The sequence below is a fragment of the Adiantum capillus-veneris genome, chromosome 1, assembly GCF_014529385.1.
Source record: "Adiantum capillus-veneris isolate H3 chromosome 1, ASM1452938v2, whole genome shotgun sequence".
Taxonomy (NCBI): Eukaryota; Viridiplantae; Streptophyta; class Polypodiopsida; order Polypodiales; family Pteridaceae; genus Adiantum; species Adiantum capillus-veneris.
In genome coordinates, this window is record NC_140931.1 from 173,394,983 (window position 1) to 173,467,071 (window position 72,089).

At 41.7% G+C, this 72,089-nt stretch overlaps 1 protein-coding gene across 1 annotated transcript; it reads right to left on the minus strand.

The window, feature by feature from the left end:
* Positions 1-27,466: 27,466 nt before the first annotated feature.
* LOC147466032 (uncharacterized) lies at positions 27,467-33,993 on the minus strand. The gene is made up of 2 exons (XM_086523550.1): positions 31,437-33,993; positions 27,467-31,314 (listed from the first exon to the last, which is right to left on the minus strand). The coding sequence occupies exon 1, from the start codon at positions 33,843-33,845 to the stop codon at positions 32,787-32,789; it is 1,059 nt and encodes a 352-aa protein (XP_086379676.1). The 5' UTR covers positions 33,846-33,993; the 3' UTR covers positions 27,467-31,314; positions 31,437-32,786.
* Between the last annotated feature and the right edge of the window lie 38,096 nt (positions 33,994-72,089).

Sequence of the window (72,089 nt, forward strand, 5' to 3'; positions counted from 1 at the left end):
TTGGGAACATCCATAGCCTGTGCTCTACCCCCAAGGATTCTACTTCAATCTGCCATGATGGTAAAAAAGGAAAGGCCCTAAAGACTTTCGGTACCATATACAAAAGCGAAGCTTCAGTGAGTGAACAAAGGTCCTTCTGAAATTCTTTTACAGCTTCCAATGCAGCTGCATCTCTGCAAAAGAGGCTATTAGGTGGAGGGACTATAGGTGTCGAGGGAGCTGTAACAAAGATGGGACTAAGCCCGCAGAATTTTCTAAGAAGATTGGATAGTTCAGAGCCTTTGGAGGAGAATGATGCTAAGTCCTGAATATGGGCTTTGGAAAGACCACCCAAGTTAGGAGTAAATTCCATCAAAAGGTTGATACCATCAGATTTATTCTTAACGAGGAGAGTTAGAACTTTTACCCAGAGGTCAAATGAAATAAGTTGGATAAGAGACATACTAGACTCCTTCGAAGCATCAAAAATCAAGGAAGAGGCATCCTTGTCTTGTATACATTTCAGTACAAGATGAGAAGCAAGGGAAAGGGGTTCCATAGGAAGAGCAAGCCCTTGGGAAAGGGAAACAATCTGCAGAAATAACAGTAGTTAGATTTCCGTAAGTTTGGAAGATATGAGCAGATCAGAGGATCTAATACATAGACTTACATCTTTTTGAATTTTACAGCCCTATGTAGATAAGGCTTAATCCTATGAGAGATATTAGGGAAGGTCTTTTCTATTTCTTTAGCAAGTCGTAACTTCTCCGAAATCATAGCTCTCTTCTCTGGGTCAGAGCAGACCTTAATTCTTGCAGTGAGCTTTCCCACAACCTGGTAAAATAGACGTAATAACTAGTGAAATGATAGTAATTAAAGTAAAGTGAGAACAAGAATCGCGAATATAGAGTGGACTAGTCGTGCTAGCAGTCTTTCACCACTCAGGTCAAAAAGAACCACTAAGACTGTGTGATAGCACTCCAGCCTACTAAAGTATAATAAATTATATTGTAATAGGCGTTTTTATTTCTAGAGTTATTGTCTGAGAGAGATCAACAACTAAGTAAATCTCTCTTTTGCGTTTATTGTGTGTGTAGTAGTTCTAAATCTATAAATATACGCAAATGAACACTACATGTTCACAGAACAACAATTCTAGAATAATACAATGGATTTGTACAATAATTTATTTGCAGTTGCAAATCAATTTTGTACAAGGTAATGAAGATAACAGAATACAACGCGGGAAACCGCAATCCCACAGTCTGGGAAATTTTGCATCACGGTAAGAGATCTACCATACGTTAAGAACAGAATGTTTTAATCAAAGAAGGTAGCCCTCACCTGCACCCATAGCCACAAGAAAATAATTCGTTAGCACGTGACTGTACGCAGGTGATGCTGGGCATCCCAATTGTTATCCATGTCACCATAAAAAAAACACACAGTTCTTCACTTATATTTTGTTCTTTTAGAAAAAAAGTTCCTTGGCTTTTTTGCCAATCTGATAGAGGAAAGTGAAAACCCCATAGAGCAGCTATATATCTGGTTATTTCTCAATTATATTTTTTTTTAAAAAAACTTTCTTTGCCAAACCTAAGATTTTAGGAGTTTTTTAGGGGGATTAAAAAAAAGGAAACTTCTTCTTTAATCAGATTGGAGAGAATTTCACTCTATAGAGGTAGGCACAAGTAATCTTGAGCCAGATCTCCGTCTATTAAGGACCACCTCTTCCTTGTAGTTTGAAAAAACAATCTTTTTGAATAGATCCTACTTCAAGAACCCTTTTATAAACAAGCTGAGATATCCCAAAAAAAAACATCTAAGAATTTACCAATTTACAAACCAGAGCTCCCTCTTTTTCTTTAGTTATATTCACTTCCTTTATCAAGAAATATCTATGTTATTATGTCATGTCTTGTTGGAATTAGGGTTGCAGAGAAACACACACAACTTGGAGAAGATGAAGGAAGCTCAAGGCACACAATAGAGAGTGTATAACTTAGTGTGCAATGGAAAGATAGATAGCCATAGAGTGATGGGAGTATATACAATGCACGGGGAAAAAAACCTCCTAAAGAGGGAAAAAATGCCCCAGCGATCCTAGAGTGTTCACACACATCACTACCACATGTATATGGTAACAAATCCCCCCTGGAGTGATGCGGTGAACGAGAGCTGGCACATGAGTAAAGGGAAGTGCCATGCCTTGAGGACATGATCAGTCCACAAAGGGGAGTAAGCCCAAAGCTTTGGGAAAAGCTTCAAGCTTCTCACGAGACAATGCCTTTGTGAAAAGATCTGCAAGGTTGTCCTATGTTGGCACATAAGCCAAGCTGATCTCTCCTGCTGAGAGCCTCTCCCTGACATAGTGGTAATGCACCTCAATCTGCTTTGTGCGAGCATGAAAAACTGGGGTCCTTGCAACTGCCAATGCGCTCTGATTGTCAGTGTAGATAGTGTTGGCAGTGTCCTCTCCAACACCCAAAATTGCCATAAGGCGTTTGAGCCATACACACTCAACCGTAGCGGTGAAGACTACCCTGTACTCAGCCTCACAACTCGAAGTGGCCACAGTAGGTTGCTTCTTGCTCAACCATGATATACATGAACTGCCAAGCATGAAACAAAAACCACTTGTGGACACTCGCGTGTCAAAACAACCAGCCCAATATGAGTCCGAAAAAGCATGTAAGTCTGCCGGCAATGATCCCCCTTGGGATAAAACAAGCCAAGATGTAAAGTGCCACTAAGGTAGCGAAAAATCCTCCTGACAGCCTGCCAATGCTTAGACCCTGGGCTATGCATCAATCTGCTGACCTGTGAGACTGCAAACAGAATATCCGGTCTCGTGTTGCATACATAAATGAGGCAGCCAACAATAGTTTGATAAAGAGTAACATCATCAAGATCGCCAGCATCATGTAGACTCAACTTCAAACCTGTTTCCATGGGAGTGGCAATAGGTTTGCAATCCTCAAGTCCAAATTTACATAGCAATGTCTCTATGTCACTTTTCTGACACAAGGCAATACCACCATCACACTGCTTAAACTGTATACCCAAGTAATGATGCAACAGTCCCAAATCTTTCATCTTGAAAGTAGCATTCAAATCAGCCTTAAATTCAGCAATATGTCTCTCATTTGGTCCAGTGATCCGCAAATCATCGACATAAAGAACCACAATGAGAAGTACATCATCCTCACGCTTTACATACAATGTGCTTTCTGTTGGACTGTTACGAAAGCCTCGTTTAACCAAATGAGTGTCAGCTTTCTCATACCAAGCACGAGGACATTGCTTCAACCCATACAAGGCCTTCTTACATGTGCACACCATTCAAGAAAGCAGTAACAATGTCTGATTGATGTCCATCCCAACCAAAATGAGCTGCCAATGCACATAGAAAACGCACAGTAGTCATACGACAAGTGGGAGCAAAAGTCTCTTCATAATCTATGCCTTTTTGCTATGCATAACCCTTTGCAACAAGTCGAGCCTTATGGCGATCGATCTCACCATCCGGCTTGCGTTTCAACTTGTAAACCCACTTCGTACCACTGGCCTTTTTGACAGGAGGCAAATCACATAAAGTCCATGTGTCATTTTCTATAAGTGCATCATATTCTGATTGCATGGCAGCCATCCAATTTTCTGAATTTTGTGCTTCATCAAAAGACAGAGGCTCCTCAACATCATGTAAGCTAGACACAGCCAAAGCATAACAATCTGATGCATAAGATGCATGGTGAGAGCCTAAACGAGTACGACTAGACAAAGGTGCATCCAATTTACTGTCACGCAAAGTGTGCACCAGCCATTTTGGCATACCTCTAGCCTGCTCATTTTCAGCCCTTTCCTCATCAAGTACATCATGTACATCTGCATCAGTAATAGGCTGATCTGTAACATTTTCAAAAACCCCCATAGGTTGTACATTTGCCTCATTGGAAATTACATTCGTATTTCCACCACTGAAAAGAGGCAACAAAGTGTCATAGATGTCCTATGAGCTTAAATTACTGTCTCTAGTACATGACAGCAAGGGCTGAACAGAATCTTTCACAAACACTATATCCCATGAAACCAGAATACGTTTTGCTTGCTGAGATACAACCTGTAACCTTTGCTTTCAGCACTATAACCAACAAAAATACATTTGATAGCCTTATCATACAATTTTCTGTGTTGTTATGGTGGCACCAAAGCATATGCCAAATAGCCAAAAACACGCATGTGCTCAATAGAAGGCTTTCTATCATGCCATGCTTCATATGGAGTAATAGACTACAAAGCTTTTGTAGGACACCTGTTAAGTACATAAGTGGCAGACATGATGGCCTCAAGCCAAAAAGAATGCGGCAAAGCTTGACTTTTGACCATACATCGTGCCATTTCTGTCAGTGACCTATTTTTCCTCTCAGTAACACCATTTTGCAGAGGTGTATAAGGCACTGTACATTGGTGTTTTATCCCATGACTAGCCAAAAATGCATTAAATTCATGAGACATATACTCCCCCCCTCGATCGGAACGGAGGGTGCCCATAGTACATTTTGAGACATTTTCAGCCATAGCCAGAAATTGTTTGAAGAACATAAACACTTCGGACTTCGCTTTAAGCGGAAATACCCATGCATGTCGTGAGTAATCATCAATGAAAGTCACAAAGTACAGGTAATTGCCCAAGGACGGAGTTTGCATGGGCCCACAAACAATACTATGCACAAGCTGCAACCTGCATGTGGCCCGAGCTGAACCATCCTTTGGAAACTTAGAACGCTGCATTTTACCCAAATACAGCCTTCACAAACATGTTTGACAGGTGCTTCAAGAGGTGGCAAAGAAGCAACCATATCAGATTTCTACAAACGCAGCAAACTAGCAAAATTCAGATGACCAAAACGTGCATGCCAAAGTTTTGCATCTGAAATAGCCCTTGAATCTGAAATAGCATTTGCAAAATTTTGTCCACACTTGTCATACAAAGTGAGCTTATACAGCCCACGGCACAAGAGGTCAGATACAACAATTTCATCACCAAAACTGAGATCATGAACTGTAGATCTGTCATCCACAAATTTGACTACAAGTCCAAGTCTAGCAAGTGCGGATACAGACAAGAGATTCTTCTTGATCCCAGGTACATAAAGTGCATCAACAAGTGTGAAAGAACTGCCATTAGCAGCAGTAAGCACAATCTTTCCAACTCCCTGAATTGGATAAGAGGCATTGTTGGCACAAGTGACAAAATTCCCATGAGGGACAGACTCGAGAGAGGTGAAAAATTCACGATGTGAGGTAATGTGATTTGTAGCACCACTGTCAAAATACCACACATGTGAATCTGCAGCACAATTGACAAGCATGCATCATGGTCAGCAGGATTGTAAGTGCACTCTGTGCTAAAAGCCCATTCTGCATCAACATCAGCATCACAGTCTCCTTTCACAGAAGACTCAACAATGGCTGCATTTGTAGTGGAACCAGCATTTGCAGTGGAACCACCCTCTTTCTTCTTAGCCTCTTTGGCCTTCAACTTAGGACACGACTTGATCAAGTGATCATTAGCTTTACAATATTGGCAACACATCTTCTTTTTGCCCTTATCACCAGAATTTCCAGACGATTGCTACCAACAGAAGCATTAGGAACAGAATTTTTGCCACTCGCAGCAGAACCATAAGAAGTGGATGCATTACTGTTACCACCCTATCTTTGAAAAGCAGTAAAAGCCTATTCAACTGCACGCTGCCTAGTCCTGTTTTTTCTAGATAGTGACTCTTGCAACAACAATGTGCATAATGCATCAAACTTGACAACTTCAGGATTTCCTTGGGTCATCAGTCTCCAAGTACTAGGAAAAATCTGGTAAGAATCTGGTAAGGCATCAAGAACAGTCTGCACAAGGGAACTGTCTGAAATGACTTCACCTACAAAAATAAGTTGCTCATTGATATCCTTGACACTAGCAAGGAAAGTGTCAATATCATCTTCCTCATGCATAATCTTCAACTCCAGCTCTTTACGCAGCAAAGCAATTTTAGCCTCATTGCGGCTTGCATAAAGACTTGCTGGAATATCCCAAGCCTGTTTTGCAGATTTTGTTGAACGGATGTGAGGAACAATGGTGTGCTTCACAGACAATGTAATCAATGCATGATCCTGCGCATCCTTAACATCCCAACGAGCTTGTTCTGCCGTAGGCAAAACAACTCTACCAGCAGCAATCCTTGCAGCAAGACCTGCAACATCCTCAACATCGCCTACATCCTCAGAACCAGGATGTACATCAATGCCTTGCACAATATTTTAGATGCCCTTTGACACAAGAACGTGTTGCATCATATAAGCCCACATAGGGTAGTTTTCCCCATCCAACCTGTCCTCAGCAGCAAACATCTTGAACACATCTGTGTTGTTGTTGTCAGCCATGGTAAATGTTGCACCTGATGTTAAAACTGCTCGAAAATAGGAGAAACGGAGCGGGAACAACACGTCCTATATAGCACATACCGTAGAAGACTATAAGGCACCTGTTATGCAGAAAACGGCACTGACAAAAATTTTGCACAAAATGACAAAATAGCCTATGCAGTACTTCTTGTAGTGGAAACGGAGGCCGAAATGAGCCCAAATCAAAAATCTGCACAGACCAAGCTCTACGAGCTTTCCCGAAGTATTTGTCGACCTGCGAACGCTCGCCACAGCTCACTAAAATCGGAGAAAGTGAGCATGCGTGTACTGGAGCAGCTAGCGACTAAGCTCGGGAGGATGCAACCTGCTCTGATACCAATTGTTGGAATTAAGGTTGCAGAGAAACACACACAGCTTGGAGAAGATGAAGGAAGCTTAAGGCACACAATAGAGAGTGTATAACTTAGTGTGCAATGGAAAGATAGATAGCCCTAGAGTGATGGGCGTATATACAATGCACGGGGGGAAAAACCTCCTAAAGAGGGAAAAACTGCCCCGGCGGTCCTAGTGTGTTCACACACATCACTACCACATGTATATGGTAACATGTCTTACATACTGTAGCCCAAGCCAGCGATAAACTGTATTTCATACCATAATACCCTAGACGACTCAGTCCCTAGAGCCAGCTCAGACCTCATCCGAGAAAGAAATGACATAAGAGTAACCAGCCAGGATCAGCTAAAGGGAAATATATGACATTCCTCATAGTATCGAGAACCTTTTAAACCAACCCACTAGAAGCTATTTGTTGTATATACTGCAAGATGGTAGGTAAAGACCAGTTCATATATACTTGAGTGAGAATAAGAAGCGAGTAGATGATGGCAAGCATATTTTATTGAATAGCTGAGGGTCAAACCAACCATGGCCAGCAGAAACCCATCATTACGCTGAATCAATGATAAGCCACCAGAAACTTTCACTAATCTTCCCAGCATGTGATGTAAAAAAAGATCAAGTATATTTGAAACCAGCTTTTTACTACCACAATCCGGTATGTGATGCCACTCAATTTCTACAGAATATCAGAAGATAGGGCAACATATCCGAAGTCAGTATTCGGCAAATTCAAAATCAATCTTACTAGTAGGTGATGTAATACGGTAAAAAAGGTCGAGTCGATTTGCAAAAACGATATTTACTCCCACAATAGGGTATGTGATGCCACACACTACCTACAGAATATTAGAAGATAGGGCAACAATTCCGAAACCAATATTCAATGACCTCAAAATAATCTTTAGCCATTTCAATAAAATAGGCACCCGAACTAGAAAACGAATCATTCCAGGGTCTGTCCACTTACCCAAAGTACCTCAGACCTGTAGTATTACAACTAACCAAAAAATCCTACCAATCTTATAAGACCATTACAGGTCATTTTTTGTGAATTTCTGGTTTTTTACAAGACCTGCAGTATCCCTTTCATAAGTACATTACACCTATTGAGTAGCTATTTTACAAAAAATAGCATCCTCAACCATATATACAACCATTTCCCTTTAGATACCACACCATCCTATATTCAATGCAGCCATATGTTAAGATAACTTTCAGACCTGGAAGTCTTTTTAAACAAAATTTAAGGACAAATTTTTCCTCAAAAAAACCAGTTTTACAGCATATTTCATGGAAATCAGACTCATTACGTCCATAAATCATAAAAAAACCTGGTAGTTCTTAGTTTTAAATGAGCCATTCACATTTCTTCTCATAACCAGGAAGAGCCAGTTTCCAGAACCTGGTTTATTATTTTTGTTTAAAAACAGAGCCTAATTAATGGTTTTACACAGCTTTACATTTTACTGAGATTCAAGCACTTTCAACAAAACCACAAATTCCGGCTCATAGTTTCTTTCAACAGTCTTGAGAGCAAAAAAACTTTGTTTAACCTGTAGATTAGAAGACGAAGAAGCGTCCACAATCCGCTTTTCAGTCTTTTTCGGCATGTTGACCTCTCAGTATTCAATAGATTCAAACTCACACAGTTTTGAACGCACACACAGGTGTTAATAGAGCACAATGCTAAGTGAGTATGAGTACTCACCTTGAGATGTTTTTATACTTGATGATGCCCATATGTAGAAGACACGCCACAGACACAGAGTCGAATGGGTTTCCCCCAATCGAGGTCGTCACTACGGCCTTATTCTCAGGGATTACTCCAGCCAAAGATCTGAAGGTTACAGGCTATGTCGCGCAATATCTGATACAGTATATGCCTGCAGGCCCTTCCCCCAATACACAGGCAGTAGCGTGCAGTAGAAAGCACGAAAATTTAATGCAGAGAAACCTCAACGCTACAGAGCATTGCTTTTGAGTGTAATGTAGAGATAGAGTTAAGTAAATTGCAAGGACACGTCATACAACCCCCAATTTTTACCCTGTCAGCATATAATACTCCATTCACATGTTCGATACCCGGTTCGTAATTTGTTGCGCCTTTATTGTACCTAGCCCTGGGTGATACTACATACCTCGTTATTCGAGAGAACCATACAGTGAGCTTATGCCATATAGTATACATGCACCGATCTCAATGGTGCGAGTTAGTCTTATTTAGAGAAGTCAATTGAGGGTACTTCTTTATAAGTTCTAATTTGGTTTAAGAGTCAAAACGTGGGTCTATAAAAGACATGTGTTATTTTAACAAAACCGAGTCCAAAGTAACATCACAAGCTTATTTGTTCCTCAGGTGTATCTAACATATTATGGCTTACAATCAAGACCACGTTTTTGCCATAGCAACTACACATCTTCTTTTGTCAAGCGAATCTACTCAAAGATCAACCTTACTCTGTTATGAACGTCAGTATAAATGAAAAGCACTTATATTGATAAGGAATGATCTTCTTGTAATTTTTATAGTGCTTTCTTTGGTCTTGAAGCGCTTTGAATTAGTGCAAAAGTACTTTTTGTAGATAAAAAAGCACCTTGTCAATTGCACAAAGTAAGTTGAACTTAACCACAACACTTTGTCTGGGTCCAAAGCACAACATACCAAATAAAGCGCTTTTTTGTAACCCCTAAAGAAGTTTTGGTGGTGAAGAAACATTTTTGTTTGTCCAGAAGTACTTTTGTAGTCCCCAAAAGAAATGTAAGTTAACCAAAAGTACTTTGTGCACTACAAAAAGCACCTTATCTAAACTAGAATCTCTTTATTTGGGACAAAATACTTTTTTTTGCATTGCTAAAGCACTTCTCTATGGCCCAAAAGCACTTTCTTTGATTGGAAATTGCTTCAAGTTGACTAGAGATCACTTTAAGCATGCAATAAGCATCTTTTTAGAGTCTCACTCTCTCCATGATGATGTGTGCAGCACCATGAGACCGCTTTGGTAGAAGAGAAGTAAGCGATCATGCATTGTGCTTTTATAGAAAGCATTGTTGAGGACCCTAGGAGGGGAGTGGTGCACATCATTACCCCAACGTCGCATGTTCCATCAGTGTTGCTTGTTTTAATTGATCTTAGCGATCAATGTGTTGGTTGTAGCTCACCCTTGGAGGCCAAAGAAGTAGTTGGTATGTATATGTTGGCTTAGTCTCATCAATACCACCCCTATTGTTGCATATGTGTGTGCTATGAGGACTACCTATGCGCAATCGAGGTGATAGTAACTAGTGCTTGATCTTACCAGGTCTTGGGTGGGCGTGTGGAAGGTAAAGTTAAAATATGAGTTGTATTGTGCACTTGCTAAAATTTAGACCTGTAGATTTTTCTATTATTAGCGATGGTCCTCTTTTTTGGCTTGTAGAGGAGTAATGTGTAGGTTTCAAGTAGGAGACCAAAACATGCAAGGACCAGACTACAACTGGTAGATGTGATAGGCCTAGCAAAGGCAAGGATTAGAGAAAGACAAGACACCTAGAATTGTTGCAAGCTCTTTAGGGTTTGAAGTTGATCGTCCACCTATGATGATACGAGAAGACCATCAAATGTTAGCTGGGGGCACGCCAGTGTTGGTAGAGAAGATAACTTTGTAGGTGTTCATGGAATAGTCAAATAAGGCACAGACAGGTGGTGAGGAGCAACCCATTACTGATGAAGTGGTTCCAACCACATGCAGATATTGAGGCAGTGGTTGAATAGGGTAGTGTCTCAAGCGATGATGATATAATATACAAACACTTCATATGCTTGTGATAAAGTGGGAAAACAAAAGGGGCAACTTCAAGATCCCCAAGGCAAGCACACCCATAAAAAGGAAGCGAAGGAAGGCAAAGGTTGTTGAAAAGAACATGTGGCATGCACTTGTTTGTACACTAAAGAAAAATAAGAGTAATACACCCCACTAGTGTCCTTGCCTTTGATGCACATTTGCCCAAAGCCAAGCATGTAAAAAAAGTGCAATGCTTAGTGCTATGTTGTATTTCCTTTTTATATTAGCGATGCTAGCGTTTCTTTTTTAAAGCTTTTTGTCTTGCTTGCTCTTGTAGTATGTTGCCTTCTTGCACTAATGTTCAAGTTATTTAAGCTACTCTTTTACTATTGTTAGTGTAGTACATCAAAAACGACAACAATTGAACGCTACCAAGATAGCATATGTATGTACATGGTCAAGAAAGATATTGGATGACCTCTAGCAACGTATTGATGTTGCATTTCTCTTGGGCTAGTGCTAGATTAAGGATTGTATTGGGTAGGAGGCGTGCATTGTTCCCAGTCTAATCTTCGCATCAAAAATCCCATTTTCTTCAAGAACCCAAAGCACTTTTGGGAACTGCAACCCTAGCTTTTGGAGAATCTCTTGTTCAAGGTGTCAGGAATCTTGTGGATACCTTCATCATGGTGCCTTTCATGTTAGAGCAGAATGAGGAGCAGTTGAAAAATTTTAGGTTTAAGGATCCGGATGAGGTTTGTAGAAGATGGCATAAAGGGGCTATCATGCTATACACAAACCCTTTTAGTAAAGAGGTTTGTAGAAGATGTCATAAAAGGGCTATCATGCTATACACAAACCCTTTGAGCAAAGAAGGACATTCTTAAGTTGGGAAACCATTTGCTACAATAGTTCAAGGATTCTCTTAGCCATCAACTTCAAGAAAGCAAAGAGAAGATAAAGAACCTACAATCATTATTGAATGTAACCAAGACAAGGCAGATAGACCTTGGGATTAGACAAGGACAAAGGAAGTTGAATAATATATTGAGTCTCAAGAGAAGAGGTGGAGGCTGCAGCAAAAAAATCAAAGCACTGAGATAAGACCAATTTTTTTCAAGTAGGTGTCTTTGTTTTACAAGTTGGTATTCTTGGGTGCTATAATCTTTATTATTGTTCACCTTAGGTCCTTAGCTCAATCAGATTATTCACAAAGAAACATGAGAGGTAATACATCACAATAATTTTCCTAAGTGATTCCATCTGTCCTACTAGGAACCTATTGGATGAGAGAAGTGATTCCATAAGTTCTTGTTGGGAACCTATTGGATGAGAGAAGGCTCAAGAAGGCTAGGAAGAAATGCATTGATGGATTCAGGCAAAGTTCTACCTTGGACAAGGATGATGTTCAAGGGACTACGGACAAAGTTGGAATCAATGGGGTAGGTTACCAATAGCTATTCAAGGTCACGAATGAAGACCTAGAGAACTCAAGATTGAAGGAATACTTGCTACCAAAGCCATCAATTGTTTAACATGCAAGGCTTAGAATTAATTCTACTCTCATGGATATGGTTGGAGAGCCTTCTCACATCAATGAAATATATAAATTCTACGTGGGCATACCATTTTTGTGATCAACTTAGATGAAAGTGAAATTGTGAAGGGAAGAAAACATGAGAGAGTGCTTATAACCCTCATGAGTAAAGCTCTTGATGCCAAGAAGGGACAAAAAAATCCTAAAAATTTTAGTGTTCAGTCAAAGAAGAACATTTGGTGGTCAAGTGCTTTTGAGGTTGATTGTGAGGATTTCAATGTCTTCAATTGGGTATTCCACCATACTAGTATCCTTGAAATAATCAAAGCCCATTAAGCTGGGAACGCCTAGATGTTGAAGGTTTTGGAAGGTACAAGGGAAATGGCACATGGGGAAATACCTAAAGGTATTAAAGTGTATGTGCAATGTGTCAAAGTGTGCCAATGCAAAAAGGCCTTGTATCTACTATATATGGGTGCAACAAAGGAGTTAAATCTTGCTTATTGGAATGAAGTACCATATAGACACTCTAAAGATTCAAACTTTCAAGCACTTTTAGATATTTCACTCTCAATTTTTTGCATGTGCACATTGCATGCACTGTGTAAAATCCTTGAGAAGATTGTGCACTTTTACATAAGGGTTTGCACATACGCTGTAACCTTTATTAGTCAAGGAAACTGCCATAAACATTATTGAAAGAGTATTGTTTGATATTGGACTTCATGGGGAAATGTAGCGATGATTGAGATAGACACCAGCATTTTAGATAATAATGTTTCGAGAAAGGCTTCTACTAGTAGGGTGAAGGCTTGAACCTTCTTGCGATTCCATGGGAAAATGGGTAGGGATGCATCCAACCTCCACTACAACCAATGGAAGGCCCTACATAATTTTGTGAAGAACCATGGAGTTTATGGTAGAGCAAGAAATCAAGAATTCAAAAGTGTAGGAAGCTTTGGACGCAATCTTCTCTTACTTTGATAAACGTCATAAAGAATGAGCACTCCAACTTCAAAAAAGAGCTCAAAAAAATTAAGAGAGCTATGACAAACTCTTAAAGCTTACAGAACTTCACACACTACATGGTAAAAGTTATAAATTATTATTTTGCTACTTTCCTTCACCACTTTTGCATACGTGGCTAGATGAATTCTCTTTTTGGTGCCACATTGAATCTACGATCACTCCTCAAATTATAGAAATAAGCTTGTCAATCTAGTTTACTCAAGGTCTGGAGAAGTCTCACCACCATGTAAGAGCAAGGGTTTTCTAACCACACGTAATATGGTGGAGGGGTTCAAAAAGCTAATAGCTTGCTTAAAGTATTCCAGTGGTCTTACAAACAAGCATGGTATAGGATAAGATCACAAGAAGAGAAAAAGTTATAAGAAATTGATATTTTCGCATCTATGTAAAAAGTATGTACAAAAAGAAAGATGCATACAATAGGTCATCTACAAGTGAAAACTCTTTATACTGGCTTTCCAATAGACAGAGGCAAGGAAGCAAATAGGGAATAACACAAGGATTAGTTTTGGCTGCTTGAGCCAACATCCTGCTTTTCAATTTTTCCTCTCCACTTCAAGTACTTTTGCTTCTTGTAATGGAGCGATTGTGTATCTATGTTACCTAAAAGAAGCAAAGACATAGTCTCCCATAGAGTCATAGTATACACTTCTTGAGCCCATAAATCATGGAGCAAGTCCAAAAACTCTAATAGCTTCTTGCTTTTTGAGAAGTATGATTTTGTCCACTCCAAAGCGTATTGGATGTCAACCTACTACTCTTGATAGAGCCAGTAGTGCAAGCATGGGGAGAGTGGGTAATTGGAAAAGCGCCATTGTCTCATTGTTGAGATTTTCAATGTAATGGCTCACCCTCTCGCCTCCAATCACATCCAAAGACCTTGGTCCCTTTCCTCTCCCCAAACATTTGTTGGAGTCCATAATGTCAATCTGTGTAAAGAAATAAAAATTAGTTAAATGACAACAAAGCTTCTTTGGCATAAACATTGTGATTACAAAATGTTTGTCTTACCTTAGGATCTTGATCATCTTCAAAAAGCTCCTTTTTTCAGAAGTCAATGGAAAAGCTAGTCTTTTTCTCTTTGCTTTCTTTTGAACCTTCTCTACCCATGTGCTCTATTTTCAATCTTTTAAGCATTTAATGAAACTCTGCCTTCTTGGGAGCCCTTGCTCTTAGTACCTTCGGATAACATTTAGTACATGCTTTCCAACAAAAGATTGATCAATACATTTATCAAACATTGTATCAAGTATTGATAATAAACATGGCATATTGTACCCTACAAAGCCTTTTGTCATGTTCAACACACTTTACAAGAATAGCAAGATAGTAGTTCTCTCTTTGATCAAAGAAAGTTTGTATATTATAGAGCAGTTACATGTAATCTTGTAAGTAGACACGGTTGCTATGCATAGCAAGGGATCAACCTCTTCCTTTGGGATTTGAATGGATTTCTTTACTTTTGTGATGTTTTTTTCTTTGATCTCTACCATGTCCAAAATCTCTTTGCTTTAGGTGTGTCTTTTCAACCTCTATGTCATTTAGAGCTAACGTTATTTGGAAGGGCTCGGACTCTCTCACCTCTACTAGAATAAAACTTAAAAATACCAAGAATACAATGTATTCAATCATAATTTTACAATCATGGTTTCCATGCCACTTACAAGGATTATGAATCTTCTTCCATTCCTTTAGGAGTAATGCAATTTTTTAGACCATGTGTTGTTTGTCAAGGTTCTTACTTTGAATATATTTGAAAAGTGTGTAGTTTCCAACCTTGTGCTCCTTTGTCAGGTTAATTTACACCTTATAAAGGTATGAAATTCCAAGACTGAACCCTTCAAGGAAGCTCTCTGGTTGGAAGGGAACATTGAAGATTTTCGTGACATAAAAAAACTTTGGCAATTGGTTGACTTGTTAGAGTAGGGTCATCGATCTATCATTGACTGTTTCCTCAACATCCTCAATGTCCACGCCTTTCAAGTTCCTCTTTGTCAAAAGGCTTTCTATAAAAAATGGAAAGACAAAATAAGCATAATATCAATTTCACCCATCCACCATAGTCATCACACCACCTTCTATTGTTAACTCACAACATAAGACTTTTGTAAAGGATGTCTACCTTATGCAAGTTTAGTATAAATGGAAGACTTTCCAATATAGCTAAAACTGCGCTAGGATACCCTTGGAGTTGGGGATGTTCACCTAAGAACTTCACAAATGTTGGAAAAAAATACAAACAAACTTTCATATACATAAAGAAAGTTGTTCTTACGTGAAATATGCTCGAATGACCTCCGAGGACACTGAATTCGCATAAGGACACCCTTGAAGTTGGATGATGCATAGCATATATGATTAAAATTGAGTAAAGAATCTCCTCCATATGAAAATTTAGTGTCTTTGAATAGACGTCTATGCTTTGTAAATTCGCATATGGGAGACATCAACTAAAAATATTGAAAGAAAACCGCATCTTGATGTCCTCTAAACATCATTTTGGGTAAGTTGTATAGCTCAAAATTTGGGAGAAAAATAAATGGATTAATTAAAGATGACGCTTTAAAAAAATTTAAGCTTAATATAGCTTCAAAAATTGTGACAAACGATCAAATCTATAACAAAACGGCTATTTTTTACAGTACAAAATCAAATTATATCATATTTGTACACACTTTTATAGATAGAAAAGAGCCCTTAAACAATTTTTTCACTTTTTTTTTAGCGAAGCATTCCTTTATTTCCCACTCGTTTCTTTTGCATTTTTAAACACTCTTCTTCTTCCTCACTCACCCAACTTCTATTCTAGATTGAAATTGAAGCGGATTTTCTATAGTGGTGGCTATAATCCATCTTCATATCAAAAGGTTTTCTTTGGTACTCTTCCACCTTTATAGAGCTCTTCAATCTCATTCACCAAGCATGTGTTTTTTGAACACATTTTTCATAAACGGTGTGTCATCTCTATATGAAAATGGCTCGCACAGATGGACATCTCCTTACACTATTTTTACGCAAGGGCAAAATTATTACCTTGATATTTTTTTTAAGTGTGTTTCCCTATGTAAAAATAGCATGTTCGGACAAGCATCTACTATTTTGCTTAAACTATTTTGTGCAAGGACAACATCTATTAACATTGAGTACCTTTTTCTTTCAATTTTGCTTAAACTATTTTGTGCAAGGACAACATCTATTAACATTGAGTACCTTTTTCTTTCAATTTTGCGCAAGGACAACACCATTAACACTTAGTACCTTTTCCTTTGAATTTTGGTTGATAATGTAAGATTGATATTAATTGATGGTGGCAAAAGACAAAACAAATTGTCAAAAGATCCATACATAAAACAGCAAGAGGGTGGAACAGCTTGACGAGCCAAAGCAAAAGAAAAAAGTTGCAATTAAAAATCAACCACCCAAAAAGGAGTTGATATCAAACTTCCACATCCAAAGAACCAAAGAAGAGCATATTTTCTCAAAAAATGAAATGCTTGAGGGAGGTTAAGAGAACACAAAAAGCTTTTACTTTAAAAATTCTTAAGTTACCTTTCCAAAGGCTTTGCGGGTAGGTAGCATAACAATTTGAAATAGATATGGTTCTTGTCATAAAATCGAATATCCAACCAACCCAAATGATTTTCTCATATTAAACTCGTCATTTAATGTGGGAGAATAGACAAGAACAAGGGTTAGAATATAGACATGTCCTTATGGATCTATCTCAATATGGAGCCAAGGTTAAAGCGGTCTAAATGAGATATGGTCTCTCAAAGAGCAAAGCTAGCTAATGGAGCTTAAAGACCTTGGGTTAGCTTCATTAAAGACCTCCAATGGTTAGTGTTAAAATTCCTTTGACCTTAGGCAAGCTAGGGATGTGCTTGAGGAGAGAACCCGGCCCAAACTTGAGGTGCTTGTGCTTATTGACTAAGGTGCTTGAGGTGCTTGTCGTGCTTTTGCTGACTAAGGTGCTTGAGATGCTTAATGACTAAGGTGCTAAGGTGCTCCATGACTAAGGTGCTTGCTGCGTTAAGGTGTTCAAAAGTCTAAGCATATCCCTATCATGAGGGGGCGAGCCCTCTTTGTAGTAGCTAAGAGAGAACACACACACCCTCACACAAGGCAAGCTTGGTATAAAGAAGGCAGCTAGGACACTTGTCAAGCTCCTCTTCATGTTGCCCTCATGTTGTGTCTAAAGCCAAATGTTTGGCCTCCCAAGGGGTCCAATGCTAATTTATTTAATTAAATTAATTGTTTATGCATTTATCAAGTCCTCTCTGTCAGTGCTTGATATGCACTCTACATGTAATTGGCCAGGCTTGCAGGGGTCCGATGAGCGTCCATCTTGAGCTAGAAAAGAGGGTCGACCAAAGCAAGGAGGGGGCTAGCTTGGGGGTATACTCTCTCCCCCCCCCCCCCCCCCCTACACACACACGCGCGCACACACACTCTCATTGTGTGAGTGGCAAAGTGCAAGAGCTCCATCTCCTTCTCCCAACTTGTAGAGAAGTTGAGAGCCTACACCAACACTCTTGGCTATAGAATGCAAATCCAACCAAGAGTCATGCTCCAATGCTTAAGCTTGTCATCTTCTCCATCTTCATTACAATGCTATTATGTATGTTAAGAAAGAAGAGTGATGATAAGTGACGAACTATTTCTTTCTTCTATGAATGTTTCTTCTTCATCTTCCCTATCCTCATTCCCCGCTAGCTCTCTCCACCTTGGAAGGTGTTTGAGGCCTTGGGACTGAAACCAAGCATGGTTAATGTTTTTTACAAAAACTATGTTATGCTCGTGATGCATGAAGCTTCCCATCGTCATTGTATCACCTAGGTCACAAGGAACCCAAAGATTGTATTGTACCAAGTCTCTCTTGATGGGAGAATCTATAATACAAAAGCCTATTAGAGCGGGGACCGGCTCCACATAAGTCTGGTCCTCAACTATTGTCAAGTTCTCTAAATTCTCTCTCTTGCAAAAGTATTGTTCATGCCAAGTTAATTAAGTACTATGGTTATATTGCTACCGCTAATTAAGTTCGCCCTCTATGTTCTCAAAGTAGTCTCATAAAAATGTTCACTCTAATTCTCTTAATTTCACTATTCTCAAAATTCATAGGCCATTTCCATTACATTGGTATCAGAGCTATTTGTTTCTCTTTCTTGCTTAAGAAGAGAGGTCCTCAAGTTGTCCATGAAAGGTTGGGCATGTTTATTGCAATAGGGTAAGTGGGACAGGGATCTATTATCTTAGTTGAGAAGGACTTAGTTCAAGGCACACCATTGGAACTGTAGTTTTAATAATGGAACCTCTTGGGGCTTGCCTTTGGCTTAACCATTATTGAGCTATAAGCAAGCTCAATATGAACCATAATCAGCCGAGTAATGTTAAACCCTCTCCATTAGTCTTTGCAATCAACAGTGTCTAAACCACGGGTTTGGCTGCTTGAGAACTGATTTTCAAAGGTAAAGAAGAGTAGCCACTAAGGTTTTTGAGGGTACCAAAGCACAAAGTAATCCTATACATAAGTATAATTAGCATGGCTGACAATAACCAAGAGTGTAGAATGAACATTGATAACTTTGATTTTGCACATGATGGTGCTAATGATGATGCCCTATGTTTGTTAATTACCTTGTTACTAGGTTGCAACAAGCTATGGGCAACCCTGTTTTGCAAGCCAAAGTTACTCAACAATTTCATGCTTATTGGATTTCCCTTCCTCTCCAAGAGGAGAGAGAGCATAGGGCGCCTCTTGATGAGACCCCAAAAGAAGACTCTCTCCCATAAGAGAGGAGGAATCCAAAGAACGAGAAAGAAGTGAATCCCTAAGTTCCTCTGAAGAGTGGCTCCACAAAGACGGCGGTCTACACGATCACCAACTCCTCCCAAGAGGAAACGGTCAACCAATAGTCATTTTCCTCGTCACTCCAAAAGAGAAGAGAGGAAACAAAGGAAGAAAAGGGTAAGAAAGAGGTCACCCTCTTCTCCTTCTTCTTCTTCACCTTCCTCCACTTCCGATGAAAGCAACAATCATTCTCCTAGAGAATACAAGAGGAGAGGACATCGCAAATCTTACCTTGAATGGCGAAGGTTCCAAAAGCTGAAGAAGTTTAAAGAGGGAGGAAAGAGTACCTCTTTTCTCACCTATGATGGCACTTTTGGTGCTACCGACAAAGTATTCGCCTTCATCTAGCAATTTGATGCGGCCTTTGGAGACGAGGGCTTCATGGGGTCCTTCAAGTTACGCCATGTAGCTATGTACTTCTAGAAATCTGCTCGTCAATGGTGGGCTAGCCTTCATGGAAATGGCAAAGCCCCAAAGACATAAAAAACTCTACAAGTTTCCATCATGAAGCATTTCCTTGCAAGCGCTGCAAAGGACAAAGTGCTTACCGAATAGCAGAGTTTGAAGCTTCTCTCCCATGAGTCTATCCACAAATATGTGGACAAGTTTTGGAATTTACATTTCAAAGCAAGTGTCTTTCAAAAGATAGACTTCGCCGAGCAAAAGCAACAATTTTGTGCTAGATTACTTGAAGAAATGACTGAGTACGTCAACTCCCAACAGCCTGGTTCTATCACTGAAGTAATCCACCACACTATGGTTGCTTCGCGCATCAATTTCCAACAAGGGGCTAGAAGGAATGTCAAGCCCATGGAAAGCAAAGACAAAAGTGATGGAAGGAGAAAACCAATGCCCAAGTTTCTTTCCAAGGCAATTTCAACAACAACAACAACAACAATCGGTCCAAGGAGAAGAGAGTTACAACAACAGTCGCTCCAAGGAGAAGGAAGTTTACAAAGGCAAAAATAAACTCTCTCTTGAAGAGCTTGAAGCTTTTTACAATGACCGCAAATGTTTTAAGTGTGGGGAGCAAGGACATGGCTATCATTCTTGCCCCAAGAGAAATGCCCGCAAAGAGACTCCTAGAGTTTCCACTATTGAAGTTCCAAAAGAGGATGCTCAATGCAAAGGATCGCCTCTCTCCTATGCTTAGGAAAAGGTAAGGGAGCATGATGCCTTCATCTTGTTTGACCTTGGCTCTACTCACAACTTGATATCAACGGAGTTGGTCACCAAGTTGGGCATTCAAGCTTTTGAGATGGGAGATATTGTAACTACTGACACAGCTTTCAACTGAGGATGTTATCGTAGGGGCACCATGGTTCAACCGCATGGCTGCCAACATGAAGTTTCTTGAAAGGAGAATCTATTTCACCTACAGGGAAAAGAGCATGTATATAGATGCTAGTGAGTCTAGTCATACTATACCACTTGTAAATCCCCCTGCTTTTGACAAATCAATGAAAAGCTCAGTTTCTCCGTACATGATTTTTGTCAAAGAGTCCCTAAAAGGTCAAGAATCAAGAAGAGCTAGACTTGTTTTATTTTCTAAATGGATTCCAAGATGTGCTCATCGATGATATCCCTATGGACTTACCTCCAAATCGAGGGGATGATGACCATCGAATTGAGCTCCTACCAAGAAGCTCACCGCCTAACAAGCTTCTTTATCGAGTTTCCCAAGCTCAACAAGAGGACATCATGTGCAAAGTACAATAATTGGTAGACAAAGGGATGGTGAGGCCTAGTTCCTCTCCCTTTTGTTCTCTAGTCCTTTTATTGCAAAAGAAAGATGGTACATACCTCATGTGTGTGGACTATCGAGCACTAAACCATATCACTATCAAAAACAAATTTCTCGTACCTCATGTAAAAGATCTGTTTGATAAGCTACAAGGTTCTACCTACTTCATTAGGATTGACCTTAAAAGTGGCTATAATTAAATAAGGATAGTGAATGAAGATATTCTAAAGACCGCGTTTCGTACAATGTTTGGTCTTCATGCATATCTAGTCATGCCTTTTGGCTTAACTAAAGCACCAAACACCTTCAATCATTTAATGGAGAAAATCTTTAGATCCTACCGCAAATTCACTGGAGTGTTCTTTGATGATATCATCATCTACTCCAAGTCCTTGGAGGAACACAAGCGACATCTCCAGATGATTTTTCAAGCATTGAGGTAGAACAAGCTTTTTATCAATCAAAAGAAAAGCAAATTTTTCCTTCAAGAGATTCAATCCTTAGGTCATATTATCTCTCAAGATGGTATCCGTATGCATCCATCAAAGTTGGAGGTAATAAAAGCATAGCCTAACCCAAGGAATCTACAAGAGTTATGAAGCTTTATTGGTATATGTACATACTATAAACGCTTCATAGCAAAATTCTCTCAAATAGCAGGACCATTATATGACTTAACAAAAAAGAACGTTAAGTACTCATGAACTGCTAAGGAGAAATATGCTTTTGACAACCTCAAAGAGAAGCTTACTTCCCAACTAGACCTTATGATTCCAGATCTATCAAAGTCATTTGAGGTCCAATGTGATGCTTGTGGTGATTGCCTTGGAGCAGTCTTACTTCAAGAAGGACATGATATAGCATATTAGAGCCGAACGTTCAATGCCAATGACCAAGTCTTAGGCATGTACAAAAAAGAGTTTTTAGCTGTTCTACATACCCTAGACACATGGAAGCACTATCTATTGGGAACTCCATTTATTTTGTGAACCGACCCCCAAAGTCTCAAGTACTTAATGACGCAAACCAAGCTTTCTGACAAACAAATAAGGTGGGCAAATTTTCTTTTACAATTTTATTTTCATATTGCTCACATTACTGGTAAGCACAATCAAGTGGCCGATGCACTTTCACGACAACCAAAAGTTAATGCGGTGTCTATAGCAACTCACGTTGATCTATTTTCCATGATCGATGAGTATGCTACTGACCCTAACTTTAAAGATATAATGTCAGCCCTTGCATTGGGGAAGAAATAATAACCATTCACCTTGCATGATGATTATCTTTTCCATAGCAATAGGCTATGTGTTACCCACTCCCTTCGTGAGAAAGTCATGTATGAATCTCATGCTCCTCCATATACGGGGCATAGAGGCATTCAACCTACCCTTCGAGGAGTAGAGACATACTTCTATTGGCCTACCATGAAAGTGGACATACAAGAATATGTTTCAAAATGTCTGGTATGCCAAAAGACTAAGTATGATAGAGGGAAGCAACCTGGATTACTCCAATCAATTGCCGATCCCTAATTCACCATGGGAGAGTATACCCATGGATTTTATCTTTGGATTACCCAAGTCTATCCATGAGAATATGAGAGTATGGACAATAGTCGACAGGTTCAGTAAGCAAGCACACTTTATTCTTGTCAAAAAGACTATTAAGACACACCAAATGGCAACTCTCTTTATATCGTAGATTTTCAAACACCATGGATTACCAATATCCATCGTGTTAAATAGAGATCGTAGAATGACCAATAATTTTTGGAAAGGTCTCTTTGAAAATCTAGGTACAAGATTGAATTTCTCTTTGGCCTATCACCCACAAATGGATGGCCGAAGTGAGTTAGCCAATCTTACGATATTCGATCTACTAAAGACTTACGTTACAAAAGTAGATCAACGCTCACAATGGAAAGAAGTACTTATCCCTTGTAGAGTATGCATACAATAATATTGTCCATACTTCTATGAGAAAAGCACCTTTTGAAATCATAGAGGGAAGACCTAAAAGCCCCTTGCTACTTAAAGTACATGGGAAGATCTTCACTGCCAATGAGGATAGCCGTGACCTACATGAATCTTTCCAAAAGATTAGCTACATCCATCTCTCAACAAAGGCAAAAAGTTGTTGCTGGCAAGCACAAAAGGGCCTTCACTTTCAAAGAAAATGATTGGGTCTTACTTAAGTTTCCCAAGGCTCGATTAAGGCAAACAACGGGTAAAAATCCTACGAGCCATCAAAAGTATTATGCTAAACAAGCAAAAAGATACTATGGTCCTTTTCAAATTTTGAAGCTAATCTATGAGATAGCTTATCAACTCAAGCTACCCAACCATTGGCTCATACACAATGCTTTTCATGTGAACCTACTTAAGCCCTGCAAAGGAGAGCCACCAATTGAACCAATTATTGGAGACCCTCCCGAATTCGAAGACCAAGAAGTGGTGCCACAACCCAAAGTTATCCTTTGGCATGAAGACAAGGTACTACGACATGGTAAGATTATTCAACAGTATCTTATGGAGTCCCAAAATTAAGATGCTAGATGGATGCAAGGAATATAGCTTAAGGATAGTATGAACCTTGTCAATGCTTACAATGCTACATTAGAGTAAGCAAATGTACATATTTCTTATAAATGACCAATCTTTTTGTATTATAAGACTAATTCTCTTTTTATTGTGCACAAATTTAAATAGTATGCATGCTTTCAATCATGTTTGTGATGACGACGTCTCTCAAATACCAGGTAGAATTTGTCACTCTACTTTGGGAGAATGAAATGGACTAGCATCTCCTCGATTTACCTCAGATATATCAGCCCAGAACATCTTCAAAGTGTGTCATAGTGCTTTACTTGGTAATTTTGGGTGCTTACAAAAGCTTTGAAATGCTTTATAAATGTCTCAAAGTGCTTCAAAGTGCATCACTTACAACCTGCAAATGCTTGAAAGCGCCAAAAAAGTGCTTCAAAGTATTTCAGAGCACTTCCTAAGTGCACTAAAGTGCTTCATGGTGTTTGAAAGTGCCACAAAGTATAGAGTGCTTCAAAGTGCTGCAGAGTGCCACAAAGTGCTCTTAAGTAGCACTGAAGTGCTTTCAAAGAGCTCTTAAAGTGCACTTCGGAGTGCTTTCATGTGTCCAAAGTGCTTTAAAGTGTTGCAGAGTGCTTCAAAGTGCTTCAGAGTGCTTGAAAGTGTCAAAAGTACTTCAGTGTGCTTCAAAGTGCCGTACAATTCTATTTAGTGCACCAAAGTGCCCTAAAGTACTTCATAGTGCTTAAAACTGTCGTAAAGTGCTTCATAGTGCTTGAAAGTGACAGTGCCGCATAGTGCTTGAAAGTGCCACAGAGTGCCTAAGAGTGCTTTGAAGTGCCACAAAGTGCTTGAAAGTGTCACCAAGTAGTTTAGAGTGCTTCCAAAGTGCTTTAGAGTGCTATCAAGTGCCACAAAGTGCCTCAAAGTGACTTAAAGTGCATTGAAGTGCTTTTCAAGTGCCCTAAAGTGCTTTACAATGCTACATAATGCTTCAAAGGGCACCAAAGTGCATGACAGGTTACTTGAAAGTGCCTCGTGGTGCTTGAAAGTGCCACAAAGTGCTTCAGAGTGCTTTAAAGTGTTGTAGAGTGCTTAAATGTGTGGGCACCAAAGTATCCCACAGTGCTTCAGAGTGTTCTCCAAGTGCATTGAAGTGCTTCACTAGTGGATAGAAGTTCAACATTACAAAAAATTAAAGTAGAAACTCTGAATTTCCAAAAATAGACACCAACTCCCACTGCTCAACCAACCCCACCTCACTTTGGTTGAAAAGGTGGAGAAATGACATATCTACTTTTTTTGTGGACAAAAGGTGAAGTCATACCTACTTTTGTGAAAATACCTCAAAAATACACCCTGAGGTGGTAGTAGGTAAGTGTTGCAATTAGATTTCAATACTTTATAGTAAATTTAAATATCTTTTGTGTGACAGAGGGATTTGTACATGCAGTTCCAAGAGGCTTATCCTAACATTAGGATGTCCCTTAGATGCTTTGAGGGTCTGAAGCCATACTTCGTACGCAAGTTGAAGGACCGCAACACCTGCTATTGTCAATACCATGTTCAGCTTGTTTACTTGAAGGAAGGCTGAAATCAGATGCGCCATGGAAGATACGGGTACATGAAACGTCATGTTTTTGCCAGTGTCTTATGTGCAGTCCGAGTGGTGAAACAGCGCAGTGTACAGCATCAAAAGCCAACTTTTCATCCTTGATAGAACTATGGGAGTCTATATTGTGTCCAAAGCCAACTGATAGTGCTTTTCATTGTAGAAAATGTCTTTTGGGAAGATGCACTGATTGCAGGATTAAAAGGCTCTTGTTGTGTCCCGTCGAAGAGAGTGATGGTATCTCTAGAGTGACTGTCAAGCTTTTTGACAAGGTTCTTACACAAGAAAAGGATGAAGAAGGTCTAGCAAAATGTCGAAAAGATCTCGTGGTTCAGTAGCTCAATCCGATGAGTTTCATTTTTGTGCTCCAAGGGAAACTAGGGAAGTTCATCAAACACAACTACTTGTACAAGTGGTAAGCTCAATAGTTCAAGGAGTGTTTGGCCGATTTTCCTGACAATGTAGTGGTGTCTACAATGGATTTTTCGAAAAATTACTCCTTCAAGGTGCAGAATGAGATCAAGTCAATGCATTGATATTTATCTCAGTCACAATCTTTGTTCACATTTCATACTTATGTGATGCGCTTGGTGCTATACAAAAGATGACTCACTTCTACATCTCTGATGCAAGACACGTGACACTGTCTGTGCAGCATTGTTTTCTTTTGCACAATGAATGGCTGAAAAGACATGGCTATAGTGTAAGGCGACATTGGATGTGGTCGAATGGTGTTGTGTCACACTTCAATGCAAGGCGGCCATTCTATTTTGTTGCACGATTCTTCAATATGACAGGTGTCGAAATGACGCACAATTTCCGCTGCTTCAGGCCATGGAAAGGGTGAACACGACGGGGCTGGTGCAATGGTCAAAAGAGCCCTCACACACGAGCAGCTGAAATCTGACGAGTGGGTGCTGCATAATGCTTCCAGCGTTGTTGCATTCATCAATGAAACTCTCAAAAATGAATGCCCACAAACATGCAAGAAAGTCGATCGTGCTTTTTGGGAGGTCAAGCTCGATGATGTCGATAGAGTTATAGCGTGGGATTGCAAGCACATAAGAGGTCTCGATTCTGGCACTGTGTCAATGGCTACAATCAAACAAATATGCATGGACTAAGGCACGGAATGTTGTCTTGCTTTTGTGGTGCGTGCATCAAAGGTCAATGGAGGAGATGTGCCAACAAAGATCATGTGCATGGGTGGGGTATACTTGCAAATACAACCCACAATTACGGATGAAAGTGATGGAGAAGAGTCGAGCGAGGATGAGGATGAGGATGAATACGTCCCCATGTATGCTGGACGCCACGATGACCTGAGCGATGCCTTGATGGTTGGCCAGAACTTTGCAGTGACTGCAGAGGAGATACGTGCAGAATGAGATCCAGTCAATGCATTGGTATTCATCTCAAGTCACAATCTTTGTTCACATTTCATGCTTACTTGATGCGGTTGGTGCTATACAAAAGATGACTCACTTCTACATCTCTGATGACAAGACACGTGACACTTTGTCTGTGCAGCATTGTTTTCTTTTGCACAATGAATGGCTGAAAAGACACGGCTATAGTGTCAAGCGACATTGGGTGTGGTCGGATGGTGTTGCATCACAATTCAATGCAAGGCGGCCATTCTATTTTGTTGCACGATTATTCAATATGACAGGTGTCGAAATGACACACAATTTCTTTGCTTCAGGCCATGGAAAGGGTGAACACGACGGGGTTGGTGCAGTGGTCAAAAGAGCCCTCACACACGAGCAGTTGAAATCTGACGAGTGTGTGCTGCATAATGCTTCAAGCGTTGTTGCATTCATCAATGCAACTCTCAAAAATCAATGCCCACAGACAGGCAAGAAAGTTGATCATGCTTTCTGGGAGGTCAAGCTCGGTGATGTCGATAGAGTTATAGCGTGGGATTGCAAGCGCATGACGAGGTCTTGATCCTGGCACTGTGTCAATGGCTACAATTAGACAAATATGCACGGACTAAGGTAAGGCACAGACTGCTATCTTGCTTTTGCGGTGCGTGCATCGAAGGTCAATGGAGGAGATGTGCCAACAAAGATCATGTGCAAGGTGGGTATACTTGCAAACACAACCCACAATTACGAATGAAAGTGATGGAGAAGCGTCGAGCAAGGATGAGAATGAATACGCCTCCATGTATGTTGGCCACCACGATGACCTAAGCGATGCCTTGATGGTTAGCCAGAACCACCCGACCGACACTTTTAACCACTTGACCAACCCCCTAAACCACCTGGACATCACTTTGTTCCACTTGACCACCATTTACCAGCCCCCTAAACCACTTGACCAACTCTTTGGACCACTTAGGACCACCTGACCAACACTTTATACCACTTGACAAGCCCCTTGAACCACTTGACCACCCCCCTGAACCACTTGGCCAGCACTTTATACCACTTGACAAGCACTCTGAACCACCTAACTAGCACTTTGAACCACTTGACCAACCCCCTGAACCACTTGGACAGCACTTTGTACTACTTTACCACCACTTAACAACCACCTGCGCCACTTGACTAGCTCTTTGTACCACTTTGGACCACTTTGAACCACTTGACCACTTAACCAACACTTAACACCCACTCTAGTTGACAGCAGTAGAAACAATTGACTTGCAAAAAAAATTTCATAGTATATTCAGGCTTAGATACAAGAATAGTTAGCTTTACAGAGAGTTAGCTTTTTCAAGGATTAAAGTCAATTAGTTAGAAGACGGCTTCGGCCATTCTTGCCGAGGTGGCCGCTTATACTTGGCTGTTGGAGGTGGCAATCTCAGTGCAAGAATTTTATGTTCTACCCGTACTTTTCCATGTGCCAGATCCCAATCCAATTGTGCAAATTCATCCTTCCTGGCATCAAATGGACATTCCCTAACAGTTTTGGCTCTGTCAAGAATCTCAACCCACAGTATTATAAATGAGGCAACATCCTCCTTGAGAAAATTCTCCCACTGCCTCTCATTTTGCTTTTCTATTCCATGCAGAATGACAAAGTTACTGGGATCATTGAAGTACATCTTATAGAGGGAATCATCCAACAATGAAAGAGGTACCAAAAGGTTTCTAGTTTTTTGAAAACATTTTCTTTGGGGGGTTTCCATATTCCTAACTGCTAATATAGCAGCAGTTATGTGCCAACCACCCACTCAGACAACGCTTGGCATGAGATAGGCACTTATCCATACCCTTCTCAAGATTGTGGCAAGCGCGCGACGACCACAGAAAAGTCTCTGCTATCTGACTCAATCCAAGCAAGAATAATTTTACATCGTTCCGTACATAGTAGGTGACATTATCATCCCCCTTTGCTTTGTCAAAGTATAGCGTGTTTAAATCTGGGGGTTCTAATCTTATCATGCACACAAGCAAGCACAATGTTGAAGTCTACAATTACTGCCAAATCTCTATGGGATTGGGAAGCGAGACATTGGTCCGTAGCATGGAAGCTGGTGATCAATGTGCTCTACCTCATCAAAGGGCGGTAGGGGTTTTGAGCCAACCACACGAATTTTAACTACAGAGCACAAATGGACAGAAACTAAGAGAAAATACTTACATTTATATTGCCGGGGAAAAAGATACAAAGCTGCAATCTAAAAAAATGGCATACAAAGCTGCAAGAAGCTCAAGCTTCTTGCATGCTCTGGTTTTTGCGGAGAGTATGCCAGTACTTTTTTGGGGTCCCGGGACAGCTCGTCCTCCACCTGCTTCTTTCTCTTCTTCCGCATCTCCACCGCTACAAATTGCACAGTAGATTCCATTTCAAGATCCTCTGCCTCAGCTATACTATCCTTCTTATAGGCCTCAGTTCTTGGGCATCATATTGTGACCACAATGAGCACGGTCACCATGATTCACACATGGTAGGAGACAGATATACAAAACTGACATTGCCTTGGTTGCTTGCGGACGGATTTGTCTCCTTCAAAATGTCTCCATTACCACCCTCAACAGTTTCCCACCCTCAAAGTTCTTGTACTCCAACAGCATGGCGTCAAGGTCAAAGACCTCATCCAAATCGTGCATGGATGATGTGGAAGCTTCTTTCTCAGCCACTGGCTTAGCTAAACCAACGCACACAATTAGTCTCCACAACATATTAGCATAAGTTCTGTTGTATAAAATGACCAACCTACCTTCAAGCTCCTCATATGAATTCTCAAGTGCCCAGCATCTTGCTATATGGGGTATCTTTCATTTACAGTCTGGTACAACAACTTTGGATCAGTCGTGCTGACCACTGAAAAGCAGAACGGATGGTATCTGTGGGTACACAATAGCTGAAAGACATCGACCGCATATTTGTCTGATAGTTCTTGATCACAGGCCACGCAATAAAACAGTATCCACACTAAATTTAGACTTAGTAGGTGGAGTGGGCACTAGAAGGGCCATGCCCTCTAACTTGTTGGACCCCTTCATAAAGGAGGCATGCCTTCTGAACTCACCAAGCTCCCTGTCCATTTCTTAAACTATTTTTCGTACAAAATGAAAAACAAAGAAAGATTATTGCATAACCAACCAAAATGGGGGACATGCAGACCCTAGTAGCAAGCACTTGCAAGCACCTTGGAGCACTTGCTCGAACATTCAAGTACTTGTACACACTTGCAAGTGCCTGTAAGTGCTCTATCTGTCCACTTGCAACAATTTGAAAGGCACTTACTGCACTTGGAAGCTCTTTTTGGCACTTTGAAGCACTTGTAAACTCCTACAAATGCTTGCAGGGTCTTAAAAGTGCTTAAAAGTGCTCTGAAGTGATTACATAATAAAGTATTAAGCACTTTGAAAGCATTTTGAAGCAATTTAACCACTTTGAAGCACCTTCAAGCACTTGCAAGACTTTGCAAGTGGTTGAAAGTGCTTCAAAGTGCTTTAATGTGCCTGCATGTGGTTCAAAGTGCTTGCAAGTGCATAAAACTTAGGCACTTTTTAGCACTTGCACGCACTTGTAGGTGTTTAAAAGTGCTTGGAAGTACTTGCAGGTGCTCTATTTGTCCATGTGCAGCACTTTGAAAGGTACTTGCTAGCACTTGGAAGCTCTTTTTAGCACTTTGAAACACTTCAAACCACCTACAAACTCTTGCAAGTGCTTGTAGGGTCTTAAAAGTGGTTAGAAGTGCTTGACAGTGCTTTGAAGTGATTGCAAAAATCACTTTGAACCACTTTGAAGCACCTTCAAGCACTTACAAGAATTTGCGAGTGGTTTAAAATGCTTTGATGTGCTTACAGGTGGTTCAAAGTGCTTGCAAGTGCATAAAAGTTAGGCACTTTTCACCACTTGCAAACATTTGTAAGTGTTTAAAAGTGCTTGCAGGTGGTTAAAAGTGGTTGCAGGTGCTAAATAGTCAAGCATTTTTTAACACTTGCAAGAACTTTTAAACCACTTTTCTGCACCTGCAAGCACTTGTAGGCATTTCCAGGTGTTTGCATGTGCTTAAAAGAGCCTGTAGGTGACTGAAAGTGGTTGCAAGGGCTTAAAAAGTGAGCACTTTCTAGCACTTTATACACTTCACAAATAGAGAAGACTGGAGTACCTGCATGGCTGACACTTCCTCCTTCATTCTTGCAGCATCATTGAATCCAAAGGACTTGCAGAGTACCCTTGTAAGGGCTCCGATTTCAGCCTCTTTTTCCACAATCGCAGCTACTTTTTCTGTTGGAGGGGCTTTCACTTTCTCCGCCTCCTCTCTGAGGCTCTCCACCTCTACAGTGATGGGTGCACAAGCTGAGGAGGCACCTTTGTTACACAACCATAAGTTCCGCTTTGCAGCCAGGATTGTCTTTGCAGACTTCACCTCCTCTTCTGTCTTCGCTGCCTACTCCTCAAGGTCATCGGCAAGATTATCCACCCATGTTGTGTAGAGGGGCTGAAAGACTGTTCAAATGTGTTGTAGAGAGAGACTGGACGTCGCAGGACCATCCACAGCATTCTCTATCAGCCCTTCACATGTGGGAGCTTCCTTCACGCCGTAATCAGACATGAACTTCTGTATTTTTTGATTGAGCCCCCCTTTCTGGCTCTTAACATTCTCTAATACTTGATCCCCAACCAAAACCCATACAAGCTTATGGCTGTGGGGGTCTGCTTTGGCAGCATTGCAATATTCATATGCAAACCCCCTCGCAAACCTCGTCATGAGCTCGTCGTCGAAGGGGACAGCCCTGGTAGACCTTCTGATACAAAAGCTTGCATGGATCGTAAAAGATGGTCATGCCTGGTGGAGGAAAATCTTAGTCTTCTTCTTCTCTGACACCTTGAACACTTTTGACAATTGTTCAGGTAGCAAGTCCTTATTTGTTAAATCCTTGGGCAGCTTGCTCTCCATGTTCAGTCCATATTCCTAATGCAACTGCAATGCAGAATAGCAAAACCTGAAAAGTGCCGGATACTCCTGTTGGTGCAAGCAAAGCCATGGAGAAAAACGATGAGCAACCAATGCTGAAAAATAGGAATTTTTTGCCATACATTGCCATGAGACGTATCGACATGACCAAAACACAATGTAGAACTCACCTTTCTGAGCATATTTTCAGCCAACAACATGATTTTGGAGAGGGAAGTTTCGACGATCATGTTTGTTGTTGAGGTCTGCAGCGTCGTTTTGGTTGCAGAGGACTGTTGTGTCATGGTTGTTGAAGGCGTCTGTTGTGTCGCATGTGTTGTGAGAGTCTGTTGTGTGTTGGCTGTTAACAGGGGTCTGTTGTGTTGTGGTATTTGTTGCAAGGATTGTCTGCTATACCACCTTCGTGCTCTGAGTCGGGTTTTTGCGCTTCCTGGAAGAAGTGTTCTTCTTGGGAGTCATCTCTGTAGAGGGTGTTGATGTGGCCTTTATGCTTCCGTGCCGAAGGCAGTGAGGACAACCATGGCTATGGTAGAGCGCGACGGCTATAGCATGCAATGAGGGGAGCACAAGCAATGGGAGGAGCACGAGCTATGGGAGCAGAGCGAGCACACAAGTACAGGCGAACGTTCGAGTGACAAGCTCATTGCGTGAGAGGAAAGGAGAAAGAGGACAAGGAGTATTTAGGCTATGATGATTGTAAGTTCCAAAAAAGGAATCCACTCCACCCCATAATGACTCACACGCATTTAGATTATAGGTACATAAAGTATATAGCATACAAATTTAAAATTCCTATCTCTCTCTTTACCCAAATTTGGAAAACGTTGAATTTCCCTCCACATAAGTGCTATTGGTGGTACCACCAAAAGATGCAAAAAGTGGTACCACCTAAACATGCTTTCACCCATAAGTGACCATAAACGTTTTGTGGTGACACTAAAGCTCGACTCATGATCACAGCCATTGACTCACGCATGGCAATGGGAACTCTCAACACCATAATTTCTTTTAGTGTTGGTGCAAAACATGTTGAGTCTTGACACTAGAGCACGCGAGTTTGTTGGTCATGAGTCATACATGAGTTATGACTCGCAAGAACTATTGCCAATCCTTTACCATAGAAGCCAAGTCAACGAGGTAACCAACTGTTTGCAATACTCAATGTTAGAGGATCTACAGACATGCAAACTGTAATGATGCTCTTCGAAGGTTCTGAATCTTGCAAGTTGCAAGCCTTACCAACTTTTCTCTCTTCTCGTATTCATAGCAAACGGTGAATCAGATTAGATTGTTCATATTTAGTACAACAGCAATCAGCACATGAGCAGACTTTCCATCGACTGATACTACATGCCTTCTTGTTCACAGCAAACGAGAGCCTTCAGAAGCAACCAAGCTAGAAAGTTAAACTGTGGCAACTTCTAATATATCAGACAAAACCCATGAAGTGATCAACTGCAATAGCCTATCTACAGATCAAAGCTAGATTACTCCAAAACTGTTCGACTTACCTTTCACTTTTACTCAGAGCTGAAAGGTAGGGCGTGTCGGAAGTCTGTGACGTAGGCGACGGGCCGCAAGGGCGAGTACCGAGATGGAGAATTATAGTGTCGGTGGAACAGAGCGCCTAAAGGGCCATGGTCGCATAACACCGAAGACGTTGCATCCACGGAGGAGCGCTGCGAGCCGGGCGAAGAAGAAGTTGGAGTGACTGCTGCGAACCGAGGCCCTGGCGGAGACACAGCTACAGAGCTGGGCGAATAGACGGAGAACCGCGAGTTTGCCGTGGCCGGAGACACTCCAGCAGACGACGGCGACTGTGAAAACAGGGAGAATCTAGATGCTGCTGTCGCTGGAGAGCAGCTCGAAGCAGACGCCGGAGACCATGAGTGAGTAGAGAATCGCGATGCTGCAGTTGCCGGGGACGACATCTCACTGTCGGATGAAGTGTCCGACGTTGTCGGCGACGACGGAGGGGTAGCAAAAGGGGTGGCCTCCGGGGTCGCAGAGAAAGAGATAGAGGTGGAGGAGGCACATAGGGAGAGGGGCTCCGTCATTGAGGCGGTGACAGCCGATGATGGGGGAAGATCAACGACATGCAGGCTAACAGCACCAGCTGGCAGCTTCTTCTTGGGGGATGTTGCAGCGCCAGCTGCTTGCAGCTCCTGCAATTCTTCCTTAGTCTCTTCAGCAATGGGGAAGAGGAGAGAGTGGGGCAAGGGCAAGCAGGCGTCGTCGTCGATCTCGGGCAGCTGGGAAGATGGGGGGAAGAACTTGGACACAAATTGTGAGTGATATTGAAGGGGAAGAGAGGATGGATAGCCACCGAAGGAACCTACCAGAGCAGCTTCGCGGGCGAAGCCCCCCATTTCATCCACCGCGCAGGTGCAGGCAGAGGCGGCCTCCACGTCCTCCAGTACGGCGCCTACTTGAACGCGCCTGCTCAGTACCCTTCTGCCTGACATGGCCGCCGATGATCTTCGGCAGCACAGCATGTAGTAAATCTCCCCAGCAAGAACAGCCAGGAAGATTCCGAAGAGCACGCTCAGGCCCACGCCCAGCGTTCCCAGCGCACCCATGATCGACAAAGAGCTGGCCTCTAGATCCGGCGGCCGGAACAACAGCTACCAAATCGCCGCAACGGCATGTCATGCAGACCGCTGCCTGACAAAGAGAAGGGCAGTCGTCGGTACACTGAAGAAGCTCGCCTTTCAAGCGTACAAGGATACGACCAAATTGCCGGCGACTGCTGAAAGTCCGGCAACTCTGTCGAACACACATAAAGTCTTTAAAAGGCCAGCTCGCTTTTTTGTACTTCGCACGCTTGGCACGTGCGCTGCCGTCGGTCCTCTTTGTCCGCTCAGACTCCGCTGCTAAATTCCAATCACAGCCTCGAACTTCGAACTTTCGGAGGCAAGACCTCACCTAGCCTGGGAGGAGATGTGGGATGATTGAGCACGGTAGATCTCGCACAATCTTGGGCACACTAATCTCTGGGGAAACTACGGCACTCGAGTTTACTTCGCCTCCCCTCCCCTCATCACTGTATCACACAGGCATGGTCAAATGGGATCAATGGTGAAGGAGGAAAAGGCGATGCGCATCAATTATAGACCGTCAAATTTGAGGTTGCCCCGAATTTACTAATCGGCCCACATTTACAATATGACATACTCGAATCGCCTATATTTCAACATACACATGAAGGTGTAGTGGTTAGTGCACATGGTTCGTGGTGGGGAGGTCGGGGGTTTGAGACATGAGGTGTGGATCGACCCGAATTTACAAGCCTGTCCGAATTTACTTTTCTTCCCGAATTTATCAAACGCCCCGAATTTACCAATTGCATATCCGACGGCCCAGATCACCTCAGCCGTGATCCCATTTGAGCATGCCCGTGCTAGATAGTGTGGAGTCCCCCCCCCCCCCCCCCCCCCCCCCCCCCCCGCCTCCCCAGGATTGATCGTGCTTTAACCACATCGTCCGTGCACGCTTCTTGTGGAATGTAGATGTTTTCATTGAGTTTTGACGTGGAAATGTATAGGGGATGTCTCAGTTACAAAACATACTTGAGTTTACAAAAATACCCAAGTCTACTTTTGGGACAAGATCTACAGCGCCCGCTTAATATCGGGGCCCTAAATTGATGGAAGCCTTCGACCCCATCTCCCATGCGCATGTTAGATATAGCTTAGGGAAGTCTTGCCTTTAAATCATATTAAGTACTCCCCACACGGGACTGGGCAACTCGTAGATTTGACAAGCTCAGTCTCTCTCTCTCTCTCTCTCTCTCTCTCTCTCACACACACACACACACACACACACACACACACACACAAAGGGTGGGGGGTTGGGGGAGTTAAGAACCTTATATTCGAACTGCACCTCAAGGCTCGAAGTGGAGGGGGAAGGGGTAAGTCGTTAAACCCTCTCCCTTGTGTAGAGGTTCCCTTAGAGAGATAAAAAATTTACATCATAGAGAGGAGTGCGGGAAGGCTTCCTTCAGCTTCCATACACATGGATGGGGGGTATCATATCTCATGTGCTACAAAAAAAAAGAAGCCAATCTCATTAAATCAAATTTGAAGTCTTGTCTTTCCTTGGAACCACATGCCAATGGCACTAAATGAAGTTCAAACTCTTGCCATTCCTCAAGACTATATGGCAATCGTATTAAATGAAGCCATATAGCAAGGAACTGAGACTCAAGCAGCAAGGGCATCTTGGCCATTTGCGTGGCAGGTAAAGGTAGGCGGTCCGGGTTTACGCAAGAAGTAAAACCGAGCAAGAAGGTTGGATGGCCGGTCCCATGACGACGGGTGGAGATCTCTAGATGTCAAGACGCCAACGCGTAATTTTAGTGAGAAGGGGGTCATGTTTTTGGGTACTAGTTGTGGGCATCGGTACCTCATGAGACTGATGGGAGGGCTATCACCTCACTTCAAAGTATATTCGCGGGATTTGTGTGGGGGAAAGAGTTTGCATGTGAGGGAGGGACTTAGAAGCACCCTACACAAGCCTGCTCAAGGGGAGTTGAAGAGGGAGAATGGCGTCATAGGAGGCGACTAAGGAAGGACGGAGATGCGAAAGCAAAGCACTATATGTAGGTATGGCGAGCAAGGCAACGAAGGGGGCAGGGGGGAAGCATCCGATGAGGGGGCTTATACATGCCTCCATCGAAGGATAGCTCATCATTTGCAAGGGACAAGAGGGGGGCCAAACCGTCATCTGTATCGAGAGCCATGCAAGCCAAGGCAGTGCCAAAACCCGTTGGGAAGAAGGTGCCTCCCGTGCAGGAGATGCCATTGCAGATAGTTGACACATTGATGACGGTTGACGATGCTCGAAGTGAGAGGGTTTTCAAGCGAAGGATGAAGCAAAGAGTGAAGCTAAGCATTAGGAGAAAGTTGGACTCACTTTTGGGCCCTGTAAGAAGTGCCACGTCGGCTTAGAGAGAGAAAATGAAAATGTTAAATTGTGCATTTTATGTGATACTTTTCTGCGCAACAAAAAGCCAAAATGACATTCTTTGGTAGGTAGCCGCCGTCTTTATCATTCTTATCCTTCGTTCTCTTGTCAGGAATCCAACTAACCGTATGACTAATGATTTGAAATGCCAACTTACAAGCGTTCCCTCCAGAAACATAAGCTACACAAACTCTATCAACTCTAAACTTGAGAATATGGCCTTCCCTCCCAAAACCTGAGATATTTCGCAGTCTTCTTCTCTATCAACTCTAGGAATGGAGAACGCATCTTTTCCTGATGAAAACACTAATTTGAACTTACAATCCTCAGCCCCTTCATCTTTAACACTTACCCAAAGAAAGAGCACACATCATCTTCATGTTAATGTATTGCAAGAGTACGCACCGTTGCAGAAACGTAGGAGGGAGTCTTTCTTATCTCAACAGGAGAAAGAACTTAGAAGGACAAACAAGGAACATCATTTGGATTTGTGGACCGATGGGTCTATTTATCCAAAGGATCCTACGACAAATGCGCCACCTCCCTTTGCTAATATCACTAACCTCTTACATTTCACAGGCGATGGCAAGGATGGGCTATTGGGATACACCGAACATTTGGAAATGAGAGGATTAAATGCGGAAAGGCAAAGAAACTTCCTGGCGATGGAGAACATGCAGCTGAAGAAACTTAATGAAGCATGCTCTCAAAAGATTTCATAAAACAGAGAGACAATCCAAGGCCTTGAGAAGAAGATCACAAGTTTGCGAGAGAAAGACATCGTGCTTGGTAGCCGGAAAAGAAAACGAGATCTGTGCAACATTGAGAACATGAAGGTTGGTAGTGGTGGCCTGAAAAAACGAATACGAGCTTTAAGGTAACTCGAAGTTTGTTTCTTCAATGTGTTTCATTAAGAAATGGATACACTTACTTTCCTATATATGATCATAACGCATGGTGCTTTTTTGACAGGTCTTTACTGCATCCAAACTCGAACGGTGCAGGCTTCAATGCCGGAGTGCATTACAGCGTTTAGTTCCAAAAGAAGTAGTTGAAGAGATGATAACTCAGAAAAAAATTCGTAAGTTGAAAGGGAGGCTACTTACCTCCTTCATGAACGAGAATCAGTTGGAACCAATGGAAGTGCAAGCAATAATTGATGAGAGTGGCATCTCGCAGATGGGATACAGGGCACTCTTCAAAGCATTAGCTAAAAAGTCTCAAAATAAACTACAGAGAGGATCATTGCTACCAAAGCCATCACATGTAAAGGCTGCTCGCCGCCACGTAAACGATGAGGTGTTTGAGAAACTTGGGTCACCATTCCATATTGAAGCAACGTTCTTAGGCAAGGACGGCAGAGAGGTACAGTTTAACGAGCACAACAACCTCTTCGTTGATCTTGAAGCATTGCAAAGGTATGCAGTTCACTTCTTTGACATCAGTCGAGACGAGTGCGGTGGGGTTCTCAAGTTTGTTTTGAAGCTCGACGAGTGCGAGGTCCTGAAGAACAAGAAGCTGGAGAGAGTCACCATTACCCTCATGAACGGAGCTCTGGATCCATCAATAACAAAAGAGGATCCACGATACTTCAGTGTGCAATCAGAAAACAACATTCTAACTCTAGGATCATTTCAGGTATACTTCGTTCACTCTATGATAACAAAAATATTGATTATTTGGTTGTTGATTTTGTGTTTTCGGTTTTCACTGCAGGTTGATAAGAAAAAATTTAAAATCCTCGATTGGGTTTTTAGTCAAACCCAAATTCCTTCTATCATCAGTGAATAAAGAAACGGAGCCGTTCTTTCAGTGGAAGGATTTGGTGACATTAAAGCCAAAGAGTGAGTCAAAAAGAGTGATCAAAGCATTATAGGGAGTGCTCTCAGATATTGGTTTGCATGGAGGCAATGTCAAAATCGAAGAGGACCCTAAGATGTCTCAAAGTCGGTACAAGGTACCCAGGAAAGCATCGATAGGCGGAGTGAAGGCAAGAAGGTTTCTTGGGTTTAGCCTCAAAGATTCAGATAGAGAAGAAAGGAGAAACCTGTTCAACAAATGGAACTGTTACATAAAGTGGTTAAAGACAATGCTGGTGGTGGGGCAATCCAGAATCACAAGGCGAACGTGTGGAAATCACTAGATAAAATTTTCCATTACGTTAAGCAGCATTCTTGGGACCAAAGTAAGCTCACATCATTTCAAGCAGCTTTGCTCGATTGGAAAAAGGCGTACCTTACAGGGTGGGTGGGCAACATATCACACATTACATGGTGGGTTGGCATTCAACGTATACAAAACAAAATTTTAAATTGTACTCTACTGACCATTTTGTTTTATTTCAATGTAGCACATATTGTTCAACCATGGTCCATATTTTGCTAAGACATACGGCTCACTATCAATATGGTCCACACAAGGCATGGAAAAAACCCACTACATGCCAAGAACAAGTTATTTTAAGCACACTAGACATGGGGGAGGAAAAGAAAAGGCCAAAAGCCTATTAGAGTTACACCAATGGACTTATAGACGACTAATCAATAGAGCAAGGCAGAAGGAACTTCTTAAGAGTTTAGAAATTACACGGTCTTTACAACACATCCGCAAAGAGAAGAAACAAATGACTTGGGGAGCTTCAAATGCGGCGGAGCGCCATGCGAGGTGGCAACGGTCACTAGTCAGGAACGGGAGAAAATGGACCTGAGCCTGTCGTTTTTATCCTCTTCGATGCACCTCCTTCTTCCTCACTTTGTACCTCTTCGATGTGCAAGCTCTGTAGACGAGCTCGTTCCTCTGTTGATGGCAGCATCCCCACGGGCATCAGGCGTCTTCTTTCCCTCAGAAATAGCCGCTTGTTTTATGGATCTAAGCTTTCCGGGTCTTCAACCCCTGCAGCCAGAGCCTGAGCTGTGCAGGAGATGAAATAGGGGGCTCTGAGTGCTTGGCACCCATACCCAATTCCAAATAGGCATAGAGCAAACTATTTCTCAATCAAAATTATTCTTTCTACATTTAGTGGGAGGGGGTGCCCACCACACAATCTTGTAATAACTTTCATTGCAAACAGTGGGAACTTTGCATTGTCATCGGAGTATTCCTTGTGGTATATTATGATCTACATAAAAATTGTAAATGAATTTATGGGCCGTAAGTGAGATGAGCACAATTGCCAAGTGCTTGAATTGTTTCTACAAACCTTTTTGTGGTTGAAACGCCCGATGTAGTGAGACAACGCCGCATCCTTGCCTTGGACTCCAGTGACAAGCCCTTGCCGTGAGCCTCCCGCTCTTCTAAGGAAACTATCGTCATACACTAGCACCTGGCAGCAAAAAAATTGATCATGATATTTTATCATTGGGCCATCTCTAATACCATCTGAATGCACGACAAAAGTTACCATCTGATTCTCGTCCATTTCTAGCATCGACCTCCCCCACAAGTGAATAGACTGACTATTCATTACCTGATCTTTGGGTGCCACATGCCTACCCATGTTTTCCAAGCCGAGTTGTTTTGTTGTCGATTCAAACTGCTCATCTGTTGGCAAAGTGGCCTCTCTGGACTTCGCTTCATTGAAAGTATCTTTGATCAGTTGCCACCCTGAAGTGAACTGTGAGTCGCGGAGAGCTGTGTCAGCAATAAGATGTTGGTCCACTCCATCATCGTCCACAAACCCCATGTTTGCCTCACAAAAATTCACAATTGCCGCTAGGCAGTAGTCCTCCCGTATATTGAGCTCATGCATGATATCTGTGAGCAGAACATAGCGGGTGTCGCCCGCCATAGCAAAGCTGGGAGCACAATTCAAAGGCAAAGTCACTTCCTTACTTGGACTTTCTTGCTTGCACCCTATTGCTGCATCCGCAAGAGAAACAAGAGTTAAGCCCGCATCAAATGTTTCCTTTAGTACCTCTACCCGCTCTTCTTCTGGGTCGAACTGCACCTCCACATCCTCTACCTCTTCCTCCGGCACCAATGGACAACTACCGAAAGTTGTTGACTGGGAAGTCTCTGACTCACCATCCGTCTGCAAGTATAAGTAACAGACAAAACCATGGTAGAATTCCACTAAGCGACACTTTTTGAAGTGCTTCATACACCTGTCTTGTACAAGCAGTGCATTGGAGGGACACTTTTCTAGACAGCGATTCAGTCTCCTTGAAGCACTCTTGTCAGGGTCAAGGTCGGCTGGGTGCACATATCTCATGCCATCAACTGTCATGGAATTGTCACAAGTGACTGCCTCATATTGTTGCAAATGGGTTTGTAGGTACTCAAATGAGCAATCTATAATCCTCTGTATAGAAAACTCTGCATTGAACATTCCCGATAGTTCTGGTGCACGGTGATGAGCACGGACGTTATATAAGAATGTGAATGGTTTTTCTTCACATGTATCCTTGCTCACGTCTGTCTCTAAGACTATGATCCCCATGACTGAAAGAAAAAGCAAGCCAAAACTATTTGGTGTCATAACCAAGCGAATATTGAGCCTCGAGTACCCCTCAATGTCTCTTTTCGCTTGGTTCTGTCCCGTGCGCTAATGTCATAAGAGGTGACGTTAGTTGAGTCAGAACCAAGCGAGTAGGGGCCCCAAGAATCTCAGAAGGTCCCTATTCGCTTGGTTCTGTTCCGTGCGCTAATGTCATAAGAGGTGACGTTAGTTGAGTCAGAACCAAGCGAGTAGGGGCCCCAAGAATCTCCGAAGGGCCCTATTCTCTTGGTTTTGTCCCGTGCGCTAATGTCATAAGAGATGACGTTAATTGAGTCAGAACCAAGCGAGTAGGGACCCCAAGAATCTTCGAAGGGCCCTATTCGCTTGGTTATGTCCCGTGCGCTAATGTCATAAAAGGTGACAGCTCTTGAGTCAGAACCAAGCGAATAGGGGCCCGAAGAATCTCTGAAGGGCCCTATTCACTTGGTTCTATCCCGTGCGCTAATGTCATAAAAGGTGACGGCTCTTGAGTCAGAACCAAGCGAATAGGGGCCCAAGAATCTCCGAAGGGCCCTATTCGCTTGGTTTTGTCCTATGACCCAAGCATTCGGAACAGGTGGATAAGAACAGAGCATTTAATGTTATGAGTGATAGATTTATACGCCTACTCACTCACTATGCCCAAACTCAGGCACAGTCACATAAGGAGTAATTATTCCAACCATGCATGCGGTTTGAGACTTTTAATTTTACCCTAACGCAATGGCTTCGGTGCGCACATAGTTAACAGCACACAGGAAGGGGAGAGGCAGGGAGAAAGAACTTATCTCTGCAATATCCAATGGCGCCGAGTTGGATGGTGATGTCACAGGCCACCGACAGCAAGAACCAGAAGGTGGCGATGGCGACGCGGTAGCAAAGGACTCGACCCAGTGGAGGTCGCTCAACGCAGGATCACGAGAGGTGGCCAAGCGGAAGAGCGCAGAAAATGCAAAGGCAACTGTGATCTGTTTGTTCTCTTGGACATAGAGATGGCGACTGCAAGGGCGATCGGCGTCTGACTCTCAACGCAGGATCACGAGAAGTGGCCAAGGGGAAGAGCACAGAAAATGCAAAGGCAACGGCAATCTGTTTGTTCTACTTGGAGATGGAGATGGCGAATGCAAGGGCGATCAACGTTTGACTCTAAACGCAGGATCACGAGAGCTGGCCAAGGGGAAGAGCGCAGAAAAGGCAAAGGCAGCGGCGATCTGTTTGTTCCACTTGGAGATGGAGATGGCGACTACAAGGGCGATTGGCATCTGTCTGACCCTAAACGGTCACTCAAAAAGGCACGTGGGTTGCGCTCACAAGGACAACTGGTAATAAATGGTCTCAGATTACCATGTAGTACGATTTACCAACCACAATCTCACGCATAAGTGAAGTTGTCACCCTCCACGAGGTAAGCATTCTAAGTTGAGGCAGTACCCCCGCCAAACAACTCAAGTTTCAACTATTCTGCCTCTTTTCGCGTCCTCTACTGCACATCATTCTAATTAACTCTACCCCCATCGACGCTACACGGTAAGCAAACTCCATCACCTCTTACTCTCGTGCATCCTCCTTCTCTTACTCTTGTTCCGTAGTGCTTCGGTGACGCGGAACTCTACACACAGTGAAGAGGTATGCTACTTACTACCCTTCTGTGCACTTGTATTTTGTGTGGTTAGTACCAGGAGAATAAGGGAAGGTAAACCCTGTTTGCTGCACCTGTTCGCTTGGTACTGACCATCGTCCTTGGTCAGTACCAAGCGAATAAGGGAAGGTCACTTAGTCCAAAGGGCCCTATTCGCTTGGTACTGACCAAAAGAAAAGTTAAGTGATGTCTGCTAGTACAAAAGTCAATAGTAAGCAAATAAGGGGAAGGTAAACCCTGTTTGTTGCGGATTTAGGGTTTTTTTTTTGCCAAATACGCGTTTTGAATTTACAAGAAAGAAACAAAATTACAACTTAACACCGGGTTTTGAGTTAGAAAACACTTCAGACTTTACAAAGAGTGGCCTACTAATTTCAGGGGGTTTAGGGTTTGCAATAACCATGTAGTCCTTTTCCTTCACAGCCAGACTATCTCTTCCTAAAGCCTGTTGGCAAAGTTAATGGCTTCCTCAGTAAATCTTCCTCATATTTACTGGCTAGCTCAAGCACTTCATCCTTCATCTCCTGTAGCCAATTAAAGATAGCCTCTACAGAGCCATTCTTGGCGAGCAATCGCTACATGTCTTCAGGCCTTCTTGCTTCCAGAGAGTCTTTAAGGATTGACACCCCGTGCTGCGCCTGACGATCAGCATTTGCTGCAGCTTCAGGCTAGCATCCTGCACATAGCATTTAGCAAATAAGCTCTTCAAACTAGGAGCTTGGAAATTGGGAGCCGACAGCAAAGAATTACCAGCGGCTTACCTCGAGAATTGACTCTCGTGTTGACAGCAGCCACTCCCGGGCTGTGTCGATCGAGAACATTAAGGGTAACATCGGGGGAGGGCCAAGGGGGGACCTCATGAGGAGGACCCGGATGCGGTGCTGCTGGCACTGCGGGAGTATACCTTGGACAAGCATTACCACTATCCTAAGCTTCTTGTAGTTGTTCTGCGAAACCCTAAGGGAGGTTCTGAAACAACTGTTGGTTAAATAGACTAGATGGACATGCCTAAAAAGCAGAGCCTGGGTTCTGTCTTATGAGTGAGTGGTCTGTGAGGGGTGGTACCGCCATGTGGTTTCATGAGAGGTGGACGTGGGAGAGAGAATCAATGGTACCATCCCCCCGAGATTAGGGGAGGTGATGGGAGGGAACGACATGACAGTTAGGACCGTATGGATTTAAAATGTCTCCTTCACATTGGTATTTTGTTGTAGGGGATGCAAACCTGTTCGCTTGCTTGTACACTTTTCTGAGGTCACTACCAAGCGAATAAGGTATTTTGTTGCAGGGGATGCAAACCTGTTTGCTTGGTACTGACCTCTGAAAATGTAAGTGATGTCTGCTATTACTATTTTCTGAGGTCACTACCGAGCGAATAAGGCAAGGCAAACTATTTTCTATGCACCTATTCGCTTGGTAGTGACCTCAGAAAATATAAGTCATGTCTGCTATTACTATTTTTTGAGGTCACTACCGAGCGAATAAGGCAAGACAAACTCTTTCTTATGCACCTATTCGCTTGGTACTGACCTCATGCAATATAAGTCATGTCTGTTATTACTATTTTTTGAGGTCACTACCGAGCGAATAAGGGAAGGCAAACTATTTCCTATGCACCTATTCGCTTGGTACTAACCTCAGAAAATATAAGTCATGTCTGCTATTACTATTTTCTGAGGTCACTACCGAACGAATATGGGAAGGCAAACTCTTTCCTATGCACCTATTCGCTTGGTACTGACCTTTTCTCAAATCTAAAGTCCCTTGTGCTGACAAATGATTTTTTTTTTGGTGTTATGCTATTTGTAGAGATGCCTCGTGTAAAGGCCACGGCTAGGAGGGCAACAGGTAAATCTTTGAATGCTCAAGCAAGAAGACGCCGATATGAGGCGCACAGAGGTGTACTGTAAGAGCTGTGCAGGATAGAACGACACGTTCAACCTGCTATTCCGCGTCTCCCTTTCCAGTGAGTAGTGCGGGAGATTTGCGAGCAGTGGAGAGTCGGCATGCGATGGGCCAGCAGTGCACTACTCTGCCTTCAAGAAATTGCTAAAGACTACCTCGTGGAATTCTTCAGCGATGGATATATCATGGCTGCCCATGCACACTGCGTCACTATCATGCCGCGGGATTTCGATACTCTTCATAGGCTGCATTTTCGCTACGATGGGCTGCTTCAGCCAGTGCCTATCCGAGATAGTAGAACCATGGATATTCTCAACATCCCCCCTCTCCATCCTCGTGCACGACAGACAGAGTCGTCTAGGGCTGAAACAAACAGCAGAAGGACCCGATCACGGGTCGAGAGAAACAACACAGATGGGCAGGCTGAGATAGCCGTAGAGGGGCATGAGCAAGCCAGAGTGGACCCCAAGGCAGTCATGGAAGAAACAGAGACAGTTATCGAGGAGCCAGCTAGACACCAAAATGAGCAAGTCATGGAGGATCCGCAGCCAGTAAGGGATGATGAGGGGCAAGAGCTGGCCAGGGTGGAGCCTGAGGCATCTATGGAGCAACCAATATTGAAGGAAAATGATCCGGAGCCTGAGGAGCCTGAGGCTGTTAGAGAGGCTGTTAGGAAGGAGCCTCAGGCAGCCAAGGAGCCAGCTCAAGAAAGGCAAGGGCAAGGCTCTGCATCACAAGGGCCATCCAACGTATTGGATGAGTCAATTATTTTAGAGCAAATCAACGAAGAGAATGAAGAGTAGTTGAGAGTTCTGTTGAGCTCAGTGTCTCTGCATGCGCAGATACAGTTGCCTGCAAGGTCAGAGGAGGCCTGCATTTTCAGCCTCGATCATCTAGATTTCCGGTGCATGCGCAGTTTCACCAACTCCAATGCAACGAATGAGGTCATCAACGTTGCTTTGTGGTAATTCTCATGCTCTTTAATGGTCACGTTTGGTTCATTAAATGGGTCTCTACCAAGACATGGGTCAATACCAAGCAAGACAATGGCTTATGGAATTGGATAGTGGTACTACTCGCTCGGTATTGACCCATATCTTTGCGGCAGTTGTCAAGTTTTTCTTTATAATGGCTCACTACCTTAAAGACATGGGTCAATACCAAGCGAATCAATGGCTTATGAAATTGGAATCCGCCACTGACTCGCTCGGTATTAACGCATGTCTTTGCGGCAGTCGTCAAGTTTTTCTTTATAATGGCTCACTACCGTTAAGACATGGGTCAATACCAAGCGAGTCAGTGGCAGATGGAATTCGATAGCTGCCCCACTCGCTCGGTATTGACTCACGGGTTTGTGGCAGTGTGACAGCCCATTGAAATACCTCAAGTCTAATATCTGCCATTTGTTCATGTTAGCCACGTTGTCTCGCTTCTGCCCCTTGAGGTTCAAGACAAAGTATACATAATAGATCCGCTGATATCGCCTTATCTGCAGAACAACTCAGTTTCCTTTTTGAGTCTGATGAACTCGTTTAGCAGAGTCAACTTTGATCTAGCGCGCTTTCTGGTCACTGTGTATAATCAATCGTGAGTATTTTCTTGCCTTGTAAAAAACATGTTGCATTTAGAATCTCTCCTCATCTTTAATGGTGTCTTTGTAGTGATCATTGGAGTCTGATGTTATTTGACATGGAAGCTAAGATTGTTTACTACACAAACTCCGGGCAAAGCAGGGCGTTTCACGGTCGTGTAAAAACGTAAGGCCCATTTGGGTACATTTGGAAAGCATTGTCTCTTTGTAATGTGTTGCTAACTCAAGTGGTTATGTATGTAGTGCCGCGAAAAAACTTGTATGCTGTGTAGAGCATCTTTTGTTAGAACATGATCTAGGAAATATAGTCTGCCACGAACGGATAATCGTGCCCACGCAGACTGATGACTATAGCCATGGGCTGGCAAACCTGTTTGAATGCCCTATTGCTCATCAGTCAAATTATGTATGTACCAAACGTAAGTAATCTGCTATTTTATTGTTTGCTGCAACGTATGTATGAAGCAATAAATGTCTGTATCACGCTTCTACAGGAACTTCGATTACATAACTACACCCCCAACGATGTGCGACATTTTTCTGTAATGGCCATCCAACATATTATAATCTCGGTAAACAGACGCACAAGAGAGGAAGCGGCGAGAGCTGAGGAGTTCGAAGAGGCTCGCATTAACGAAATGACGCAACGCCACAATCAGACTCAAGAAGAAGTTCAAAATATGCAAGAAGCAATAAATCAATATTATGTGGACGCCGCAGAAGTAGAGGAATGGGCTACACGTCGACGGTAAGAGCAAGAACAGCGACAAGAAGCATGGGAAGCCATGGAAGAGGCCCATGATTTCGAGCAACGCGAAAGGATGCCCGAGACCAGCGTCCCCAGAGGCAGAGGTAGTAGCAACCGAAGCAGAGGGCAGGGGAGGTAGTAGCAACCGAAGCAGAGGGCAGAGGTAGTAGTAACCAGAGCAGAGGGCAAAGGACGAGTGGCACAAACCGGGGGAGAGGACAGTAGCAGGGAAAGGGAGCAATTTACTTGTATAAATCTTGACAGAAACAACACAATATGTTAAGTTTTGAAACATTGACAATGTACATTTTTGAAACATTGTTTGACCGCCAAAAAATGTCTCTGCATTAGTCATTTTGAAGAGTGGTTTGCATGGCATCAAAGCTCTTTGCGTGCACAAGGTATGTGACCTAGCTTTCGATGGAAGCAATTAAGTGAAGTGTATTTGTTAGTGACTCCTTGCACAATGTTGTTTTCTCCTTGCACCTTGGAATCTGAAAAGAAGAAAAAGTTAGATTATGTCTTAATGTATTAAAGACAATCAAAGTTTATCGATTTAGTAAGCACCTTTCTATTGTTGAGACTGAATGCATATAATTCCGACAAAAGTGGAGGTTCTTCACATGTAAGATCTATCCTGAGATGTGCAAGAGTTGTGCTTGACATTGTCTCCATCACAGTAAGTAGGATGTCTCGAAAGTAGAGCTCCATTGATAAAGGTTTATTCTCAAGGCTGTTCTCTGTATCTTGGTCGACTGGAATAAGTTGCCCACTAAGAAGATGATATCTAATATAGTAAAACGATACTAAGAAATTTTGAGAGCTTATAATGAGCTTGCAAATTATGGACTTCTTTTGCAAAATACAGATTTTGTTCTGTGATTGTTTCCTATCCCAATTATCATCTAAAAAGTCCAAACAGCTCTCAGACTTGCAAATGAACATTGTTGCGGTAGTTCTTATTTGCTCATCGAAGAAAAAATCTACAAACACTTCAAGAGGCATAAATAGTGCAAGCCGAACTATTTTTGTGGCAATTGAATACTTGAGGGACTTTTGTATATCCTGAAACAACTTATTCCTAAAGCTTTCACTAGTTTGCGAAGCAGGCAAGGACCAATCCTTACTGTCAAAGGATGGAAGTGACAAAGGAGCTACACGACCCCAACCAATGGAAGTTCTCGGTTCCACATATGACATATCATAAAAGAAAATTCCATTATCTGCAAGTTCCTTGTGTTGTCTTCCTCGGTACATTTGCTCACCAATAAACGCATGGAAAGCATCAAAAATCCCAACTATGCTCTCAACTGGTTGCCAATTTGTCCTATTCGATGGATAAATATCTGAAACATACCAAAGATGATATCCACCACTTAATATTCGAATATAATCATGCACTAAGCGAGATGCTGAAATAACTTACAGTTGGGTCGATGCCTTGGAAAACTTGGAGGAGATGTTTGCAACCTTAAGTCTGCATGCTGGAAAGCATGTTGTATGAGGACCTCTTTCACCTGCTTGCTTTGTGCACACACTTTAAACTCTTTAACTTGACCCTTGAAAGCCTCCACGAAATCATTGCGTTGCCTCCTCTTCCTCCTCCTAGTTTGCAGTAGAACCCAACTTCCAATAGTTATTCGAGATGGAATCCATGCTTGATCGTCTGTAGTATAACTGTTAAAAATGCTAACAGAGTCAATGGTAGTGCTAGGCCTTCGAGAAGTAGACATGGTGTGCAGTAGAATGAATACACAGAAAGGTTAGTGCAAATATGAAAAAGGGAAGAAGTTTTGAGAGGGAAGTAGAGCTACTCAAAGTCACATTTGGGCGGGAACAAAGATACTAGATAGAGTCTTCAATGAAAGTTCTGAAATTCCTCGGTACAGAGTTAGTACGACTTACGGCATTTATGCCTTGAAAGCGTGAAATTGTGCAATTTGATGAACCAAAATAATATTTTCTCCCTTTTTTTAAAAGAGCTTGACTCCAAAATGTCGATTTTCAACGTAACGTTAGCCTCTTCCTCATTGGTCGAGCACCACTCTCTCTCTAGAACTGAAAGGCCCAAAAGTGAGTCCAGCTTTCTCCTAATGTGGTGTGAACATTGCCATCTCACAAGTAGAGCAACCGCTCCTCCGTCAACGGATGTAGATCCAGAGCCAAGCAACTAGAAAGTGGTTGTTGCGCTTTTACCATGTGAAGCCGATGTCGTGAACTGAGGGGAAGACGATGAAGGAGGGTCCAAAGGCCCAGCATACCAAATAGGTTAGCTTGGTCGAGGTTGTTTTGCCCATGCTTTCCTTCACATTTTTGAATATTTGCAAATTGTGCGGGCTTTGAGTGTGTAAATGTTTGCAAATTGTGTAGGTTTTGAATGTGGTCAAAGGTGTCTCCAAGAGAGTGCCCTGGAAAAATAGCCCAAGGACAAGACGAAAACAACTGCTTCGGTGCCTCTTTCTCAAGGAGAAGGTGAAAGCCCTGTCAAAATTCCCCAAGGACATGGTGTAAGGTTCGAGGAAGGGTCAAACAATGAGACAGACGAAAGAGGTATATTTTGCTATTGCACGGATTTATTTGTTTAGGGTTGGAGGACTTTTGGTAGCACCACATGCACTAATTTGGCACCAAACTTCTATTTTAGTAGGCTTAGAGCTATCAATAGTTGATAGTTGGATTGTCCGATACTAGATAAACATGTAGTGTAACTTTTGTGCGACTAAAACCTAAAGCGCTATCACACAAACACATCGCACATTCATTCATGTTCGGGGTTATTTATTTGTTAGTGCCCCGGTTTGCCTCAAGACTTGGAAAGAGCCATGCATTGACACATTTGGACATTGTGTAGGCACAGAAGGCTGCAGGTAGGTAAACCTAGACACAAAAGGACTGGACTAAATGCAAAAGGCTTACCACAATCGTGGAAGTGGTACAAGTTTTCTATTGTTGTGCTCTCCTCACTTGAAGCTTGGGCCGCTTTGACAAACCAACAGAAGCAAGGGGGTGCCCTCATCACCATCGAGTGCCCTTTTCACCTAGGACATGCAAGGCATAGCTTGGAACATGGCATAAAATAATAGTGCAAGGCCAAAAGAAATAAGGGAAGTATAACAAACCTTTCTCTCCTTTCCAGTGTTTGGGAAAAGTGGCCTCAGTTTAGCCTTGAGCCACTTGAAAAATCCAAACAATCGGTTGAAGCAAGGAGAAGAAGGAGAAAATCCGCTTGGAAATTTTGAGAAAATAGAGTAAAATTGCAAAAAATACCGCTTATTTTGAAAATTTTCCTCTTTGAATCTACCCTGAAAGGAATTTTGTATGTTTCTAAAGTTAATTTTTCCCAGACACTGCTCCTTTCCCTTGCCTTTCTTGACAATAGACTTATCCTCCGGCCCCTTCTTTGGGGAGTGTTTGAAAATAGTTCAATCGCTCTAGACCAAGTGGTGGTTGATCGTTTCGGCGAAAGGGCAGTCACTTTTGTGACTTTCCAGCCCCTTCTTTGGTTGCACCTTCTCCACGTGCTTTTCCCCCCTTATTCTTCACCTTAACCTATCCATGTCATCAAAGAGGAAGAGAAAAACCATGAAAATAAAGGACAAAGACGGCTAGTTTTCTTGCAAGCATAACACTTAATTACCTTACCTCATGAATATGAAGATTTTGCTCGAACTCCACTTCTTTCCCCTTCTTCAACTTCTTGACATTTTATTGTTGAGGGACCCTCTTCCTCTTCATCATCGCCCATTGTTTAGGTCTTTTCTTGTTGACCTAGGAAATAACACTCACTGCTAGAGTTTCCCTATCACTGCCCACAGTGGATTGTGTGTGTTGCTCTCTCTCTCTCTCTCTCTCTCTCTCTCTCTCTCTCTCTCATGTTATCATTGCCTAGGTTCACTAGCTTGATGTTGTTATGTTTTGCGTGCATACATCAAAGAGGGATGATGAGAAGCCCTATACTGAGGTCATTGATAGGGGTAAGCCGGTGGCTTGGTGGTGCTCAACTATTTTGTGCAAGCCCTAACATTTAAATAAATAAGCAATCATGGATGATCAAATGCCTAAAGAAGTTGCATGGGTTTGATGTGTTTATCCCTCAAATGGTTGGAGAGAGGCCCAAGGTTCTACTAACAATGTGGTGCCCAAGTCAAGCATAAACGATCAAGTACGAGACCAAGAAAAGTTTACACATGTGGACGAAAGTTTTCACTAAACCGCAAGAGGATTGAAGAGAGAGAGAGAGAGAGAGAGAGAGAGAGAGAGAGAGAGAGAGAGAGAGAGAGAGAGAGAGAGAGAGAGAGAAGAGAAGGGCCGAGTCCTATTGGTCCTCTATTCCCAAAAAGGCTCAGAAGGACATGACAAGGGAAATGTTTGTCATGGAGTTTGTGACCAACCACATGGAGGAGGTCCATCAAAATGAAAAGGCAGTGAAAAAGGGAGATCATGGGTAATGTTGAGGAAGGCTATGAGGAAAAGGTAAGGTATTTGGGCAGAAATTGCATGCCTCAATTCATTTCTATTTTGCCAAGGTTTACACAATCTGGGTTATTTTGTGTGGGTCTATCTTCTTGTAGCTTTACACTAATTTTCTCATTGGTCCAACGACGGATCAAATTGGGGATGTTCATTGCACATAGTGAGGAGGAGGATGGCAGCGAACATGGTGGCATTCAGGATGGTGATGATAAGGGAGGGAGCAATCACAATGGAGATGAGGAGGATGGGTTGGCCACGATGGGAGTGGGGATAAAGATTTTGGTGATGGCAACGTTGTTGATGACGATGATGCGAGTGACCATAGGAATGGCCATGGTGGGAGTGAGGATGGGGATGGTAAGGGTGGAGACAGTGACGGTGAGATCCAGGATTGGAGTGAGGGTGGGAGCGTTTATATCGACTAGATACAATCAAGCCTAAGTATAAATATCCTTTCTTAGTTGCTAGCCATGGTGGAATACTGTAGTTTTTTATAATGACAATTGGCAATACATTATAAGATATTGAGCGCTACTGGAATGGGTTTATGCTATCCATAACCAAGTCAAGGTACAAATTCCTTGAATCCTGCGCAAAATTTGGCCATGTGTCATCGATTTACTTCCAAGCTATACTATCTCTATGAATGTGAAGATTGATTCTCCTTATGTCATGATGTTGGAGTAACCATTGAATTGCATTGGAAGAAGTGCTTGATACAAGGTAAAAGAGGAAAATATTGAGCACCTTATGTGGTACTTTTTGTTGTTGAAGTTCTTTTTTATATTTGTTTGCTTCACACTTAGGACATTTTTCCATGTCTACACACTCCACTCTAAGTTGCATGCAATCATTAGGCCAAGCATGAATGGAATTATAATCCACCCCTAAATTTTATTGGACCTTTTTTGCATCATCTCTTGAGGTTGGGATCATATTAGTAGATGGCAATATGTATTGTTTAGGCACTCTACATATGAAAAAGCATCAGTGCACCTTTCAAAAAAATTCATTGCATAATTGCAGTTAACACAACGTAGATAGTCACCTGGAAAATTCCCTAATGCTGGTGTCACTCCATCCAAACCTTGCTTGCATATTGAGGAGGAATAAGAGCATATTCAATTTAAACACTCTAGCTCCCTCATACAGTGGTGTGTCAGCCTCAAGTTTCATGTCATAAAAAATAAGCCTCTCTGAGCCGGTGACTGTTTCAATCATTTCGTCCATCTCAAGCTCAAACATCTATTCGTTGGGTGATGCTTTGTGCCATCACCCTTTGAGCTTGATGACATTCATGCATAGCCATAAAGCTTAAATTGGAATCTAAAAACATCATCTTTATTACACCATAAATATAATCTAAATTTAAATTAAAAAACTTAAACCATAAATTTAATTCTAAACTTAAATTTAAATTAAACATAAAAATGCAATTTGTAAATCTAAACATAAGCTTAAACTATAAATCTAGCTTAAACTAGAAAAAGGCAAACCTAAAACCAAATCTACTATCTAAATCTAAATTAAACACCAAACCTATTCCTAACTCAAAAATGCAAATTTAAACTTACAACTTACCCCAAATTTAAAATGCAAATCTAAACTTGCAACCTAAACCTAAATGCAAATGAAAACTTATACCCACACTTTATTTTAAAAATGCAAATTGTGAACCTAATATAATTCTAAAGTAAAAGATGCAAATCAAAAACCTAATGTAAACTTAAATGGAATGATGCAAACCAAAAACTTAACCTAAATTTTAAAATGCAATGCATAACTAAAAAATGCAAAACTAAAACTAAACCGTAACTCTAAGATTAAACTTGAAGTGCGCGAGCAAGAGCGTGTGTGCGCGCGCAGTAATGGACAAGAGAGGAGAAGAGGAGACATAGCTCGTGGACTCCAAACACAATAGTGTTAAGGGTTATGAGTCCTTATTGTTTTATGTAGAATGAATGGTCAATGTTAGTTCCCAGTTAGTGTCCACCGCCCAAAACTTAGGAGTGGCACATTGGGCTTTACCATCCCAATTGTGTGGGTGAAGCAGGCCTCAAGAATGTTGAGGAGCCCCTTATTCTTTAGTATACCAAAAAATAAGGTAAGTATCTACAATGGGTGGGCGATCGGCCGCCCGGTCTCACGGGCAAATGTGTAACGCCTTTACCCCAACAAACTCCTACTTAAAGACGATGCGTCGATAAGTGAGTGCTAGTAGCTAAACTACTAGTATGTACAAGAAACCACGTGAGAGACTCTCAACCTATGTCTACTGGCTCACTATATCAATTTATATGCAACCCTATTGGCTCTAGTGATAGGTGAGCGTGTATATCCATGCTAGAGCCTGCATGTAAATCCCACAGACAAGTCTTTATGGTCTGCAAAGCTCCACGATGGATCATGCTAGTGTCAGTCACCGTACAACTGACAATTCCTACTGGCAAATGCTCCCACTACAGCTGTTAGGTTGGTCCGTGACACTAGTAGGTTGTACGTGAGACACCCAAATGCTGGTGAAATATGTGCAAAACTGGCTATCCTAGCCTCCACTACGCTATCTGCATGTACCATATCATCAAGACTACTCATCACGTATGGATGTGTCATCACTGACACTCGGATGGCTACATCCCTCTCATCCATAATTGGAACCATGCATCCTAGCATCGACTCATCAACCTCTAGCATGAGCATATCAAAGAACTCCATGTCTGTCATTTTTGCATTTGTTTCTAGGGAGCAAACCTACTATACCTCTGCTTGCACGGACTTTGATAACACTTGCTATGTTGCACTAGAGCAATGTCACTCTACCTCTCTCTCTATAGAGTCTACTGGCATGTCCTACACAACTAAATGCTCTCTCTCTTGAGAATACTAGAGCTCACCTGTGAAGGAGACACGTCTTGTCTCTCCCTCAATGCATGCCAACAACAAAACTGAGAACACAATGTCTTGTACCTCAGATGTATGCATAGGATATATCAAGCCGATGCGGGATCCCCTAGAAATCACTAATGATTCACGATGCATCTAGAAAGAATGTTCTCTAAGTAGTGTGTGGCACCCACAATCTTCTAGCTATCTCACTGAGCTCAAGCTCTGTCTCAACTGAGGAACATAGCGCACATGTTGTAGCGTATAGGATGCACCACTGGGTAATGACAAGCAAACATCTCCTACACTTGCAATGTCAAACATCAAACCATCTACCAAGTGTAGACAACCAAAGCTCCCACTAAAGAAAATGCTAGACCAATCATCATGTAGTGTGATGTCGAAAACTGCATCCTCATCTAGCAACCAACTGGGAGAAGTGTCACCTCTAGAACACATGTAAGCATGAGGAATGCTAAAGGCAAACATGACATCATCGTCACTAGCTTATGAACCCACCACTAGCATGTGTCAAAACCTCATATGCATCATGCATAAATCTCGATTGCTGCCTCATATGTCTGAAACAATAACATCTAATCTGCCATGTGTGACCACAATGCCACTATCGCAAGTATCAGCAACTGTGAGACCGCCGTCTCTCATGAGTCATCACTGTAGATCCTGAACTATCCACATGTTTGCTATATGGATTCCAAGAAACAAAGTATGGAGAGAAAACCTCGGAGAGATCTCAACCATAGACCGTGTCAAAATGGCAGCAAAGTGGGAGATCACTCAACCACTACACAATCATGAAACCCATGATCAATCACATCAAAACTGATGCTCACATTTGCATAAAAGAGCTCCACAATTTGCAATTTGTAGGCATACTATCTAGGACAAACAACTCAACCGAGCGTAAAGCGCATAACCATAAAGACAAGTAGTGAGAAAACATGCTCAAAACGTATCCCACAAAAAAATTCCCTACAAAAACTTGTAAATCTTGTGATTTGTAGTTACATGAGCATATGAAACTAATAAAACTTATCAAAGTGGGAGTCATGCTCAACCACTAAACGATCAGAGAGTAAATTGTAGATATGCATAAAACATGGCGTGAATCTGGGGAAAAATTAGTAGAGCTAAAAACTCAAAAATCTCACCAATACTGCGTAAAGCATGAATAGACACTCAGTCTTAGTAGACAGATCCACAAATGGTATACATAACTTACTAAAGCCTAGAAAAATAGCTCACTTTTGAACGAGTGGCTCTATGAACGATTGCACATGTCCAAAGTACCTGTAAACCAATGAATCTACTACTTGCAAGCCATACCTAGCTCAATTTGCATCTGCATATGCATGCATAGCATGATTTGCACAAAATTGGGCTAAAACCACTCTCTGGGATGCCCCAAATAGTCATACATGAGCACTACATGTGCTGCATAATTTTCACTCAAAAGAACGCACAAATTAAGAGAAAAATGCATGGAATCTAGTGCACACTACCTCGTCAATTGATAAACACGTCGACCAAAAACTAGACATAAAGTACAACCAGTAGCATGTGGTTGTAAATATCACCCAAGAGCCGAGTGCGCTCGAGGAAAATCTACTGCAAAATGGTATGTCGAGGCTGTATGTGTCGATGTGTGCCACCAAAATAGGAAAATGGGAAATTGTTAAAGCCACAATGCTAAATGGAGGTTGAGAGGGGTCACCAAGGAAACAATACAGAGCCAAGCTACTCAGGATGGGGTAGAGGAGAGCCAAAGCCACTCTTGCTTGATCAGTCAATCGCTGAGTAGGTCAAGGTCGGGAAGCTGGGGTGTCGAGGATGTCTGTTGGAGAAAAATCACTTCGGAATGGTTGATGGAGTAAGGTAGATGGTGAAGCTATGCTGGAGGAGGGCCAAGATGTTCTCTCTTGCTCTCACACTGATACCAGTTGAAGTGCGTGAGAAACACAATAAAGCACCTCCTAATGGTTTAACATGTGTTGATGTTGAGGGCAATTGGCTTACTGAAGAGGTTAGCAAGAAGAATCTTGATGCTTCTTGTGGTAGTAGCAATGCTCTTGTTGTTCGTGTTCAATCACAAGAAAAGTACAAGCAGAATCAGGGGGAAATTCTTGTAGAATATCATGTGGCCAAAAAGAAATTGAGTGCTATCATTGTTACAAAAGGGGCCACATGATGAAAGACTGTCGAAAGTGAAAACAAGAGAAAGGTAAAGACAAGAAGCAAGAAGAAGGAAATACTAAATAAAGCAGTGTGAAGATTGAAGAGATCAACAATGTTTTTGTTGAAGTTTTCGATGGACATTTTTATCTCACATCCACCATGGATTCAACATTTTTGGTTGCCGCTGATGACTATGCTTTACAAGATTGGGTTCTTGACTTAGGTGCATCTTTTCATGTGACTCCTCACAGGCAGTAGTTTACTACATATGATGTAGCCCATAAAGGTCACGTTTGTCTTGGCCATGATTTTGCTTGCGACATAGTTGGTGTTGGTGATGTGCAACTGAAATTAAGGTTCTTCATTCATGCTCAAGAATGTGAGACATGTACCAAAGCGTACCAAAAGCTTGATTAGTACATGACAATTGGATGAGACAAGATATTACTGCACATTTGGTGATAGTTCGTGGAAGATCACCAAAGGTTCTTTAGTGGTAGCACATGGTTCAAAGTCTAGAACTTTGTATATGCTACATGTATCCAGTGTTAAAAAACCATGTAATTTGGGTAACCGAGTAGCCAAGTGTTTCTTGTGGCATCCCCATGGTTAGGACATATGTCTCAAAAGGGAATGAAAATATTGTCTTGTTTTGGTTATGTTCTTAGCTTCAATTTCTTAGACTTTTTAGTTTGTGAGCATTGTCTTTATGGTAAATAAACATAGTCACCACACAAGAGAGGCAACACTCAAAAAAGTGAGAGTATTGGTAAGGCTGCCAGACCGATCTCAGTAGGGATCCAAAGGAATAAAAATAGGGATCCAAAGGGGGACAGTCTGCAAAAGAGCAATGTGCATCAATGAAGCTTAAAAGACCTAAGGTTCAGCTCCATTAAGACTTCCATAGGCTAAGGTTCCAAAATTTAATTAAAACGTCCAATGGCCAAAAGTGGGGAAAATTGGATGGTTATGGGAAGACTAAAAAGTCTTCCCACATCCCTAGGAAGGAGGGGGCAAGCCCTAAAGGTAGGGGAAGAGAGAGAAACACACACACACACACACACCCAAGCTCTCCCTTTACACAAAGGGAATATTGGACACATGGCAGGCTCCTAGCCTAGTTGCCCCCAATCTCCCCTCAAATCCTATTGGATGGCCATAGAGGTGGACCAATGAGAATTAGGCTAGAGTGAAATTAGTCTATTCAATTTAAAAATGCTTGATAAAAGAACCAATAGAAATTAAGCTCCTTAGAAAACCATTGGACAGTCTACCAAGGGGTCCAATGAGCATCAAGCAGCCCAATGGCTTGCTTGATTCCTATTGGCCAGAAGACTCAAAGGTCCAATGAGAGTTTAAATAAATTATTTTAATTATCTAAAGCTCTCACAAAAGGGGAAGGGGGACACTTGTCACAAAAATATCAACTATGCCTCATAATTGCTATTGGCTAAGCTCTGCAGGAGCCGATGGGAAGCCAACAAGAGCAAATGAGAAGAGGGGTCAACCAAGAAGAGAGAGAGTTGGCATTTTTAGTCTAACTCATTTTGCTACACACACACACAACTCATGTGTTGAGAAAGGACTCCATCTCCTTCTCCAAGCATTAAGAAACCAACAACTCTTGGCTATGGAATGCAAATCCAACCAAGAGCCAAGCTTCAATGGCATGCTCATCTCCTCTACCATGCTAATTACTAAGATAAGCTATGTTATAAGAGTGCTTATGTGAGGATAATATTTCTTTCTTGTAAGATACATCTTCTTCCTCTTCATCTTTCCTCGTTCCCTGCTGCATAATTTGGTGCATGAAGCTTCCATCTTATTGCACCAACGAGTTTTGTGAAGGAGCACAAAGATTGTATTGTACAAAAGTCTTCCTTGATGGAAGAAGATATAATACAAAAGCCTTTTTGGAGGGGGGACCGGCTCCATGTAAATCCACTCCTCAATTGTTTGTCAATTGTTCTATTTCTCTCTCTTTTGAAGTATTGTCTATGACAAAATAGCTAGGTGTAATTGCTATGTTGCTTTCTCCAACCAAGTACTCTCTCTATGCTCATTAGGAACTTGTTCTTAATGAAATGCTCACTATGTTATCATTTTCCGCTACACACAAGTTACTAGTGCATTAAATGTTACATTGGTATCAGAGCTATTGGTTTCTCTTTTCTTGCTCAATAAGAGAGGTCTTCAAGCTTGCTACAAATGGTTGGTGTTATTAATTGCAAAAGAGTAAGTAGAATAGGTATTTTTCATCCTTGAAGGCACGCCTGCTTTATGCAGTTAACGGGGATACCTTTGGGAGCTATGGTCTTAATAATGGAGTCCTACGGGGCGGCTTAACCATTATTGAGCTATTAGAAGCTTGACAAGAATCGGTGTTGACTCGGCTCTGTGAAACCCTCTCTTCTATTCCTTGCAATTAATAATATTGGAGCCACGGGTATAGATGCTTGAGTGCTTACCTTTGAAGGTAAAGAGGAGTAGCAACTAGGTCTTGAAGTGCCAAAGTACAAGTAAAAATTTACATCTAAAATTTGCTACTATGACTGACAAGGGTAAAGAGATTGAAATGAATATTGATAGCTTTGATTTTGCTAATGATAGAGCAACTAATGATGCCCCTATGCTTGTAAACTATCTTGTTTCTAAGCTTCAAAAAGCTCTGGGAAATCCATCCCTCCAAGGTGAAGTGCTACAGCAATTGCGCACCCACGGTATTCTCCAAACTCCCCACCAAGAAGAGAGAGTACCTAGGAAATCTCATTGTGAGACTTCCAAAAGAGGACTCTCTCCAATAAGGGAAGAAGAGGAGGATCCATACGAAGGGCTCAAAAACTTACTACTCGATGGGGCATCTCTTTCTCAAAGGAGAGCCCAAGTTTCAACGGTAGAGCCCCCACCAAAAGAAAGAGGAAGAAGCAAGTCTCCTGCCAACTCGGTGGAGATGGCTCCACAAAGATGTTACCATATACATGTGGTAGTGATTGTGTGAACACACTAGGACCGCCATGGCATTTTTCCCCTCTTTAGGAGGTTTTTCCCCCCATGCATTGTATACACGCCCATCACTCTAGGGCTATCATCTTTCCATTGCACACTAAGTAATATACTCTCGGTTGTGTGCCTTGATCTTTCTTTTTCTTCTCCAAGCTGTGTGTGTTTTCTTGCAACCCTGATTCCAACAATTGGTATCAGAGCAGGTGCCGTCCTCCCGGGCTTAGTCGCCAGCAGCTCCAACACACGCCTACTCACTTTCTCCGATTTCTGTGAGCTTTGGCAAGCGTTTGCAGGTCAACAAAAATTTCAGGTTAGCTCATAGAGCTGAGTCTGCTCAGATTTCTCATTCGAGCTCATTTCGGCCTTTGTTTCCACTACAGCCCCCCCCCCCCCCCCCCCCAAGGTCTGCACAGGCAATTTCGTCTTTTGTGAAAAATTTCTATCAGTGCCGTTTTTTGCATAACAAGTCCTATACAGTCTATTGTAGGTTGTTCTATATATATAACACGTGCTAGTCTCACTCAATTTCTCCTCATTTCGGGCAGTTTTCACATCAGGTACATACATTATCCATGGCTGACAACAACACAAATGTATTCAAGGTGTTCGCTGTTGAGGACAGGTTGGATGGAGACAATTACCCTATGTGGGCTTACATAATGCAATATGTTCTTGTGTCAAAGGGCGTATGGAATATTGTGTAGGGCATTGATGTACATCCTGGTTCCAAGGATGTAGGCGATGTTGAGGATGTTGCAGGTCTTGCTACAAGAACTGATGCTATTAGAGTTGTTTTACCTACGGCAGAACAAGCTGATTGGGATGTAAAGGATGCACAGGCTCATGCATTGATTGCGTTGTCTGTGAAGCACACCATTACTCCTCACGTTCGTTAAACAAAATCTGCAAAACAGGCTTGGGATTTTCTAGCAGGTCTTTATGCAAGCCGCAATGAGGCTAAAATTGCTTTGTTGCACGTAAGAGCTGGAATCGAAGATTATGCATGAGGAAGATGATATGAACACTTTCCTTGCTGGTGTTAAGGATAACAAGAGAAACTTATTTCTGCAGGTGAAGTCATTTTAGACAGTTCCCTTGTGCAGACGGTTCTTGATGCCTTACTAGATTCTTACCAAACTTTTGCTAGTACTTGGAGACTTATGACCCAAGAAAATCCTGAAGTTGTCAAGTTTGATGCACTATGCACATTGTTGTTGCAAGAGTCACTTTCCAGAAAAAATAGCAGGCTTTTATTGCTTCTCAAAAAAAGGGTGGTAACAACAGTGCAACCACTTCTTATGGTTCTGCTGCGAGTGGAAAAAATTATGTTCCTAATGCTACTGCTGGCAACAATTGGTCTGGAAATTCTGGTGATAAGGGTAAAAAGAAGATGCGTCGCCATTATTGTAAAGCTAATGATCACTTCATCAAGCAGTGTCCTAAGTTGAAGGCCAAAGAGGCTAAGAAGATAGAGGGTGGTTTCACTGCAAATGCTGGTTCCACTACAAATGCAGCCCTTATTGAGTCTTCTATGAAAGGAGACTGTGATGATGATGTTGATGCAGAATGGGCTTTTAGTGCAGAGTGCACTTACAATCCTACTGGCCATGATGCATGCATGTCGGTTGCTGCAGATTCACATGTGTGGTATTTTGACCCATGAATACTTAACGTTCTTTTTTGTTAAGTCGTGTAATGGGCCTGCTATTAGTGAGAATTTTTATGAACCATCTATCGTATGCACATATACCTATAAAGCTTCGTACCTCCTGTAGATTCCTTGGATTAGGCCATCCTTTTATTATCCCTAACTTTGTTGGATCCATACAAGTGCCATCTTTAGAGATAATGTGATCTAAATATTGAATCTCTTATAGGAAAAATTCACTTTTCTTTTGATTAATGAAAAGCTTATTCTCTCTCACAACTTGAAATATTACCTAAAGGTGTCGCTTATACTCCTTAAGAGAATTTGAGTGGCCGGGAGATTTTTTGTCCATCATGAGTTTGAATGTGTCTAGAGCATCTGTCATGCCAAAACTTGTAACTTATCAAATAGATCTTCTACCCGTGGCACAAGAAATCTTTTTGTTATAGTGATCCTATTTAGTACTCTATAGTCAACACACATGTGATATGTGCCATCTTTCTTTTGCACTAAAAGTTTTGGTGCCCAGAATGGAGAGGAGTTAGGCCTCACCATCCCTTTTTCCACCAATTCATGCACTTGCCTCATGATCTCCTCTTGTTGAACTTGTGAAACTCAATAGCGAGGTTTATCAGGCAATGAGCTTCCTGGTAGGAGCTCTATTGGATGGTCATCATCCCTCGTTTTGGAGGTAGCTCACTAGGGATGTCATCAATGAAAACATCATGCAATCATTAAGGAAATTAGACAACTCTAACTCCTTTTGATTCCCTTTATTGCTGTTTGTGAAACCATTGGAATCATTTACAGATTCTCCAACAAAAATCATATACGCAGAAGGAGAGCTTTTCATGGACTTAAATCAAAAGCAAGTGTATTTACCAGGGATATGGTGTTTCCCAACTCATTAGCATCTATATACATGCTCTTTTTCCATGTAGTTGAAGTAGATTCTCCTTTCAGGGAACTTCATGTTGGAAGCCATGCAGTTAAACCATGGTGCCCCAATGATAACATCCTCATGTTTGAGAGGGGAGATGAAGAAATCCTCTATGTCCACATAGCTTTGGACATGAAGCCTCAATTTTCCAATTATGGAGTAACTGAGATGTCTTGTCCATTGATAGCTCCATTGGATTTCAATGTATCTCCCATCTTGTGGGCTTGTATGCCTAGCTTGGTGGTCAACTCCGTGGATATGAAGTTGTGAGTTGAACCACGGTCAAACAAAATAAAGGCATAGTACCCTTGTATCTTTCTCAAATTATAGGAAAGGAGAAATCCTTGGCAATGAGCATCCTCTTTTGGAGCTTCAACCATAGAGGCTCTAGGCGGCTCATTGTGCACATTTCTTCGGGGGCAGGCACGATAGGCATGTCCTTGCTCCTCGCACTTGAAGCACCGGTTATCTTTGCGATAACACTCTAGCTCCTCGGGAGAAAGTCGATTCTTGCCTTTCTAAGACTCCTTTCTCCTTAACTTTATTGTTGTTGATAGAGTTGCCTTGGGAAGAATTTTGAACATTGTTTTTCCCCTTTGCTTCATTTTTATCTTTGTTTTCCATGGGCTTGGCATTCCTTTTAGCCCCTTGTTGGAAACTGATGCGCGAATTACTTCCATGATAGAAGCACGCCATTGGGAGTTGACATGCTCGGCCATTTCTTCAAGTAATCCTGCACATAATTGTTGCTTTTGCTTGGTGAAGTCTATTTTTTAGAAGACAGTAGCCTTGAGATATAAATCCCAAAACTTGTCCAGATATTTGTGGATAGACTCATGAGAGAGAAGCTTCAAACTCCGCCATTCGGTAAGCACTTTGTCCTTTGCATCGCTTGCAACTTGCAAGGAATTGCTTCATGATGGAAACTCGTAGAGTTTTCCATGTCTTTGGGGCTTCGCCGTTGACACTAAGGCTACCCCACCATCGACAACAAGTAGAGTTTTGGAAGGGCATAGCTACATGAAGTAGCTTGGAGGACTCCGTGAAGCCCTCGTCTGCAAAGGATGCATCAAATTGTTGGATGAAGGCCAATAGGTTGTTCGTAGCACCAAACGCGCCATCATAGGTGAGAAAAGAGACACTCATTCCTCCCTCTTTGAACTTCTTGAGCTTTTGTGACTTCACCATGCAAGGTAAGATTTGCAATGTCCTCCCCTCTTGTATTCTCTAGGAGAATAGCTATTGCTTTCGTCGAAAGAGGAGGAAGGTGAAGAAGAGGGAGAAAAGTGTGACCTCTTTCTTACCCTTTTCTTCCTTCGTTTCCTCTCTTCCCTTTTGGAGTGACAAGGAGAAGGATTGTGGGTTGACCTTTTCCTCTTGGGAGGATTTTCCAATTGTCTAGACCGCCGTCTTCATGGAGCCACATCTTTAGAGGAACTTAGGGATTCACTTATTTCTCGTTCTTTGGATTCCTCCTCTCTTATGGGAGAGAGTCTTCTTTTGGGAATCTCATCAAGAGGCCTCCTAAGCTCTCTCTCCTCTTGGAGAGGAAGGGAAATCCCATAAGCACGAAGTTGTTGAGTAACTTCGGCTTGCAAAGCAGGGTTTCCCATAGCTTGTTGCAACCTCGTAACAAGATTGGGGGATCATCATTAGCACTTTCATGTGCAAGATCAAATTTATCAATGTTCATTCTACTCTCTTGGTTATTGTGTCAGCCATGCTAATTATACTTATGTAGATAATTACTTTGTGCTTTGGTACCCTCAAAAACCTTAGTCGCTACTCTTATTTACCTTTGAAAATTAGTTCTCAAGCAGCCACCCCCGTGGTTTAGACACTATTGATTGCAAAGACTAGTGGAGAGGGTGTAACATTGCTCGATTGATTATAGTTCCTGTTGAGCTTGCTAGTAGCTCAATAATGGTTAAGCCATTGGCAAGCCTTGAGAAATACTAGCAAATTAGCAGCATATCAACACGCTCTTAACAAAGGTACAGTTTGGCTAGTCATCATCAATAGCATTTGGCAAAGGAGAGAGAAATTGTCCACCATTTTTGCAGCATCTTGAAAAGATGCTTGTGAAGAAGCTTTGCCAAGGCGATAACAAAGCACCTAAAGGCTTCTTGAAGACTTCAAAATGACGTCAAAAGTGGACAAATTCAATGGATCCGGCTTTCATACATGGCAAATAAAGGTGAAAGGTTATGTTATGCGGAAGAACCTATAGAGTGTCGTGAAACCCTTATCAACCGATGAAGCAGGTACATCGGCTGCAGTTACCATAGCATTATCTGCCGAGCAACAATGCAAGGACAAGCAAGCATGAGGTATTATTTTGACATCTCTTGAGGATGATTTTATTCAGTATCTTGATGACGTGCAATCTGCAAACGCTGCTTGGATGGAACTAGAGAAATTGTTTGGTCCGAAAGCCAAATACTCCAAAATGAGCCTAAAAATGGACTTGTATTCCCTTTCAGTATCTGGATAACGTGCAATCTACAAACGCTACTTGGATGGAACTAGAGAAATTGTTTGGTCCGAAATCCAAATACTCCAAAATGAGCCTAAAAATGGACTTGTATTCCCTTTCTATGCGTGATGATGAAAATATTGCAGCTTTAGCTAACAGACTGAAAAGCATCCGCACTCAGCTAATTTATGTTGAAGCTCCTATCCTACCTGAAGATATAATAGCCCTTTTCTGAATAGCCTATCTGCAAAATTTTGTCAAATTGTAACTATTTTAAAAGAGAATGATACGATGCATTCTTTGAATGGTATTGTTAATTCATTGCAGGAAGAAGAGAAACGAGTACCACGTATTAGTTCTTTCGTACCGACTACATATGTAGCTCGTGGTTGCACTTCGACTACAAATTCAACCAGGACTACAACTTCAGCCAAGCCTACTACCAGCACTAGACCTTGTGCGATATGTGGCCGCAACAATCATCAAACCAAGGATTGTTTCAGTAAAAATCCTTGCATCCACTGTGAAAAGACCAATCATCCTTTGGATCAATGTTTTAAGAAGAATAAGCAACAAATCAACATGGTTGAAAGTGATGAAGATGGTGAAGCACCAACACTTTTCGTAGATAGTGATGTGTGGTAGTTTTTATTATGTTTTATGTTTCCTTTTATGTCAGTCATTTGTCAATAAAATATACGGGTTATAAACACTGCCACACATCAGTGGTAAGATCTCCCTTTTATGTTTGGTTCTGAGTTTTGCTTTGTCTCACACTGATAGTTGTTTGAGGGAAGCGCACACACACCTATGTTATAGTCAAGGGGGGGACTTCTACTCATAGTTTCAGGTGATTGAACTCTACCATGGTCTGTCTCAAGTCCATTGTCAGTGGTTTGGGCATGAAGGGGGGGTTGTTGGGTTCAAGACGTGTGGTCTAAGCCCGTGGGAAACTCCCCTTATATCATGCAGAGGGAAGTTTAGTTTAGAGACAGTTTGCATGGCCACTTTTGCTTTATCACTTTTGCTTTATATTGTAACCTTTTTAACAAAGGAACACAATCAATACATAGCGTGATTTTTTGCAATATCGAGTCTTCTCTCTGCTCTCTCTCGTTTTGCTTTTTGCCCTCTCTCTCACCATGGCTTCTGCACGCCACCACCCACCCTAGTCGCCACCATCACACCTTACCTCCCATGCATAGGAAGCTTCTCAAGCACCTGCCTCATCAAGCATGACAAGCACGCCACCACCCACCCTAGTCGCCACCATCACACCTTACCTCCCATGCATGGGAAGCTTCTCAAGCACCTTCCTCATCAAGCATGACAAGCACCTCAAGCACCTTACTCATCAAGCATGACAAGCACCTCAAGCACCTTATTTAGCAAGCACGACAAGCACCTCAAGACCCTTACTCATCAAGCATGACAAGCACCTCAAGCTTGGGCGGGGTTCCCACCTCAAGCACAACCCTAGCTTGCCTAAGGTCTAAGGACTTTTAACACTAACTTTTTGAGGTCTTTAATGAAGCTAACCCTAAGGTCTTTCAAGCTCCATTAGATGCACAATGCTCTTTGATAGACTTCTTCCTTTTGTACCCCTATTGAGATGTAACCATCTCTCCTCTTGGTCCCTGCTAAGATAAGTCTAGAAGCACTTGTTGCACATTGCTCTTTAGTAGACCATCTCCTTTTGGATCCCTATTGAGATGCAACCATTTCTCCTTTTGCTCCTCTGTTGAGATAGGTATGGAAGCACATATCTATACCCTAACTCTTGTTCCCCTTTTATCTTCCATATTAAATGATCAATTTAATATGAGAAAATCATTGGGGTTAGCTAGATATTACATTTTATGACATTCATAGATGACTTCTCAAGGAAAGTATATCCTCTCAGGAAGAAGGATGAAGTCCTTTCAAATATTCAAAATTTTGTGGCATTAGTGGAGAATCAATTTGGTAACAAAGTCAAGTGCTTAAGGTTAGAAAATGGTGGTGAGTATGTTACTAAAGCCTTTCAAAAAAATTGTGATTCCAAAGGCATCAAAAGAGAGTTGACTAGTCCAAACAACCCTCCACAAAATAGTGTTGCTAAGAAGATGAATTGCACCATTCAAGAGAAGCCACATAGCATGTTGTTTAATGCAAAGTTTCCTTATGGGTTTTGGGCAGTTTTGGGCAAAAGCGTCAGCAACAGCTATCCATACTATTAATAGATCTCCCAACAAGGCTTTAGATGAGAAGGTATTTTGAGAGATTTTGTATGGAAAGCCACCTTCTTATACGCATCTTAGAGTCTTCTACTGTGAAGCATGTTGCCATGTTCCAAAGGAGATAAGAAGAAAATTGGCTCCTAAGTCAAAGAAATGCATATTTCTTGGCTATGGCAATCCTTGCAAGGGATTTTGATCATGGGATGTTGAAGCTAAAAAGATTGTTCGTAGCAATGATGTACACTTCAATGAAGATAAGATGCATAAGAAGCATGTGCGTACAATGGAGATCGAGAGAGTTATCTTCCAAGAAGATGGAGTTGTTCACACTAGGGTTGAAATGCTTAACGTTGTACAATAAGGCTATAATCCTCCTGTAGTACAAGACGTTGCTGAGGGACAATAGGCTCAACCAATTATTAGAAGGTCTACAAGAGTTTCAAGGCCTCTTGATAGTAATACTCCCTCATTGGACTACAATATGTTGATAGATTGCGGAGAGCCCTTTTGATATAAGGAAGCCATGTCAATGGATGACAAGGCAAAGTGAGAGAAACCTATGCAATCATAAATGGAGTCGCTGCATAAGAATCAAACTTGAAAGTTGGTTTGGTTGCCTAAAAGTAAAAAGGCATTACCATGCAAATTGGTGCACAAGCAAAAAATTACACCTCATGATAATAAATTCAAGTACAAGGCACGACTTATTGCCAAAGGATTTAAGCAACAACAAGGTATTGACTTTGATGAGATCTTTTCTTCGATTGCCAAGAAGACTACTTTTGGTGTGTACTTGCATTGGTTTGCAAAAGAGGACATGGAACTTGGCCAAATGGATGTCAAGACAATGTTCTTGCATGGTGATCTTCAAGAAGAAGTTTATATGTAGCAACCAGAAGGTTTTGTTGAGAAGGGCAATGAGCACTTGGTGTGTCAGTTAGAAAAGACCCTCTATGGTCTAAATCAGTCCTCAAGGGAGTGGTATCATACATTCTACTCGTTCATGCTCTCTCAAGGCTACAAAAATAGACAGATGGACCACTGCCTCTACACTAAGCGATCTAAAGATGGTAATTTGATGATTTTGATCCTTTATGTGGATGATATGTTAATTGTTGGGAAATGCAGGGATGAGGTTTTATCCTTGAAGTCAGAGTTACATGCAAACTTTGAAATAAAATACATGGGTGAAGCAAGCCATATCCTTGGCATGCACATTAGGTGAGACAAATGCAAGAAATTGGTCTTTCTGTTTCAATCTGAGTACATTGATAAAGTGCTCAAGCGTTTCAAATGAAGAGGGGGACCGCATTGAGTACTCCATTGCCTCCATATGTGAAGCTTTCTAAAAATGATTGCCCTAAGTCTGAAGAGGAAAAGGTTGAAATGGAACAAGTGCCTTATTCATTTGTTGTTGGGAGTTTGATGTATGCTATGATTGCTACACATCCTAATATTGCTTTTGCAGTGGGACTCGTTAGTAGATATATGTCAAATCCAGGCAAGAAAAATTTGGAGGCAATGAAAGGGGTTATGCAATATTTGAATGGTACAAAAGACATGTGCATTTTCTTTGGACAAAGGGAAGCATGCGTAATGCATTACACGGATGCAGATTATGCAAGGGACTTGAACGAGAGAAGGTCCACTTTAGGCTATGTCTTTGAATTCACTAAAGGTGTAAATTCATGGCGATCTCGTTTGCAAGATTGCATTACCTTGTCTGCTCTACAGAGGCTAAATATGTGTAGCTTCAAAAGCTTGCAAGGAAGCTTTATGGCTTGGTCAGCTAGTGGGGAAGACTTGGGAATCAGTGTTGAGATGCATGTGTTACATTGTGATAGCCAAAGTGCTATACAACTGGCAAAGAACCTAGTGTTTCATGCAAAGACAAAACGTGTGGATGTGAAGTAACGCTTCATTTGCAAGGTGCTTGAGGACAACCAATTACAAATTGCCAAGATTCAAACCACTAAGAATCTTGCTAATCTTCTAACAAAGGCATTACCTTCATAGTGGTACTCATGGACATTTGGTAGATGATCATGGTCATGGTCTATATATGTATTGTATGTATATATACATTGTCACCCCAACTTAAAGGCACATTGTACTTTACATTGGAAATTCTGGGGATGGTAAAGCCCAATATGCCACGCCTAAGCTTTGGGAAGTTGGACACTAACTAAAAACTAACATTGACCATTCAACTCCTCCTGATGGTTTAACATGTGCTAATGTAAACCCAAGAGAGGATAGAGTAATCACCTATATCCATGCAAACAAGACAACAGTTATGTTAGCCTTGAATATGTATTATAGATGATGATGGATGTGAACTTTAAAAGGAACAAAAAAAAGACAACAAGCCTTATACTTAAAACTTAACAAATTTACATTGGATAGTCGGTTTAAAGTTAAAAAATGTTGTAACATGGACATGGATAACAACTGGTAGGATTTAACTTATAATGAAAATGTTCATCACTCCTTTAAGATTTAAGTGAATTTTTGTAGGTTATAGATACGGTTATTATTTACCCCAATTTTTAAGAGTTTTGATAACTATTAATATAGATAAGATTCTAATCAAAAGGCCACTACCCCTCTGATCCAAGTGTTTTAAAACCCATACTTTCCCAAAGGTTTTAGTTTATGTATCTAGTTTATATATGCAATCAATCTTTGCATACTTGAATCAATGGGGCCATAAATGTTTTTGCAAAAACCTCCCTTGTGATCCTTTCATAGAAATTCCAATAGCACATGCTAGTCTATTAAAACAACCAAAATATAGGATTGCATACTTGAATCAATGGGGCCATAAATGTTTTTGCAGGGAGCTCCCTTGTGATCTTTTCATAGAAATTCCAATGGAACACGCTACTCTATTAAAACAGCCAAAATATAGGATTGAATTGAGATAACTATAGCCATTCCTAAATAGCCTAAGATCATTTAGAAAACCTATGTCAAATTAGTATTGTTTATGTCAAAGAAACCATTGCTTTGATCCAAAGAGTTTAGCCATGCATTTAACTAAACATGAATATAAACCAAATTGTATCAGAAAGAAACCTTGTTTAGGGATAGAGCTTTAGTTTGCTTAATCAATCCAGCACATTCTATATATAGTTTTTGAAAAAACAAACCTAAATAGTAAACTACCACAATACAACTATGCCTAGAGAAGGAGCTTAAGTTTGCTCAATCAATCTCCAGGTAAACCATATACCAAACATTTTTTTTTAAAAGATATATACATATAGGCATATTTTATGCCTTCTTACTTCCAAAAAAAAGAGCCATCAAGCATATTTAATTAGTAGTGGCATATTCAGTAGGATGCCACCCCTGTTTTCAAAAAAAAATTACGCACGTGCTCGGCGGTGGGCCGAAACCAATTTCAAAGTGTGTGCTTGTTGTGACAGACAAAAAATTAGTAGGTTTAGTGTAGGATGTGCTAAACCAAAAGCTAGGACAGGCACCGCCACACTTCTCATGCAAGTAGGATACATAAGCTAATGATCACATGGTATCTATTGTCAGACAACTAGGAATGCCACCATAGACATTAGGATACAACACTATCCTTCTATTTTACTTTATTTTTAAATTCCATAGTGTGCGCGGCTCGTTCATTTAGCAATTCAATGCACCAAATACAAAAAAATATACCCGGCCATGTTCACTATCGACAAAACTAGCCAGTAAGATGTGTGCAAGTGACGGCTCAACAATATGCAGAGAGCGACCAAAAGTACAAGTAAAAGAACAAAAATTTGTTGCTAGATATTGCCCAGCTTGGTATAGCTCATGATAGAATACCCAGCATGATGCAAAAAAAAAAAAAAACCATTTTAGGGCATGTGCAGAGTGTAGTAATATGCAAAGAATAACAATGTAAGTTGCAAAAAAGAGCCAGTTAGGCAAGGGACTTGAGATGTGTTTTCATGATCAATTAACTCCATTACTCCACAATAAGCATACATCTTTCATAGAATCAATGTTTTAAGGCCAGAATCAAATCCTATCATAGTCATCCAATCAAGAGCTAGAGGGTTTCTTAAATTGAGATTTGATGAAATATAGAATCTGTGGAGCAGAAGCAATTCCAAAAAGTCTCCAAAGTGCCCGGAGAAATCCAAGCACATTTCCATTCACTTCATACTCTCTCTTTCCCCTTTTTTTAACAATACAACCAAGTCAACCATATCTTTGTTTTAATGTTGCAAGGGACAGCACAACCAAACCCAATGCCCAATCCCTAAAGCATAATTGCTTTCCTGTATGTTAAAAGGCAAAAGACAAAAAAAAACCAAGTCTAAGTGAAAGGAGAAGAGCCCCTCACCTTTATATAGGGACAGTGGATGGGTATGAGGCAGCAAAGAAGCACGTCACTTGTCGTTATCCTAAAATATGACAGGTATGGCCACACCATGCATGCTCACCACTGTGAGCAATCCCATCGAGATCGTGTACACGCCCTAAAGAGGAGGAGTTATCATGAAAGGATGAGCTACATGCCATGCCAAGCCGCCATCATCATCAGAAAGGGAAGCTTCCATCGTGAATCCTCTTGAGTGAAACGGGGGAAGGGGATCTGTGGGGGCGGCAGATATTGAATGGAATACCCTCGCATCGATTTATTCCAGGAGGAGCCATAATGGGAAGGGGGTTTCCCATTTATCTTTTAAGGTTAAATCCTTAAGGGTTTGCTCCCATGAGTTTAGCTTTTAGTGGTTCACTTTCAACCATGCTAACCACGATAGCAGTGTAAGCCAATATCAAGTAATCAACTCTCAATTCCCTTATGCAGTGATTTCATTCTCAAGGTGGACAACCTTATGCTAAATATAAGCTACTTGTACTGATGCAGCAATAGTGTCAAAGGCTTAGTCAACTGCCAGAAGTGTATGAGTATGTGTGTGTTGGGTGAAGCATTAGCAGCATACATAGTTCGGGTAGGAATACCAATAGGTTGAGTGAGCGTAACTCAAAATAGCTATCATGGTCAGATGTCATGACCAAGTGTGTGTGAGTGTGTGTGTGTAGCTATTTTACATATATAATAAAACATAAATGAACTTTTAGGCTCAAAAGACAGCTGGCTTTAGAAAAGTGACAATGATTAGTACCAAAACAACTCAGTCTTAGAATTATCTTTGTACATGGCTATAAGAATGAGATCGCATTCTGATGTAGAAATACATTAACCGATCAAAGAAGTAATTCCCAAATAGTAGTAGGAGACAGTGAAGTCATGGACAGACATTTGCTTCAAGCCAAAAAAAAATATAGGAAAGGATAGAGTCCTCACCTGCATCCATCCAAACAAGACAACATATATGTTAGCCTTGGATGTGTTTTACAAGTGTTCAATGGACTATATCAGTTGTTATCCATGTCCAACTTACAATTTTTTCAACTTAAAACAACTGTCCAAAGTGTTTATGTATTCCAGTTCATATATATATACATACACACACACACACACATATATATATACACACACACACACATATATATATATATGTGTGTGTGTGTGTGTGTGTGTGTGTGTGTGTGTGTGTGTGTATGTATATCTATACATATACACACATACACACACACACACACACACATATATACATATATATATATATATATGTATATAT

Bases quoted from the DNA above. Each gene is read 5' to 3' on its own strand.
- LOC147466032 (XM_086523550.1), bottom strand. From the start codon at position 33,845: ATGGGTGCGCTGGGAACGCTGGGCGTGGGCCTGAGCGTGCTCTTCGGA.